This window comes from Nicotiana tomentosiformis, chromosome 5 (genome assembly GCF_000390325.3).
Source record: "Nicotiana tomentosiformis chromosome 5, ASM39032v3, whole genome shotgun sequence".
Taxonomy (NCBI): Eukaryota; Viridiplantae; Streptophyta; class Magnoliopsida; order Solanales; family Solanaceae; genus Nicotiana; species Nicotiana tomentosiformis.
Genome location: NC_090816.1, coordinates 56274476 through 56346564, shown reverse-complemented (window position 1 = coordinate 56346564; position 72089 = coordinate 56274476). Strand labels below are relative to the sequence as shown.

Below are 72089 nucleotides of genomic sequence, written 5' to 3'. Positions count from 1 at the left end.
ATAGCGAATGATAAATAGAGACTGAGATATGATATGCAAATGATGAACCATGACTGCGTATATAATTGCAATTAAAGCAGATAACTCAAAACAACAGAAATAACTCTATTAGGTCTTAACCGAATAACACATAGCCTAAACATGATTTCTAGCATGAATCACAGCTCAATTACTCTAACAAGTAGGAATTTCACAGATAAAACAAGACTGGATAGCAGCTCAGTAAAAAAATCAACCTCGTTCATGTTTACCACGGTGCACGCCCACACGCTTGTCACCTAGCATGTGCGTCACACCAACACAACACAAACAACACATTTTCACAGGGATAAATACCCTCAATTCCAAGTTAAGAAGTGTTACGTACCTCGAACAAGCCAAATCCAATACCGAGCAAGCCAAACAATACTCCAGAAATGCCATCCCACGCGTATCAACCTCCAAACGGCTCGCAACTAGACAAAAGTAACTCAAAAAATCAAATAATGCCTAAGAAAACAATCCCAAATGATAAAGGTCGAATCTTTACACATTTACTCAAAGTCAACCAAAAAGTCAAAACCCGGGCTCGCTCCTCGAAACCCGACGAAACTCACAAAATCCGATAACCCATTCAATTATGAGTCAAACCACACTATATCACTCAAATATGACTCCGAATCGAAGTTAAAAACTCAAAAAAATACTTTAGGAAAGTTTAGACAAAAACCTCCCAATTTCTCTTTAAATTTCACAATCCAAATGCCAAAATCAAAGAAAGATTCATGAAATATAATCAATACCGAGTCAAAAATATCAATGTGGTTAAATCCCTCTCCAAAGTCTCCCAAAACAGATCCCAAAATCTCAAAATGTGAATACAAATGACCAAGACCTTGAAATATAGCTTCTGTCCAGGCATCGTCGCATCTGCGACATCCTAGCCGCTTTTGCGACGTCCCTTCTGTGACTAATCCTCTGCATCTGCGGGAACAACTAATAGCCGACCTCTTGCACCTGCGGATTTCCTTCTGCTTCTGCGCAACCGCAGGTGAGAAGCAAAACACGCTTCTGCACTCCAGCTCGCTTCGACGCCCAAGGCCATCGCTTCTGCGAGGCCGCAGATGCGCCTCAAGTTCCGCTTTTGCGATGACTCCAAACTCAATCCCTTTTCATAGGTGCGCCCACATTTCCGCTTCTGCGACCACCACACCTATGCAAAAGCAACTACAGGTGTGCAACACTAGAACCAACTGCAACCAGCACCACACATGAATGAAAGATGATCCGAAACACGTTCGCAACTCACTCGAGCCCCTCGAGACCCTGTCCGAATATACCAACAAGTCTCAAAACATAACACGGACGTACTCAAGACCTCAAATCACACATAACAACATCAAAACAATGAATCGCACCTCGAATCGAACTTAATGAACTTTTGAACTTTCATATTCCAAAACGCGTGTCGAACCATATCAAACCAACTTTGAATGACCTTAAATTTTGCACACAAGTCCCCAAATGACATAACGAAGCTATTCCAATTCTTGGAACCACCATTCGAACCCGATATCATCAAAGTCAACTCCTGGTCAAACCTATGAACTTTCTAAAGCTTCAAATTGCCAACTTTCGCCAAATAGAGCCGAAACCTTCTAGGAACATCCAAATGCAAATCCGGGCATACGCCCGAGTCCAAAATCACCATCTAGACCTAACGGAACCATCAAAACTTCGATCTGAGGTCAATTGCTCAAATGTCAGACTTGGTCAACTCTTCCAACTTAAAGTTTGTAACATGCGATTCATTCTTCCAAATCAATTCTGAATCGCCTGAAAACCAAAACCGTTGATTCACACAAGTCACAATACATCATATGAGGCTACTCAAGACTTTAAAGAGCTGAACAAGATGCAAATGTTCAAAACGACCGGTTGGGTCGTTATATTCTCCCACACTTAACCATACGTTCATCCTCGAACGTGCCAAGAGTCGTGCCAAGAGTCGTTCCAACTTAAACTCACCTTGCACATACCCGAGGGTGATCCCACGTCACCCCAATCCATGTAAGCCTAACAACAAAACATAACTAGAGATCATTACTCTAACCTTAGTCCGTAAATCTTAGAACCCAATTTCCAACATCTGAAATTCATTACAAGACACGAATCTCACATCTACACACTGTATAAGCCTGAACAAGATGTATCAAGCCATAACCATAACCCAAGATGTAATCACATGATATACCACATAACTCACATACTCATAGCAATAATTTTTTATCACAGTAGCGGCTCAAAAACAAACCTGGTACCAGTAACAAACCTCATATTAATTAAAACCATGTTCTAAACCTTCGTACAATTCCAATGATGAAAGAAACACGCAGAAACTCATAACCACTCATCAGATCAACAAGTCATGGAGCTCTCTCGCCAAACAAGAACCATAGCCAAATTCTAAGCTAACTAGTGACATCATCACATCTCCAAACATACCTTACTCAATCCCGATAGTGCTCATTCCAGGTTCAATGACCTAATCTCATCAAACACAGCTATTCTATTGACATGTCACACTAATACAACCTAAAGCGACAAACCATGCAATCTGTGCACCAATAAGCAACAATTCAAATGTATTCAAACATGGAAAATGACTCAAATGAGAACCATCCCGCAAGCTCAACAAGTACCACCACAAACGCAATGCTATGAACCCATCACACAGTAGGACCAAGACACACGAATCTATCATAAGAATCATATGCCAACATAAGCTCGCTGCAATGCTTGACCCATCTAAACACCGTTCCATATGAAATACCTCAAGCCACAATGCTCAAAATCAACAACCACATGCAATTCGACATCAAGAACACGAAGTGCATGACCATAACCATGGGGAAGCGAATAACGCAATATACCACAGCCCAAAAAGACCATAACCAAGGTGCAATCAACCATTCAATACCCCAATAACCATCTCACTCAAATTTTGTCGAAAGCCCCAAATAGAAACGCATCTAGAGTATAATTAGCCAACAGATCACCATCCATCGTAGCATAAAAAAGTAATGCATAGAACATATCAAAACACGAACAAGCTCACCTCTAACCGAATGACTCACCCCTCAACATTAACCGTGTTGAGTTAACAAATCCGGCCAGGTGTAGAATACAAATCCTCATTGAGCCTACCAATGGGCCCCCAAATCAACTTCGGTCATCCACAAATAGATAAATAACCCTCCAAAAGTCCACATAACCTAACCATAACACATACTATTGGTTGTCTAGCTTTTGCCATATCTACATAGTCTGCAACCAAGAAACAATCTACCTCTGAGACTCCTCAGTCTCCAAACCACAAGAACACATGAATCACCATAGCCGATCCCAACTCCACCACTCGAATGACTAACACATATCTCATACACAATCATCCTATAAAATATACTTCTATAATTCTCCCGGGCCACTTAGCAAAATCTGAGTATCAGCAGTCAACCGACCAGGCGAGTACCGCAACACCAATGATGCATCCGGAGTCTAAAAACACAGTGCGCCTTCTGAAATACACATCCCTCCTAGGTAATACCAAGTAGTAATAGCATTCATCTAAACATCTGAGGCCATCCCTGCTGTCTAAAACTCATGATCTTTCCTTCAAAACTGAACTGCAACCTTGTACATGCAAACCTCCATCCCACACAGTGCACCGCATCTATTAGGCCATCATATGAAAAGCATGAGAATCTCATTATCAAATCTGAGTCACAAGAAGAATACATACTCAATAAGCCATGAACCTTCCACTCGATCCCATCCAGAAGAAAAATCACAATACGCAACATGCTCCTCACGCCGGTAAAAAATATCCATCTTAAACTGTGGTAGAAACCATCGAGAACTCTTCGAAACCCATTTTCACATAACCAAGTCATCAGAACTGAATCTCTCTAACTTAACTAAATCACGCAGGTCGCCAAAACTCAAGAATATTGCCACAAAACACTGATAGAGCCTTACCACATCATAAGAACCCAAAAGAACCGATCATACTATCAACATACTGGTCCAACCTACTACTGAGCTGTCTTATTTTTCTCTGAGTTGCTTCAAGTTAACACTCCTCCTTACCAGTACACTACGATCCTTAACCCTACACTCACCACAAGAGATCCTAGCATGAAATCACGTCGTCCTAAGCTCATAAGCCATTGTATTCCCTTTTAAAGCACTCAAAACACCGCAACTGAGATACCCACTCTGAGGAGAACTTTTGTGAATCTAAAGTCGTTTCTTTAACCTCTCAAATGTTGAAATGTAGAATCCATAATGCTATAGAAACACCGCAAGAATCGACACCATCCAATGCAAATCTCTGTTTCTTGCAATATACAAATCCGAAAAATTCTCAATTGCCACATATAAATCTTGAATCTATTAGAACCTTCTCAAGAGATCCACTCTACCCAAATCTCAATTGCACCGCCCAAACAGGTCAAACGACTTGTGCCCCATTAGCACAACAACACCTAAAGAAGTAACCCCGTCTTAACACAACCGAGCAAATTCCTACTCCATGTGCACTACATCCGTCATGAATAACAACTCAAATCATTCCATGATTTCCATATACCCATAAAGTGTAATATAACTATATCCAAAAATTTCCTTAATCGAGTCATCCTCGATCTCAACCTTTGCATGTCATAACTGATTCACAAGTATGCCTCAAACTGAAACCAGTACAACGCATAACCATGCAATCAAATCGTCAATAGCAGACTCCCCCACTTGGCTCAAAGCCATAGAACAAAGCATTCGATAACTCACAATAACCATACTCTATTACTGCCATAATCCCGCACTGAAATTCAACTAAATCCTTCATAAGCTCATGCAACACAAATTATAAAATACCTTAAATCATCCGCTAAGCTCATATTCTTCCTCGTGACAGTCAGGTCAACTTTTCCAACCGATCCAAACTCAAATCACGACACATATAACCCACTAGTAGAAAGAAACTCTCCACATGACATCATAAGGATCACACATCCGTAGATTACCCCGCAGGTGATAACCCACCTGCTTAGCCTCAAACAGACATCTCTCTGTACCCTTTCACAGCTACAACTACTATGCAATCACTTAATCTTCCCGAGTCTGAACTCATGAACAAGACATGAGAATCCACTTCATTCTACAAATAAACAACATGAAAGACCCCTCGACATGCACATATCTCAAGATCGTTCAGCACATCAAGACAGACCCAATAGTCCATTTCACATCCCAAGCAACTCTTCTCGTTATGTCAAAGCCATCCGAACACATCCCGTAGTCACATAATACACATCATATAGCTATTCAACCACTCACCGAGCCGCCAGTCCCACTCCTAGGGACACCACTGGACATAGAAGTCCAAAATCACATACTCACACAACTAAAATCATCGTGCCCAAGTTGTGGTCAAAACCCGACCATAACTCTTCCTGACTGGCCCATCACAAAAACACATAAAACACATCTCGTACCTTATCAATGGAATCACAAGCCGTCGATGCACAGCTGATACCGAGTGCTCACATAACATACGAGTGAGTGGGAGGAATTCAAAGAGGTAAGCTTCGAGCTAAATCAATGTCGCACGATGAGGAAAGAAATATGGGAAGTTTATCCTAGATGCCCTATAGCCTCTCGAAGATAGGTATGGACGTCATCATATCGATATGCAAGACTCTACTAGACACTTGATCATGACTCGTAGAACCTATGAACCTAGAGCTCTGATACCAACTAGTTCACGACCCAAAAATCTAACTAGTCGTGATGGCACTTAACCTAATCCGCTAGGTAAGACAATTAACAATAATCTAATTCAAATGAGATTTACTGAGAAATAAATAATGAAATAACTAAAATTTTATACAACAACCTAAGGACTGGTAGTACAAATCATGAGCTTCTAAGACTTAGAGTTTACAAAACTGGTATGAAATAAATACATCATCTATTCGAAATATACATAAACAGATTTATAAATCTAAAGCTACCAAGTACAAGAGGCAGTTATAACCGGAACGCAAGTACATCTTCAATGCCAGCTCCTTCCATACACACCAACGTCAGCTCCAAAATCTCCACACAAGGTGTAGAAGTGTAGTGTGAGTACAATCGACCATATGTACTCAATAAGTAACAAACCTAACCTTAGGTTGAAAGCAGTGACGAGCTCGAAAAACGGTCAGAGTCCAACACCAATAGCCAAAAACAACTCGTAACAATATAATGAAAGTAGTACAAGTAATAACTCAAAAGATATTATACTCAGCTCGTTCACAGTTACGGAAAAATAGACATGCTCTTCAGGTATAACAGAAAAAACCCAAATCTTTCACTGAATTTCCAAAATATCTCATATTAGAAAAAATGTGATTTTTCCCAAACTTTCAACAACAAATAATATATTTCATTATCAGATACCATAAGGAAAGTACATCCCTATGCCTACATGTCAATATGCATGTCAAGTCATCAATTATCATATACCGTCTAACATGAGGAATATACATCTCAATGCCTATATGTCAATGTACATGTCAAACCATGAATGTCACAGTACCGTATAGCATGAGCAAAAATGCAACTATATGCCTACATGCCAAGTATATATGTCAGATGAATTATTTCACGGTGATATTCCCAGGTTCTCTCACCCTCAACATACTCAAGTTGTCTATCTCATTTGCCCACTTCATCACACACACAATCACTCAGCATTATACGATGTTTGGTTCATAAGCCCCTTATCAAAGCACGTGTATATATATCATTGTGCATGCGCTCACTGCTGGTATGTCAGACTCCAGAGGGGTGGATCTTGCCCAAGTGCTAATCAAAAGCCTATAAGGCCTGCTGTGCGTGTAACCCGATCCAAGCCTATAAGTCCTGATGTGCGTGTAACCCGATCCAGAATAATAGATAAGACAATAAGGTATGTTGCGATGTGTAGACCGATCCGCAATAATAAGAATAGTCACAAAGCCAATATGTCCTGTTGCGGCGTGTAGCCCGATCCACAATAACACTCATAACACGGCTCTGAGGCCCACCTCAGTCATCAATCTCTCAAGTCTCAAGGGCTCACAGTCTCGTACCGCTCAGCCCAAACAATAATAACATGTGATGTAACAGTGAATGATAAATAGAGACCGAGATATGATATGCAAATGATGAACCATTACTGAATATATAATTGCAGTTAAAGCATATAACTCAAAATAATAGAAATATCTCATTAGGTCTCAACCGAATAAGCACATAGCCTAAACATGATTTCTAGCATGAATCACAGCTCAATTACACTAGCAAGTAGGAATTTCATAGATAAGATAAGACTGGATATCAACTCAGTACAAAAATCAACCAGGTTCATGTTTACCACAGTGCACACCCACACGCTCGTCACCTAGCATGTGTGTCACCCCAACACAACACAAATAACACGTTTTACAGGGATAAATACCCTCAATTCCAAGTTTAGAAGTGTTACTTACATCGAACAAGCCAAATCAAATACCGAGCAAGCCAAACAATACTCTAGAAATGCCATCCCGCGCATAACAACCTCCAAACGGCTCGAAACTAGCCAAAAGAAACTCAAATACATCAAATAATGCCTAAGGAAACAATCTCAAATGATAAAGGTCGAATCTTTATACATTAACTCAAAGTCAACCAAAACGTCAATCCCAGGATCGCACCTCGGAACCCGACAAAACTCACAAAATCTGACAACACATTCAATTATGAGTCCAACCATACTAATTTCACTCAAATATGATTCCGAATCGATGTTCAAAACTCAAAAATTCACTTTAGGAAAGTTTAGACAAAAAAATCCCAATTTCTCTTTAAAATTCACAATCCAAATGCCAAAATCGAAGATATATTCATGAAATATAATCAAAACCGAGTCAAAAATAGATACCCCAATCCATGTGGTGAAATCCCACTCCAAAGTCGCCCAAAACTGAGCTCCAAATCTCAAAATGTGAATAAAAATGACCAAGCCCTCGAAATATAGCTTCCGCCCAGGCATCGTCGCTTCTGCGACTAATCCTCCACTTCTGCGGAAACAACTAACAGCCGACCTCTCGCACCTGCGGATTTCCTTCTGCTTCTGCGCAATTGCAGGTGCGAAGAAAAACACGCTTATGCGCTCCAGCTTGCTTCTGCGCCCAAACATCGCTTCTGCGAGGCCGCAGATGCGCCCCAAGTTCTGCATCTGCGATGACTCCAAAATCAATCCATTTTCATAGGTGCGACCACATTCCCGCTTCTATGACCACCACACCTATGCAAAGTCAACCGCAGGTGTGCAACACCAGAACCAGCTGCAACCAGCACTACACATGAATGAAAGATGATCTAAAATACGTCCGCAACTCACCCGAGCCCCTTGGGGCCCCATCCAAACATACCAACAAGTCTCAAAACATAACACAGACCTACTAGAAACCTCAAATCACACATAAAAAAATCAAAACCACGAATCGTATCTCGAACCGAACTTAATGAACTTTTGAACTTTCATCTTCCAGAACTCATGTCGAACCATATCAAACCAACCCAGAATGACCTCAAATTTTGCGCACAAGTCCCAAATGATATAATGAAGTTATACCAATTTTCGGAACTACCATCCGAATATCATCAAATTTAACTCCCGGTCAAACCTATGAACTTTCCAAAGCTTCAAATTGCCAACTTTCGCCAAATAGAGTCGAAACCTTCTAGGAATATCGAAATGCAAATCCGGGCATATGCCCTAGTCCAAAATTACCATCCGGACCTAACAGAACCATCAAAACTCTGATCTGTGGTCAATTACTCAAAAGTCAAATTTGGTCAACTCTTCCAACCTAAAGCTTCTAACATGAGATTCATTCTTCCAAATTAATTTTGAATTACCTAAAAACCAAAATAGATGATTCACACAAGTCACAATATATCATATGAAGCTACTCAAGACATTAAACAACTGAACTGAATGAAAATGCTCAAAATGACCGGTTGGGTCATTACACAATTAATAACAAGCCACCTTTCCGTTCAAATCCAATACCAAACTACTCGAATCTAGTCAAATATAACTCAATAACGTCAAACAAAGTCATAGGAATAAATTCCAAATAACAAAGCTTCAATCTTTAATCAAATTCCCAAAAGTCAACCCAAACTCACATGGTCAAAACCCAAGTCAAGGGGTAGATTCCGACTACCCATAACTCCATTAGTCCAAATATGTAGCTAGATTCCAAAATCAAGCCCAAATCGACCATGAAACCCCCAAAATATACCTTCTTGAGTTGTAGATAAAAATCCCAAATTTCACTTTAAAATTCCAAGTTTTAGGTGTAGAAATCCATAGGGAAACAATATATAAAACCAAATCCAACTAAAAATTGCTTATCTCCAATATATTAATGAAATTCCTCTCTAAATTATCCTCTTGTCGAAGTCTATGACTCAAAATATGAAAGAATGGGCAAAGTCCCGAATTTGGGCAACTTAAATCAAATGCTAGCAAATAGCTTTCGCGATCATGGAAAAAACCTCATGATCGCAATGCACAAATCAAAACTTCCCCTTGAACATCCTACACGAATGTGGCATAGGACACGCGAACGCGAAGGCCAATTGGCCTATCCATTCCACGAACATGAAGGTCCAAACACGATAGTGACAGCCAACTCCCTAACACTCTACGAGTGTGGATGCTCCCACGCGAACGTGATCTATGCTGACTGCCAGACCTGGAACCTTCCTTGCGATCGCATATACTCCCAAGTTCAGGAAGTATAAAACTTCTCATGCCATTCTCTTCCCTGCGAATGCAAGGTTACCCTCGCGAACGCGATGTACAACTGACACCAGCCAAAAATCAACAATGTGAACTCAACTGAAATGGTCTGAAACTACCCCGGATCACACCTAAGCCCCTCGGGACCCCGTCCAATCATACCATCAAGTCTAATACATCATCCAAACTTATCCAAAGGCTCGAAACACCAAAAAATAATATCAAAACAAAGTATCAAAGATCAAAATCCTATTCTTAGCTTTCAAACCATCAAACTTCCCCGACCTCGTCCAAATCACACTTAAGATATTTTTCATAGAGTAGAAATATGATTTTTGGGTAGAAATCTAGGATTTGATATTTTAGAGATTTAGACCTCGATATGAGGTCGAATCTTGAGACAAATCACATATTTGGACTCGAGGGTGAATGTGTAATCGACATTTGATCTTGATTTCGGATTTCAACCAAGTGGGCCCCAGTTGACTTTTTGTTGACATTTCCAAATATGTTAAACATTAAACCTTTTTTATATGAGAATAGTTTCTAAATCTTATTTTGACTTATTTGAGTATTAATTGGCTAGATTCGAGTGGTTTGGATGCTTGTGCTAAAGGGAAAACGATATTGGAAGGTTGACTTATTCTAGAAAGAGGTAAGTATCTTGTTTAACCTTAATATGAGGGAATTAGAATGTAATTGGGTAAATTTATTGTGTGTTGGGGCCAATGTATATACAAGGTGGTGAGTATATATGCGTTTTCTATGGCTTAAGCATACATGTAGAACTAGCCTTACTATGTCATGTTGCTTTTTGTATCATGTCTTCTATGCTTTAAATAGATTGTGAAATTCTTTTGAGTGTTCTAATTCATGTTAATAACTATGTTGAGCTTGTTGACATATTGGCCGTTAAGATTATCGAAATGTTGATTTGGCTATTGGTGCAAAAGTGATGGTAACCTCACTTGTGGTGTGTGTATTTACTCACTCTAATTGATGTTGTGGTTGCTCCTTACCTTGCTCAATAATGATTTACATATGCTCTGTGAGGATGAGTGATATTGCACGACGAGTGCTTCCGTGCCGTGAGAATGAGTGATATTTTAACGACGGGTGCTTCCATGCTGTTAGTTGAGAGATATTGCACGATGGGGCTTCTATTCTTGTGGCGATGAGAGTATGTGCACGACAGGTGTTGTCGTACTATATGCATGAAGAGTATATGCACTAGGTTTTGATTGTTTAGAGGAATATTTCTAGGGAAATCGGTATTGGGTTGTTGAGCTTGTTCAAGAATGAGGTAAGTCTAGCCTAGCTTCGGTTGATGATATTTTTCCTAATAAATAGTATTAATTTCTACATGTGGGGTGATGCATATATGAGGTGACGAGCATATATGCATGTGCCAGGGTTATCTATGCTCGGGGTTGATTATATATTTTTTTTACCTTGTTAATCTTTGTCATCTTCTTGACTTATGTTTCATTTGCTTCTAAAACTATATGAGTATAATTATCCATGCTAGAAGTCATGTTTAAACGTATGAGATCTTAAATAAGTATGACAGACTATTCTTGAAATTGTTGATATACTTGATTTGATTGTAGTCATACCTTATATCACTAACACATATCTCTACTTGTTACTCTTATGCTACTTGAGATTCTTTATTCATATTAAAAGATCATGATTAGGACCTTAGGAAAATATTTGGCACGATGAATATTTTTATGCGGTTGATATAATATTGGCACGATGGATACTTCCATGTAGTTTGATATGAGATTGGAACATTGGTTGTCTCTGTGCGGGGAGGATGAAAGTTAGAATTTATGTTATGTTTATTCTTTTCTTAGATAGATATATGCATTCTACCTTGGTTGCTCCTACATGCTTTCCTATCTTATTTGTTTCTATCACATCAATGTCTCCTACTTGGTTTATATCTATGTTTCTTACCTTATTTGTTATATCATATCAATGTTTCCTACTTTGTTTATATCTATGTTCCCTATCTTGTTTGTTACTATCACACCAATGTTTCCTACTTGGTTTACATCTATTTTTTCTATCTTGTTTATTACTATCATATCTATATTTCTTACTTAGTTTTTTACCGTTACATCTATGCTTTCTATCTTATTTGTTACTATCATATCTATATTTTCTACTTGGTTTACATCTATTTTTCCTACTAGATTTTATCACTATCACGAGTATGTTTCCTACTTGTTTGTTACCGTTATGTCTATGCTTTTTACTTGATTTATTACTATTACATATTTATCTTTTATCTTGATTATTGATGTTACACTTGTGCCTTATACCTTATTTGTTATTGTTACGCATATGTCTTCTATCGTTTTTGTTGTTGTTACATATATGCCTTCCACCTTGTTTGTTACAGTTACCTTGATGGGTTGTTAGTTTGGTTGTTACTATTTTCGTGATGATTGATATATAGGATCGGGAGCATGCCTCGCATATATTATATTGGATCAGTAGCACACTATGCAGTATGACCATAGGATCGGGTTACACGTCATAACAATATTATGACTGAATCGGGTTGTGCGTCACAACAGTGTTGTGATTTGTTGAATTGAATTGTTGGCATATGATACGTATATTTATGTGTTCGTTTATGCAACCTACATGTACATTTTTTCATATGCTTTTTAGATATTTTCTTATGTATGTATGGTACTCGTTGATAAACTATTTGACATCTAGAATGCATCAGATTGATGTAAAGATAAGAGTCTCCTTCATACCTTGACAGCGGGCTCATGTAAGAGCATTCATATAATGGTAATTGGTAATTGACGGAACTTGGCCTTATTCATATAAAGACTCTCCACATTCATGTGGAAGTAACTAAGTTAGTGCTACTAGGTGTAAGTCTTCTCTGTATACGGCTTTGGTGTATTTGTATATTCTTTTCACCTGGTTATCTAGAATAGCATGTTGTTAACTCCTTCTGTTATGTGTACCTTATATTTGATAACATTATTTTCTTCAGCTTGTTTCTAGTTATTTCTTCCCTATTATTTTTCTAGGCTTATAAACTGCACAAGTATATTAAGTAAGTATTTTTTGACTTAAAAACCTCGCCACTACTTCACCGAGGTTAGTCAAGATACTTATTGAGTACCTAGGGTCGGTTGTACTCATACTACACTTCTGCACCTTGTGTGCAGATCTCGTAGCTAAGCAATTACGGGGTTCGAGGGCGAGCATTGAGGACTTCAGCATTCTAGCCATCTACTATCATCTTGTTCATGTTAGTATATGACTTGTATTTCTTTTTATGTAACTTTCAAATGGATGATGTATTGCTTCTTGCTAACATTATCATTCCAAATCTTAATTGATCATGACTTGTACTTCCGGATCTTGGGACAGTTGTATCTAAATTTGTATTGTTATTTCTGTATTTATTGATCTTCCGATTGGATAATATTTTATGTTAGTTGTTTATCTAGCGGGCTTGGGTTAAGTGTCATCACGACCTGGTGGGATTTTGGGTCGTGAAAGCAATATGACATGAATCACTTGTTAAAAGTTGTAATTTAATTTGTAGGTGGTATTGAAAATAAGATAAAATAATTAGGTTGATAACGTGTTAAGAAATCAAGCTAAAAAAATAACAATATCAAAGATGAAAATAAGAGAAACAAGAGAGAAGAGTTTTTCTTATTTTCTTCCAAGTGTTTCTAAGTGCATACAATGTGATGCCTAAATTCTCTATTTATAGGATTGCATTAAGGTAATACAAAGGGATGCTATAAAAGAATTACAAATGTAGTAGTGGAATAGTAAAAATTTATGGATATAAGGGAAAAATATCATATACTAATAAATAGTAATCATGCCTTCTAATCTTTTTTTCTTCTCCTAATTAATATCGATAAAATTTATATTTATATTATGTATTTATTTATAGAATAATACTCTCTTCATCAACGACATTCTTTTTATTCCGAACTTCTTATCTTTCTTTTTTTTTTGTTTTTTTTTTTGTTTTTTGTTTTCAGGTCTTGAATATTTTGAAAAAGAATGAGGTTTTCATGCGGGACCCGTGGAGATGCTTTCTATCACCGGAAGTGACATAAAGGGAGATAAGACTCACAAGTTTTGAGTTTGAAGAACGACCAAGCATTATCTTATTCATATATGTGGCTTTTATACTTTTAAATTTTAAAAGTTTTACTTAATTCTACCAAGATAATTTCAATCTCTGTGTTTTTCCTTTCCTTTAGAGCACTTCCATATGAAGAGAGTAGTATACTTTTTGATTTTTTATTAATTCCATGTTATGATGCACCAATTACTTAATTTTATTTACTTTCATGTACTAAGTTACTGAATGACCGGTCCTTATTATCTTCTCATAATTTGAGATTATTTTAAACATGAAATGGTAGGGAAAAGTGTGGCTTACAGTGAAAATTAAGTTAGTTTATGACCTAATTTGAGATTTATTTTTCTATTCATCGTTTCTGCTACCTTTCATGGCAATCTTGAACTATATTCTGGTTATGAGTTAAATTATTAAATTGTAATGAGAGTTATATCTAGTGGGCGTTTGGACATAAGAATCATAAAATTCTAAAATAGGGGAAACAAATTTTCAAGTGAAAATGGTATTTGAAATTTAAAGTTGTGTTTGGACATGAATATAATTTTGGGTTGTTTTTGAAGTTTTGTAAGTGATTTGATTGAAAATTTTGAAAAATAACTTTTTGGAGTTTTTCAAATTTTTGAAAATTTCTAAAATGCATATTCAAGTGAAAATTAAAAATTTTATGAACAAACGCGATTTTGTTATAAAATAAAGGTTGTAAAGTAAATAAACCGAAGACAAGTATATAGATAGATTGATATATTATTCAAACTTCAAACTTATATATATAATGAACTGAAAACTCCTCTATTTATAGAAGAAAGGAAGCAGCTGCGAGGCTTTTAAGGAAGCAGCTGCAAGGCTTTTCTTTAGCTGCTTGTAAGTTGTCTGCATGAGCTGCTTGCAACCTGCCTGTTTAATAAGAAGCTGCTCCAAATCATTTCATTGAGCTGCTTGCAACCTGCCTGCATCAGCTGCTTGTAGATAAATTTCAACAGAGTACTAAATGTATAATCTTCTTCAGGAAGATTATCTATAGCGGAGTAATAAATAAACATCCACAATATAATTATCTTCATAACACTCCCCCTTGGATGTTCATTAAAAGGTATTGTGCCTCATTAAAACCTTACTAGGAAAAACCCAGTGGAAAAAATCCTAGTGAAGGAAAAAGAGTACACATATTTAGTAATACGCATTTCTAACTGCCTCATTAAAAACCTTATAAGGAAAACCCTGTGGAAAAAAATCTTAGTAAGGAAAAAAGAGTATATCGCGTATTTTACTCCCCTTGATGAAAACCTTGTTTCAAATATTTGAGTCTCCGCATTCGAATCTTGTATATCATCTTCTCAAAAGTTGAAGTTGGCAAAGATTTAGTGAATAAATCTGTCGGATTGCCATTTGAACGGATTTGTTGTACATCAATATCAGCATTTTTCTGAAGATCGTGTGTGTAGAATAATTTTGGTGAAATATGCTTCGTTCTATCTCCTTTTATAAATCCTCCCTTCAATTGGGCTATGCATGCAGCATTGTCTTCGTATAAAATTATGGATTTTTTCTCACATTCCAAACCATATTTTTCTCGAATAAAATAAATTATTGATCTCAACCATATGCATTCCCTACTTGCTTCATGAATAGCTATTATTTTAGCATGGTTTGAAGAAGTAGCAACAATAGATTGCTTTGTGTAGCGCCATGATATGATAGTACCTCCACATGTAAACACGTAACCGGTTTGAGATCTAGATTTATGGGGATCAGATAAATAACCTGTATCTACATAACCAACAAGATCTGCACTATCTTTGTTAGCATAAAACAAACTCATATCAAGAGTTCCTTTTAAATATCGCAATATATGCTTAATCCCGTTCCAATATCTCAGTGTAGGAGAAGAACTATATATTGCTAGTAAATTAACAGAAAATGCTATGTCAGGCCTTGTAGTATTAGCAAGATACATTAGTGCACCAATTGCACTGAGATAGGATACTTCAGGACCAAGGAGTTCCTCATTCTCTTCTGGAGGTCGGAACAAATCTTTATTCACTTCAAGTGATCGAACAATCATTGGTGTACTCAATGGATGCGCTTTGTCCATATAAAAGCGTTTTAAGACCCTTTCTGTATATGCAGATTGATGGATAAAGATCCCGTCTGCTAAATGTTCAATTTGCAGACCAAGACAAAGTTTTGTCTTTCCAAGATCTTTCATCTCAAATTCTTTCTTAAGATATTCAATTGCCTTTTGGAGCTCTTCTGGAGTTCCAACAAGATTTATGTCATCAACATAAACAACAAGTATAACAAATTCTGAAGTCATTTTCTTTATAAAAATACATGGACAAATAACATCATTTATGTAACCCTCTTTCAGCAAATATTCACTGAGGCGATTATACCACACGCGCCCAGATTGCTTTAAACTGTACAAAGATCTTTGTAATCTGATTGAGTACATTTTCCGAGATTTTGAATATGCTTCAGGCATTTTAAATCCTTCAGAAATTTTCATGTAAATTTCATTATCAAGTGACCCGTATAGATAAGTTGTAACCACATCCATTAGATGTATTTCAAGCCTTTCACGTAAGGCTAAACTGATGAGATATCTAAATGTTATGGCATCCATAACGGGTGAATATGTTTCTTCATAATCGAGTCCAGGACGTTGTGAGAATCCTTGTGCAACAAGGCGGGCCTTGTATCTTTCAACTTTATTTTTATCATTCCTTTTTCACACAAAAACCCATTTATGACCAACTGGCTTTATACTAGCAGGTGTTTGGACTACTAGTCCAAAGACCTCTCTTTTAGCAAGTGACTTCAATTCCGATTGAATTGACTCTTGCCATTTTGGCCAATCAGATCTTTGTCGACATTCTTCGACAGATCGGGGTTCAAGATTCTCACTATCTTGCATAATGTTAAGTGCAACATTATATGCAAAAATATTATCCACCACTATTTCAGATCGATTTAAATTAATCCCATCACCAGTAGAACTTATTAAAAGTTCCTTACTCACTTGAGTCTCGGGTTCATTGATTTCTTCAGGAATCTCAGAACTAATCAGATCTTGGGTCTTTTTAGGAGATCCCTTCATAATCTCATTTCGATCATTTATCGATTTTCTTTTTCTAGGATTTCGATCCTTAGAACCCAAAGGCCTACCACGCTTCAGGCGTGCTTTAGGTTCACTAGATCTCATGATAGTAGATGGTCCTGCTGGGACATCAATTCAGATAGGCATATTCTCTGCAAGGATATATGACTTAGTTATCCTTTTCAAATCAGTAAATGCGTCTGGCATTTGATTTGCTATATTCTATAAATGGATGATCTTCTGGACCTCCTGATTACATATAGGGGTACGCGGATCAAAGTGATATAAGGATGAAACTTTTCACACAATTTCTCTTTTGATTTCCTTTTTCTCTCCCCCTAATTGTGGGAAATTTGTTTCATCAAATCGATAATATGCAAATCGAGCAGTAAATAAATCTCCTATCAATGGTTCAAGATAGCGAATAATAGAGGGTGATTCAAACCCAACATATATTCCTAACCTTCTCTGCGGGCCCATCTTACTGCGTTGTGGTGGTGCTACTGACACATATACAACACATCCAAAAATTCGTAGATGGGCAATATTTGGTTCATGACCAAAAACTAATTGTGACGGAGAATATTTATTATAATGTGTCGGTCTGAGACGGATAAGTGATGCTGCGTGCAAGATAGCATGGCCCCAAACAGTAGTAGGCAATTTTGTTTTCATAAGTAGTGGACTTGCTATCAACTGCAAGTGTTTAATAAATGACTCTGCAAGGCTATTTTGAGTATAAACATAAGCTACAGGATGTTCAACTTTTATCCCAACTGATAGACAATAATCATCAAAATCTTGAGATGAGAATTCTCCAGCATTATCAAGGCGAATAACCTTTATAGGATAATCTGGGAATTGTGCGCTTAATCGAATTATTTGGGCTAATAACTTTGAAAACGCCAGGTTGCGAGATGATAGTAGGCACACATGAGACCATCTTGAAGATGCATCTATTAGAGCCATAAAATATCTGAACAACCCATTTGGTGGGTAAATAGGTCTACATATATCCCCATGTATACGCTCTAAAAAGGTAGGGGACTTAATTCTAACCTTCATTGGTGATGGTCTAGTGATCATTTTGCATTGATAACAAGCATCACAAGAAAATTTATCATTTGTAAGAATCTCCAGGTTCTTTAATGGATGCCCACTCGAATTTTCAATAATTCGTCTCATCATTATTGATCAAGGATGGCCCAAACGGTCATGCCAAAGCACAAAAGTATTTGAATTAGTAAACTTCCGGTTTACGATAGATTGTGCTTCAACTGTACTAATCTTTGAATAGTATAAGCCAACAGATAAAGTTGGTAAATTTTCTACAATGCAATTATGGCCAGAAATATTCTTTGTAATACAAAGATATTCCATATTCATTTCATCTATCGTCTCAACATGATACCCATTTCGGCGAATATTTATAAAACTCAACAAGTTTCTTCGAGACTTGGAGGAGAATAATGCATTGTCTATAATAAGTTTTGTTCCCTTAGACAGAAATACAATAGCTCTTCCGGAGCCTTCAATCAAACTTATATTACCAGAAATTGTAGAAACATTTGCTTTTTTCTTATGCAAATAAGAAAATTATTTATGATATTTGAATATGGCATGAGTTGTCCCACTATCAATTATATGAATATCTTCATAATTGCTCTTTGATCCAAACATAATTTGAGGATTATCCATATTCTTCAAAATGACATAAACAAAATAAATATGATAGTAAACATTATTATCAAAGCATAACTTTTATTTATGTACAACTATTACATAACCATACTATCTATTACAAACAATAAAAATTAAAATATTTACATCTCTACAGATTCATCACCGATCACATGACTTGTTTCTCCTTTCGGGAGTGCAAAGTAATCAGCTACATCCAAATGCATGAAGTCTAAATTATCTTCAGAAATAAAATTTGCTTCAGTATTTTTCTCAGTCTTCTTCAGGGAGGCTTGATACAGCTCAACCAGGTGCTTTGGCGTAACCAGTGCCCTTTTCCTCCACATCTATAGCATGCATTTTTTGCGTTTGCTGCTTGCATCGCTTCATGCTTTTGTTCATTCCTTTTCCACTGCTGGTGGTAAGGATGATTCTTTGGTGCATTATTATTACCATGATTAGTGTTTCTTCACCGACCACGGTCATGACCACGACTGGGCCCACGTCCTCTTCAATGCTTAGCTTGGTGGAAGTTCGTCTCATTCACTTCAGGGAATGGACGAGAACCAATAGGTCGACTTTCATGATTTTTTATTAATAGTCCATTATGTTGCTCGACTACAAAAAGATGTGAGATAAGTTCAGAATACTTTTTGAATCCCATCTCTCGATATTGCTGTTGCAGGAGCATGTTCGAGACATGAAAAGTGGTGAAAATTTTCTCAAATATATCATGATCAATAATATTATCACCACATAATTTTAATTGGGAAATAATTCTGAACATAGCAGAATTATACTCACTGATAGATTTAAAATCTTGTAGCCTTAAATGAGTCCAATCATATCGTGCCTGTGAAAGAACGACCATCTTCAGGTGGTCATATCTATCTTTCAAATTATCCGACAGTATGACTGAATCTTTAAAAGTAAGATATTTCATTTTCAGGCCCTCATCAAGGTGATGACGTAGGAATATCATTGCTTTGGCACGATCTTGGTTTGATGCCTGATTTTTGTCCTTGATGGTATCTGCCAGACCCATCGTATCAAGATGAATTTCGGCATCAAGCACCCAAGACATGTAGCTTTTGCCCGATATATCCAAGGCTACAAATTCAAGTTTAGAAAGATTTGACATTATTTAGAAAAAGAAAGTTCGTACCTATGATACTTTCAAAGTATTTGTTCGAGATGACAGAGTCTTGTGCTGATAACGTGTAAAGTAAATAAACCGAAGACAAGTATAGAGAGAGATTGATATATTATTCAAATTTCAAACTTATATATATAATGAACTGAAAACTCCTCTATTTATAGAAGAAAGGAAGTAGCTGCGAGGCTTTTCAGGAAGCAACTGCAAGGCTTTTCTTTAGCTGCTTGTAAGCTGTCTGCATGAGCTCCTTGCAACCTGCCTGTTTAATAAGAAGCTGCTGCAAATTATTTCATTGAGCTACTTGCAACCTGCCTGCATCAGCTGCTTGTAGATAAACTGTACTAAATGGATAATCTTTTTCAGGAAGATTATCTATAGCGGAGTAATAAATGGACATCCACAATATAATTATTTTCATAACAGATTTAAAAAAAAAAGTGAATTTTTTTTTGGAAAAAGAAGGAAAATTTTTCCGGGATCCTAGAGTACTAGATCCAAATGTACATCCACACCACACCAATAAGAAAATCCCCATATAGAACTTAAGAGATGACCTTGAGCCTAGAGACTATTTAGCGGACTACTCCTTCCATCCTTCTTTGTCCTCCCCCTCCTTTTCAAAATCGCGCCTAGTACTTCCGACTCTCATTTTTATTTATAAGCTCCCAAGCAAGCTTTATTTTCTGTAAAGAACTAGACTTTAATTGCCATTTGCCCTCGACTTTTACATACCCAAAAAATACGTATAAAAGTTGTTAATTTTCGGCTTTCTAACTTTAAACCCAAGACTTCTACTCCTTTACAAAGAGTTTGTATTTTCATTGTTTTGGCTCCAGAAAAAGTTTATAAGAAAGGCTTTTGCTTATATCTGATTTGCCCAACTTGAAGACGGTGGTATTTGGAAGGCTAAAATACAGAAACATAGTTAAGGTTTTAGGTTGGGGTTTCGTGAAAATGGATAAAAAGAAAGTGGCAGTGCCATTGGTTTGCCATGGTCATTCACGTCCAGTGGTTGATTTGTTCTATAGCCCAGTTACCTCTGATGGGTTCTTCCTCATTAGCGCCAGCAAAGGTATGTCTTTTTGCTCTTTCCTTATTTCCAGTTTGTTTAGTTCAAAAAATAGTTTTTGAGGTCAAAGCAATTAAATAAAATAATTTGGGTTTTCAACAACCGATTTACTTCACTTTTCCAAATATAATTGATGCGAAAAAAGAGTAATAATAATAAAGAAATAAATTGAGAGAATAAAGGAAATAGAAATCTTATTGATGATTGCAGCCTTTCTCCAGTAGGCAAGAAATAGTCTTCCATTAATAGAGAATAGTAAGAGAATTCTATAATTGACAATATGACTTAGTAGAATTTTTGTTGGGGATACAAGATATGGAAGGGAGATTTAAATAGTACTATCACTCGTAACCATTTGCGTTGTTTAGCTCTTGCTTGTTTCTGTTATTTATTGCATTAATTGCCCGTTACGTGATTGATTTGTAACGATTGAGATAATAATAGTAAATCGCGTGTAATCAGGGATTGACTGTTCCTTTCCATATTCGTAGCTGTTAATGACTTTAATCATCAGTGCCATGGCTATTCTTTTATGTTTAACCTCGAAGCTAACAGGCACGGTGCATACACAAACAACCCCGAGGATGTTGTTTATATCATCTGAACACGTCATTCTTTTTTGTTGTAATAACATCCATGACACCTGTTGTCATGATATAAATTCACGTGGCAAGTTTATTTTCCACTAATACAGATAGTCCCTCCACTTCATGAATATTCTCAACTGAATATTCGGGAAGTAGAGATTTTATTTATGGTGGGAATGTTTTGCCGCCTCCTCCCGAGATAATTATGACGTGTTGCAGAAGTGATGAGACATGCACTTCTCCTTCTATTTAATGCTCGAGACACATGTCTTGTCGTGATTCGTTCTAAATTCTGCATCGGTTTTCCAGGCACAAACGACTCTGTTAATTTAATATGACAGTTCCATGATGACCGTCTGTGATGATATATCTTTCCCTTATAAATACGGAAGCTTAAATCCTCAAAATTCTCCTTGTACTTTCTTTCACCTCTTTCTTCTTCTCCAAACCCTTTCTCTAGCTCTTCACTCTTCTTTTGATTTCATTCTTTCTTATTTTCAATGACTTCCAATTCTTCTACTTTTGCTGCTTCCCTTCGTCGTGCTATTATAGTCGACAATCTTCCTTCTACGGTGGCTCTAGTTAGGAATAGAAAAGGTGGTAGAAGGCTTCGTAGCATTGGTTCTATAGCAAATAGAAATACTTCCTCTTCCACCAGAGGGGATTCTTCAAAATCCGCATCTTCTTCTAGAACTAGGGCGTCTTCTACCCCTGAATCTTCTTCTAAAGGCAAAGCCAACAATTCAAGTTAACGACCGCTGAAGTAGCGGTGGCAAAGGTTGAGGTAAATTAAGCGGAGAAGGAGAAGGCTAAAATGGAGGATAATTTTGCCAAGCAACATTCTATGGCCACAGAAGAGATTCGAAGTTTGAAAGGTCTTCTTATGATGCTACCGAAGTAGAGAAAGAAAATTTGCGGCTTGAAGTTGATCAATTGGAAAAAGAGTATGAGAATTGACTATGGATTTAAGTTGGGCTTATCTCTGCACCCGTTTTGAGACTTTGACTGAAGCCAACTAGGAAGGTATTGACCTCGAAGCTGAACTTGCCAAGGCTAAGGAAGCTATTGAAGTGTCTCAGCAAGGTCAAAGCTTTTCCACTCCCAATAAAGAAAGTTGTAGGGGTGATATGAGTAAGGGAGATGTGGAGGTAGATCCTCAACCTTCATCTTTGAGTCTCCGAATTAATTCTCCTTCAACTGCGGTTCCTTCCCCAATTGATTATCCTCCTTCTCAAGATGTTCCTTCCGAGCCTTAGCTTTTATTTTTGCCGAGTTTTTGTGTTTAAGTTTGTTTTTGGAGATATTTTTATATCAAACATGTTTCGTTTTGCTCGTTCAATTTTTCCCGAGTCTTTTATTGCATTACTTTTATGCTTTGATTAAGTGAATGCCTTATTGTTGCCGTAGCTAAACATATACGGTCTTAATCGTAAAAGAGGGACCTTTCATGCAATCGGCACTAATGAAGATGACGTCTCATCTTTATATTAGTGTAAAAAAATGAAATAACTTGAGAAGTTTTCTTTAAACTTACAAAGCAAATATTCATTTATGAGATCATTACAACTGCTTTCTTGTAGCAAAATTATTTCATACTTTACAAGTTCTCAGGAATATTTTATCCCGTGACTACTTGAATTGAAATTTCTTGAATTCTCTTTGAAATCTTCACTTCTTCTTGGAATTCTTTTCCTTCGCGTCTTCTTGGAAATCTTCTTGAGATGATAACTCTTATATAGTCCCCCAATGTTTGAGTTTAAAGTATGAAAAATTGAACACTGGATTTTCGAGGGAATTTCAATGACTTCTCTCCTTGGTCCTTTTTCTGAAATGGAAACATGCACGGGACTCGAGACTTTTAGATGAAGACTGTGCTTAATCTCCTCCGTCAGAATTATTGTAACGTTGACCGGTAATAATTAAGTGTTCTGCCTGTTGGGTCTATTGTTATTATTTGGTTCGGGTTAGCTTTGTGCCTATCATAAAAAAATGTTAGTAAAATTTATATGAACAAATAAATAATTGATTAAAAGATACCTGACCGTGGGTGTCTCTTTAAGTGTACTGCATTCCAATTTGAAGATAGCACTTTCCCGTCCATAGCTCTAATTCATATGCTCCTTTCCCTTCCATGCCACGAACTGCACGGAATTTCAATGACTTCTCTCCTTGGTCCTTTTTCTGAAATGGAAACATGCACGGGACTCGAGACTTTTAGATGAAGACTGTGCTTAATCTCCTCCGTCAGAATTATTGTAACGTTGACCGGTAATAATTAAGTGTTCTGCCTGTTGGGTCTATTGTTATTATTTGGTTCGGGTTAGCTTTGTGCCTATCATAAAAAAATGTTAGTAAAATTTATATGAACAAATAAATAATTGATTAAAAGATACCTGACCGTGGGTGTCTCTTTAAGTGTACTGCATTCCAATTTGAAGATAGCACTTTCCCGTCCATAGCTCTAATTCATATGCTCCTTTCCCTTCCATGCCACGAACTAAATACGGACCTTCCCATCTCGGGCCTAATTTTCCTGAATTTACCGCTTATGTAGACTGGAGCACCTTTCTAAGGATAAAGTCCCCAATTTTGAAATGTCGTAAATTTGCTCTTATTATAGTATCGCTCTATCCCTTTGCTTTTGAGCTTCCATTCATATCAATGCTAACTCCCTTCGCTCCTCTGTCATATCCAGATATGTGCGTAGTGCCTCGTCATTCGATAGTCCACTTACGTGATTATATCTCGACTCGGTTCTCCTATCTTCACTGGAATCAAGCTTAAGTGTTGTAAACAAGTGAAAAAGGAGTTTCTCCCGCACTTGTTTTTGATATTGTTTTATAGGCCTATAACACTCTTGGTAACACCTCAGCCATTTACCTTTTGCTGCTTCAACCGTTTCTTCACATTATTGATAATTATCTTGTTTATCGACTCTGCTTGTCATTAGCAATGGGATGATATGGTGACAAAGTTATTTTCTTGATTTTCCAACTTTAAAAAAATTCGTTGCTCTTTGCCCCCACAAATTATGGTCCATTGTCACACATGATTTTCCTTGAAACTCCAAATCGGCAAATTATATTTCTCCAAATGAAGTCTATGACTTCTTTTTCTCGTACCTATTTGAAGGTACCTACTTCTACCCACTTAGAAAAATAATCAGTTAAAACCAGCAAAAGCCTTACCTTTCCCGACGCTTGAGGTAATGGACATACGATATCCATCCTCACTTCATAAACGGCCACGGTGCGAGCGCTGAATGTAGTCTGGTTAATGCAATTGATTTGTGTACCATTGACACTTATCACATCTTTTCACGAAATTTTCTGCTTCTTCTTCCATTCGTGGCCAATAATACCCCGTTCTTATAAATTTTTTTACCAATGACTACCACTTGCTTGACTGCCATACTGTTGCTCATGCACTTCTCGCATAACATATTCAGTTTGTCCAGGCCGCGATATTTAGTCAAAGGACCACTAAACATTTTTCGATACACATTCCCTTCTACCAAGCAATAGCGAGCAACTTGTATTCATAGCCGTTGAGATTGTTTTTTAATCTTCACGCAATATTCTATGCTGCAAATAATTCATAAATTCATTTCGCCAATCCTATATTAAGCTATTAAAATTTACCTCGCTTTTTTGGTTGATCGAGTGACGAATGAAATAGATGCACCACTATTGCATTTTCAGAGTTGGTTATATCCGCTATCGATCCAAGGTTCGCTAACGCACCTGCTTCTGCATTTTCTTCCCTTGGGATTTGAGTAGCTTTCCATTCTCGGAACTGATGTAACAAATCCCATACCTTTTCTCGGTACTGTTGCATTCGTAACTCTCATTCCATGTAATTTCCTTGCATTTGGTTAACTACCAGCGGAGAGTCAATTTTAATTTCGATCTACTCAACTCTCATTTCTTTTGCGAGTTCCAAACTTGCAACCATTGCTTCATACTCGGCTTCATTATAAGTAATAAGATAACATTTATCGCTTGTCTAACAATTTCCCTAGTGGGTGCAATCAAAATAATACCCAAACCTGCTCCTTTTACATTAAAGGATCCATCCGTGTATGAAGCCCAAGTCCCCAGATTGGACCCGGTGCTGATAGATACCTCTTTTTCAGCTTCGGGAAGTAGGTTCGAGCTAATGTCTGCTACAAAATCTGCTAGTACATGTGACTTTATGGTAGCTCGTAGTTGATAAATAATATCATATGCACTAAGTTCTATTGCCCATTTGACTAATCTTCCGATAACCCATGCTTATATAAAATTTACATAATGGAAAAGTTGTCACAACAGATATGGGGTGACATTAAAAATAAGTTCATAATTTCTTGATGCCATTATTAGTGCCAATGCTGATTTTTTTAAATGTGGATATGTTGTCTCAACTTCTAATAATGCTTTAATAACATAACAGATAAGAGATTGCATACCTTTTTCTTCTCGAACCAAAACTGTACTCACCGATACTTCAAACATGGCAAGGTAAACAATCAACCTTTCCCCCTCCTTTGGCTTTGATAGCAAAGGTGGCTTTGAAAGATAGGTTTTCAAATCCCTCGATGCTTGTTGGCATTCATTTGTCCATTCAAACTTGCTTTGCTTTTTCAGCAACGAGAAAAATTTGAAACATCTTTAAGAGGATTTGAATATGAATCTCTCCAGGGTTGCTGCTCTCCCCGTGAGTCTCTGTACTTCTTTTTTGCTTGTAAGTACATCCGAGATTTCTTCAATAGCTTTGATTTAGCTGGATTCACCTTGACCCCTCTGTTAGAAACAAGAAAGCCTAAAAACTTACTTGATGCAACATCGAATGCATATTTCTCTTCAACTTCATGATGCACTTTCAAAGAATTACAAATGTTTCTTTCAAATGCTCGAGATGATCTTCAATGTTCACTTCCATAGTCTTCTCCAAATGTTCTTAGAACATTTTGGTTACCAACCTTTGATATGTGGCTCCAACGTTCTTTAGACCAAAGGGCATAATCTTGTAATAATAAATCCCCTGTCTGTAATGAAAGAAGTTTTTTCCTTGTTCTCGGGATCCATTTTAATTTGATTATATCCATAATAACCATTTAAAAAAATGAAAAGCTCATGGCCAACATTAGAATCAATTAATTGATCAATATGCGGTAAATGAAATGAATCTTTAGGACATGCTTTGTTCAAATCAGTATAGTCTACGCATACTCGCCATTTACCATTCTTTTTTGGAACTACGACAGTATTTGCTAGCCAATCAGGGTATTTTACCTCACGTATGAAACCGATTTTCAAGAGTTTACTTACATCTTCCTGTATTACCTGATTTTTGAAAGCACCTTATTTCCTCTCCTTTTGCTTTAACGGTGGGTGTAATTGATCTTCATTAAGTTTGTGAGTCATTACCTCCGGTGGAATTTATGTCATATCTGAATGCGACCAAGCAAAACAATCAGAGTTAGCCCGTAAAAATTCAATTATTTTATGCTTTAGCTCCGGGCTAAGGTTTGTTCCAATATAAACTCTTCTCTTGGGCCAGTGGATGAATAAGATAACAGCCTCGAGCTCCTCTGATGTTGTTTTAATTGTTTCATTCTCCTCTGGTTTGCCGTCTATATCAGCTTCGATGCCCGTATCTGATACTACAGTCGCTGAGGGCTCAGTAGTTTCCTTAGCTTGCACTGTAATTGCTATTTTTCTTCTCCATCCTTGGTTGTTCCACTTGCAACAGCCGCCGTATTTGTTTCTCGTGCTGCTCATTGATCTCCCCTAATCTGTAGAATTCTCCATTGTGATGAGGATTTAATAATTTGATGCAAAGTTGAGGATAATGCATCCATCTCATGAATCCATGATCTTCCTAGAATTATTTTATAAGTCATATCAGCTTTCACCACTTGAATTTTATAGCCCGTTTGGCCAAGCTACAAAAATCAGCTTATTTTGAGAAGTGTTTTTTTCTCAAAAGTGCTTTTCTCAAAAGTACTTTTGGTGAGAAGCAGTTTTTGTTTGGCTAATTAATTTGAAAAACACTTCTAAGCAACAATTAGTGTTTGGCCAAGCTTTTAAAAACCGCTTCTAAATGTATTTTTCTCAAAAGTGCTTTTCAAAAAAGTGCTTTTGGAGAGAAGCTACTTTTTTCCGCTTCTCCAAAACTGCTTCTGCTTCTCAAAATCACTTTTTTTCTTCCAAAAGCTTGGCCGTATACTCCAACTTTGAAAAATAATTCAAAAAAAGTGCTTGTACGATTGGAGAAGCTTGACCAAACAGGCTATTAATGTCTTTCACCACTCCATCGGTGAAAGTTGACAATGTGATCTCTCCCTTGGTTATTACACTTGAATTGTCAAATTCGGACAGAGATCGAGCTTCAGACATTATCCGATCCGTTGTTTGCATTTCATTAACCGTGTAGTAATATAATATTTACCGAATTAATCAAAACTTGTTTTACATTAGTATCATGAACAAGTAGAGAAATTACCAATGCATCATATGGGGTATGAACAAGCCATCTGCGTCTTCATCGTCAAATGTTATGCTCTCCCCTTCCAGAATTTGTCGAATGCGTTTCCCATCGTTATGGATATTGTAGTTGTTCTCTTTGTCCCCGTGTATGTTACCCCATTGACCTCTTCACCTCCGGTTATGACGTTCACTGTCCTTTTAGGTGATGGAGGCTTTGGTGATTCCTCTCTATTCTTCATGTAAGCCTGTTTACCCTTTTCACTAAATAAATCCGTAAGGTAACCTTTCTTCAACAAGTAGTCAACCTCTCCTTGTAAGAGCTTGCAATCCGCTGTTTTGTGCCCATGATTATTGTGAAATTCACACCAAACTCCTGACTTATTTTGCTTGGATCTGACCTCATCTCTCTTGGCCTTCGTATCTTATATCCCATGCTTCTTAATACCACTACTAATTCTGAAGTACTTGCATTAAAATTGTAATCCGCTAATTTTGGTCCGGGACTCTGGTCGTTATTCCTCGTTACTTCTCGTTCTTTTCCAGCTCGTGAAGAACTTACCTCCCTCTGCCTTGACCTTTGATCAGATCGTACCTATTCTGGTTTTTGCACGTGATCTCGCTTCGCTGGTCCCATATAAGGCTCATACCTATTTTATGCAATTTCTTCGCTCTGACTCTGATCTTTTAGGCTCGAACCTGTCTTCCACCTTTGGATGGGACATCGTGCCTTCGTCTATTCGAAGCTTCATGCTGTACCTGTTGTAGACATCATTCCAAGTAGTTGGTGGAAATTATCGTAAACTTTCCTTCAACCTTCTCGTAGCTTCTGAACTTATCTCCTTCAAGTTTCTTGCAAAAGCTATTACTGCCCAATTATCAGGTACGGGAAGTAACAATATTCTTTCTCGCCGGAAGCGGTGCACAAATTCTCAGAGTAATTCAGTGCTTCCTTGTTGTATTTTAAAGATGCCTCCATTTGTTTCTCGACTTTTTGGGCTCCCGAATGTGCTTTAATAAATGAATCTGCAAGCTCAGCAAACGATTCAATTGAATTTTCAGGTAAAAGAGAATACCATGTTAATGCTCCTTTTGTAAGGGTTTCACCAAATTTTATCACCGACTCTATTTCTTGCTTAGTCAAATCATTGCCTTGACTCATGTGAAAAATGCAGTCACATGGTCTCGTGGATCAGAGGTTCCATCGTATTTGGGAATATCCGGCATCTTGAATTTCTTAGGAATGAGCAAAGGTGCAACACTAGGTTTACATGGTTGTGAATATTTGTCCATATCCACACCTTTGATTACTGGCGGTACACCCGATATTTATTCTATCCATTTGGTTTGTTCCTTGAGTTGTTTCTGCTAGGTTAGAACTAAATTTTGTAAATCAGGATTACTTGGAGTACCTGCCTCCTACTCCAGAGCTGCTTGGAATTTCTCTACTTCCTGAATTTTCAAGCCCTGAATTAGGATTTTATGTGGTTGTGTTAACTGGCTCGTAATGCCTCTCCAATTTGCTGAGCAATGAATTGTTTTAACTCTTCCTGCAAACTTGATTGTTCTTCATTGCACTGCTCGATACTATGATCAGCAAATCTGACTGGTGAATTATCACGTGAATGTTGTGGAGAATGTGTAGGCGAATTTCTTGGAGAAGATTCCCCTTGTCCATTCCCCTGCTGAGTAATTTGATTAGTTCCAGACATGATTTGTCGATAAAGTGAAAATATAAATGGAAAGTTGAAAGATTGTTAGATTCCCGACAACGCTGCCAAACTGTTTAACCCCAAAAATAGTTTTTGAGATTCAAAGCAAATAAAATAATTCGGGTTTCCAACAACCGATTTACTTCACTTTTCTAGATATAATTGATGTGAAAAAAGAATAATAATAACAAATAAATAAACTTAGAGAATAAAGGAAATAGAAATCTTATTGATGATTGCAGCCTTTCTCCAGTAGGCAAGAAATAGTCTTCCAATAATAGAGAACAGTAAGAGAATTCTATAATTGACAATATGACTTCGTAGAATTTTTGATGGGGATACAAGCTATGGAAGAGGGATTTAAATAGTACTATCACTAGTAACCATTTGCCTTGTTTAGCTCCTGCTCGTTTCTGTCATTTATTGCAATAATTGCCCATTACATGATTGATTTGTAACGGTTGGGATAATAATAGCAAATTGCGTGTAATCAGGGATTGATTGTTCCTTTTTATATTCGTAGCTGTTAATGACTTTAATCATTAGCCCGTGACTATTCTTTTATGTTTAATCTCGAAGCTAACATGCATGGTGCATACGCAAGCAACCCCGAGGGTGTTGTTTATACCCTCTGAACACGTCATTCTTCTTTGTCGTAATAATTTCCATGACACCTGTCGTCATGATATAAATCCAGGTGGCATGTTTATTTTCCACTAATGCATAGTTTATGTAATAGTATTTCCTTTTTTCAGTCATTGAACAAAATGACATTCTATATTTGGAAGCAATTTAACTTTTAACGTCCTATTTTACCCTTAATAAGATGATTTATAACGATACAAATATGTTTTAGACCATAAATTTCAAAAGTCTTTTTTTGTGCCCAGCCAAGCACTATCAAGGAGGGAGTTCTATTGTTGCATATTGGTAAGATACTTTATGGTGTGAGCTTTTTTTTTTTTTTTTTTTCATTTCAAACCCCTCCCAAAATTAGGAGGATCTATAGTGTTTCCACACTTCCCCTCCAGCATGACTCGAACCCAGGACCTAACGGTCGTGGGTGGAGGTGCTTTTACCAACTGAGCAAGCCTCAGATTGTAATCATACCGAAGATCGCCCATGTAATTTTGATGTTGGTGTTATCACTTCTTTAAGTCTTATTTTAATTGTACACTGCTAATGGGTGAGAACATGAGTTATCTATCTTTTTGCGAGTATGCTTGCAGTCTGCGCATGCATGCATTTTTTTTTTCTTTGAGAAAGATTTGCGCATGTATGCATTTTCTTTTCGTTTTTATCTTTGGAACTAGGGGCTAGGGTACAGACAGACAGAAAGAAAGAAGAATGCTACTTATTGAAAGGACGAGTAACAGTCAGTACGTTCTGTTGGCTTAAAATTAAGGATCAGCTGAGCTAAATGGATTGTGGTCATGTGGTGGTCGAATAAGCCAACCAACAATTCCCAAATGATATCAGACTATTAACATTGATGAGGGGATTCTCCTCAAATGTAGGTTCCTATGCTTACTTCTTGAAAATGTCCTAGTTCTGATAGTGGCATACTGGAGCTTATGAAAGAGGACTACATTGCGTTTAACAATAATCCAAGAGGAAAATATGTAAGGAAAGCTGTAAGAAAAATTATAAAAGGAAGTTTAAAGGAATGAAAAGGAGTATTAATAAATTGTATTAATGTTTTAATGATTGGATGATGTCCTATATTGGCTGGACTAGTCCCCTGCTCAGTTGGGCTGGTCGAGCCCTCTGTTCGGTTCAGTTACCCCTCAATTCTGCTAAACTAGCCCTGAACTGATCTGTTCCAAATATACTTGGTGCAGAAACTCTTGAAGAAATAGAGTTTTGATGTCAAAGTGTGCTGCACTACACTCTGCACTGGCTTCCCGTATTAGTGTAGATGTCAACCCTATTCCACAAGTAGGTGGAGACATGGGGGGTCAGAAACCTCAACAGGAAGCCTTTCTCAATGAAATAGAAAGTTTAAGCATTTGAAACTTCTTAGGTTTCATGGAGGGTTGGAAACCCCAACATGAAGCCTTTCTCGAAAAATATAAAGTTTAAGCATTTGAAACTTCTGAGGTTTCATGGAGGGTCGGAACCCCCAACAGGAAGCCTTTCTCGATGAAATAGAAAGTTTAAGCTTTTGAAACTTCTTAGTTTTCAAAAATATATAATTTTATATTCAACTGCGTAAAGGTGGACACAGATCTATGAGGATGGGTCTTGCAAGGAAACATGATTTCATATTGAGCAGTTGACTAGTACAAAAAAAGGGCACTGGTTCACGCATTACAGCAAGGGGGATCAAATATTAACTTTTCTCGTGCCTAAGTTACTCTCAAATTGTTTTCCATCTGCAAGCTTGTGTTACATTTTAATTAGGTTCCAAGTACAAGATTATGAGAAGCAATGGAGCTACAAATCAGAAGTTTCAGGTCCTACCTCCTCCTCTGTATTTCCTGCTTCTACTTCTGCTAGTAGCACTGTTTCTTACTATCCCATTTGTTTCTGGTGGGTTTTTTACAAGGAATGTTGTCTCTCTATTCCTGTCCTCCAGTCCTATGGTGGTTAGTCTTTGTTAGAGTGTGTTAGAGTCCCACATTGTTACAAGTTGATCCATCTGCTACAGTAATGGGTGAGGATGCTTTGTGTGATCAAAAGCTAGAAAAAGATTAGGATTACCTGTCATGTGGTTTGTGGACACCCGAATCAATTATCCATTTATTTCAATACGTAACAAGACATGTTTCACCAGATTCAACAAGAGTAGTAATTGAAGCAGATTCCTTAAGTGATTTTTGATACTGGCAGAATCTAACAAATTCTTCCGCAGAAACCAGAACGTACCCCTGGCTTTTTGAATTACTTCCATCATCCATTTTCTTATCCATCACTTTCTCAATGAACCCAACAAAACTTAGTTACAAAATAGACAAACCAATGCTAGTGGCAGAGTCAAACTAACAATGGGAACCAAACATGAGAGACCAAACGTGTATCACCAATCCAGAGCAGTAAAACCAACACAGGGCCAAATAATCATCGCCAAATCAAGAAACTAACAAAGAGTACCAAACAACCAAATCAACAAAATATAATCGAAGTTTCAAATTCTGACTGAGAGCAGAAATGAAGCAACAGAACCTGGAATAGATTTTCACTTTGCAACAACAGTTCGATAATCAGAGCACCACCTGATATACATCGGAAATAGCAAGGCGATGCCGGAGAGATAAATCAGACCTCAAACAGAGGCTTCAGGCGACGTCACGTGCTCGCCGGAAAAATCTGGTCCGAATGACTTCTTCGACGCGTGTAATTCACGTGCTTTTTATCCGGCCACTAGGTTCTCGAGATATGATAGAGATCCAGCGAGACAAAGCTTACTCCGGCAAGACAGAGCTCAACTCCGGCGAAGCCACAGATGTGGCTTTGATACCATGTTGTCTCTTGTACGACCGAAATAACTCTGACATGTATTCTTTAGCGTTATCACTTAGAATACGTACGGAAGCGTTAAATTGAGCTTTGACTTCAGCACACAAGGTAGAAAAGTGAGTAAACACTTCAGAGCGGCTCTTCATAAAGTAAATCCAAGTCATGCGAGAAAAATTATCTACAAAAGTGACAAAATACTTATGCATAGTTTTTGAAACAACAGGACATGGTCCCCAAACATAATAATGCACTAACTCAAAAGCTGACTCTGCTCGCTTATTAACCCCTTGGAGCTAACGAGATGCGATAGTGTTTTGCAAGTCGACATGACTCACAATCCAATGAGGAAATATTCTGAAACTGAGGACAAAACTTCTTCAACGTAGGTAGAGAAGAATGTCCCAATCGACAATGTGCTTCAAATGGAGACACGGCACTGGTGCATGCAATAGACCAAGGCTCCCATTCATAAGAATGTAGAGATCACCAGATAAATGTCCTTTAGCAATAATATGCTTCGTTGTAAGATCATGAAATAGACAATGATCGGAATAGAATGAGATAAAACAATTAAGATCTATGGTGATTTTACTAACAAAAATCAAATTAAAAGCCAACTTTAGTAGACTTAATACAAATGACAGGGTAATAGAAGAGGTTGGTTTTAAACTTACTTTTATGTTTCAAAATTTGGGAGCAGAATAGAAGATTATCTATTAAAAAAGATTGGGAACAGATTATCTACTAAAAAAAGAGAATTTGGGAGCAAATTGAGTTAGGTACATATCTAGGTGAAGTGCTGATATCATACTCCACCAATCTACCATGGTTAAGCATGTAGGTCTCAATTCTCCCGTGGAATACAGAAGAACTAATTTTCCAAATTTGTGATCTCATTTTCAAGATACAGTTGAACTCCAAGTTACCTGAGGTAGTGTTTGGCAAATGGCTTCATTAGAAGTTGCTATAAAAAGTTTTATCTATCTCTTTTTAGTTTTAGCATAGAAGAATTTTGGATTTGAAAGGTTCGACTTAGTTCAACTTTTGCTTAAAAACTAGATTCTGTTCAATCTTGTGGAAAGATGGATTGAGTATACTTTATTTTCTCAAATCCCCTATGACCTTAAAGAAAAAGTGTACCAATCATCAGTCTGAAAAAGTGCGAAGTTCTGCTTGGTCTCTGGTAACCAGACTTCTTTTGTGTCTATAACCAAACTTAACCACCATAACCAGCTTTGGGATGAAACATTATTTGATTAGGAGCACATATATAAGTTGCTACTTTTGGTATGTTGAGAGATATTTATGCACTGTGCAAATGCCTGCATTGCTTTTGGTTATAGGGAAACTAAGGAGTTTTGGAAAAAAAACTGCTGATGATACTTAAAAATTTAAAATTTAATGATATTGATGCTGCCTGAAGATATAAAACACTTAACAAATATTGCGAGCACCAAATAGAATCCCTCAATCACTTTTAGCTCTTGAAAATATAATTTGCATTGAGATATGTGCTTTATGTGGTAAAATTACCACAATGTACAAGAGCTTTCATGTCGTCTTTGCTGGAATTGCATGAGCTAGAGCAAGCTTGATTCTTCTTGAAGTTACGGCCTCATTTGTTTGCTAATAAATGTTCAAATCTTAATCATTCGGATCTCAGTAATTAAGTGCGTTTGTTTTTAGGTCTGAATTTTAATCATGCAGATCTCAATTATTAAGTGCGTTTGTTTTGTTAGCAACTACTCAATGGGTCTGAATAGATCTAATAAGACCTATAACAAAGTTTTAATATCATCGAGATGTTCTTGATTCAAGGATTTCTATAAAGATGACATTTCACCACAACTCCATCCACTTTCACTGCAAACACCACTACCATTGCCGCCACACACCATTATTAACTCCATGGCCGACGCCCACTATTATCAACTACCACCACCACCACCCCCAACCATCCTCAACCACAACGACCACCACCACCAATCATCAGAGTCAATTACCACCACTAGCCACCATTTACAATAATCACCACCAACACTACCGTTAACCTTTACTTTCAGCCACCATCACCACTAGCTACTGCCCACAACCACCACTATTAGTCATCACCACCACCGACCACCATATAGTTTTTTTAAAAATATTTTGTTGATATAGTATTAGATTTAGTATTTTATTTGAATTTTTAGTTATTAATTTTTAAATAAAGACTAGTTCTATATATTCAGATGTTGAGAAAACAAACAGTCTTAATTATTTAGTACTCAAAACTTATTACAACATCTTTAATATTTAGATATGTATTCAGGTTCAAACGTCTTAATCTTAATACACATCTTAATATTCAGATGTATTCAAATTCAGACATCGTAATTTGAATAGAAACAAGCGGGGCCTAAACTTTTGATATCACTAGTCTGTGAAGAGTTATATGCTTTAGGAACATAGCTACCTAGTCTTTTTATCCAATCATAATTGGTGGAAATTACACCTTCAGACTAAAGTTAAAAGTAAAAGAATGCATGTTGTGGGCTTATCCCACATGGAGCTGTTACCGATGTGCAAAATATCATTTCTTTTTCCTCTTAACTTTATGAATTTGGAGTCCTGATTCAGTGATCCAGTTATCTCTAGCATAGGAAAGATTTTGTTGTCGTACTTAATGTTAGAGTTGCCAAAGAAGAATTGGTCCTTTAAGGGAAAGGGTATTTCAAATTTGAATATATGTGGCTTCAGCATGGTGGATTCAATATGACTATTTTTAGAAATGTTGGATGATTGTGAAAAATGATATTCTGACAACATGTAGATTATTTTCATCGAGAAGGGTCAATTGAGAGGAGCTTCAATGCAACATTTATAGCTCTCATCCCCAAAAAGAGAGGAGCTCTGAACATAAAAGATTATAGGCCCATCAGTCTATTGGTGAATTGGGGAATGTCTATAAGATCATAGCTAAAACTTTAACTGAAATATTAAAAAGGGGTTATGAATAAATTGGTGTCGGGCAATCGAAATGCCTTCATAATAGGAGGACAAATTGGAGATGCTTAACGGGTGGCAAATGAATGTCTTGATTATTAGTTGGAAATGAAGAAGAAAGGGGTGATATATAAGTTGGAGCTAGAGAATTCATGTGACCATGTTAATTGGTCTTTTCTTCTTGACATTATGAGGCAAATGAAGTTTGGTGAAAAATGCATCTAATGGATTAAAACTTGCATTTCTACTGTAAGATTTCAGTCTTAACAAATGGGAGTCCAGAAGGTTTTTTAAGTTTCAAAGGGGACTTAGACAGGGAGATTCATTGTCTCTTTTTTTGTTTGTTTGTTTTGTTCTAGTAATGGAAGTCTTAAGCAAAATGCTAAGTAAAGCTTCTAATAGTGGATGTATAAAGGGTTTTGGGATTGAAGATAATGGAAGAAACGTTTTGGAGGTCGGTCATATATAATATGCGGATGACACTCTGGTGCTCTATGAAGCTGATAAATGGCAATTCATGTATGTGAGTATAATTTTGCTTGCTTTTGGGGAAATTTCTGGTTTAAAGATACATCTAAGAGTAGTGTGTTCTATGTTAGTGCTGAGGAGTATATAGAAGAGGTTGCTGATATATTGGGTTGTAGTATTGAAATTTTCCTTGCTACTTATCTGGGATTGCCTTTGGGAGACAAAAGATGTGATGTTAGTATGTGGCAAGGAGTTGTTAATAAGCGTGAAAGGAAATTATCAGCGTAGAAGAAGCTATACCTATCAATTAGAGGAAGATTTATTTTGGTTAACAGTGCATTGGATGGGATTCCAACTTATTTAATGTCTTTGATTCCTATTCCATCAGAAGTGGGAAAAAAGATTAACAAATTGAGGAGGGATTTTATTTGGGAAGGAAATGCTGAGAACAGGAAGATTCATTTGGTAAATTGGGAAAAAATTACAAGATGTAAAGAAGAAGGGGAGGGAGGGGGATTAGGGGTTAGAGATCTAAAAGTGCATAATAAGAGTCTCATGCAAATAGTTGTGGAGATGGAATGATAATAGAGAAGCTATCTGGAAGAATGTTATACATGTAAAGTATGATAGAGAAGGTGTTTTGGGTCCAAATTAAATATCCGCATGGACAGTGTTTTTGAGAGCGTGAAGCGCAGTAAAGTGACAAGGGCTCGGTTCGGTTAAAGCGTGAAGCAAAGCGAAATTTTAGAAATACCAAAATAAATCGTAGAGCACATGAAAAGAGAGAGAGAAGAAGACAAATCGAATTTAATTAAATTAACAAACTGAAAAAAAAGAAGAAATAGAATAATATAAAAATTCAATTTTAAATTAACAAAGCGTAAAAAAACAGTAGAGCATCTGTTAAAAAAACAGTAGAGTACATGAAAAGAAAGAAGAGAAGAAGATAAATAAATAAATAAATTCAATTAAAACTAAGAATTGAAACAAAAAGAAAAAGAAATAATTTAAGTTGCAATTAGTAAATTAACAAAGTGAAAAGAAAGACACAGGATTACACTGAGTTTGTTGTTGTTGTTGTTGAACAGATAGACACAGCGACGCACACAAGAGAGAAACAAAGTGATCATTGTTTTTGATTTTATGGACTTGATAGACTGTCTTTGTGTATCATCAAGTCCCCTTTGTAAACTTCTTGGTACCTTGTTGGTACATTTTCTATTATTAAAACACCTTACCTTATCAAAATAAAGAAAGAAGTTAATATGGAACCTCACATAATGTTATAACAGACATGAGTTTGACATTGATTTTGGACACTAGCTTAAGGTTAGCTATATTTCCAAAGCTTTGAATGTTAAAAAGTAGAGTATTTCATTTATGTATGTCAGATTCCAGCCCAATGCTTAGAAATGGTGAGACTGGAGATTGGATTGGAACATTTGAAGGACATAAAGGAGCAGTATGGAGTTGCTGCTTGGACACAAATGCTTTGCGTGCTGCATCTGGCTCTGCTGACTTCTCTGCGTATGTAAATCTCTGTGGCACTTTCTATCTCACTTTAATTATCATGAACCCGTGTATGGCCCTCCCAAGGTGTTTTTGTAACTATCATTTTGGGGGGGGGGGGGGGGTTGAACTAAGCAGCCAATAGTCCTGTTGTTGATGGTTGTTTTGGAAGTCATGACTTGAATTTTCAGCATCTCTTTTCTTTAGAAGTTGTTCTGATGTCATTCTTGTATATATTTAAGGCTATATTTTCTATATGGATAGCATTTCAGTATTCATAAATGTGCGAAATAATGAAACGATATAGGCTGAGCCTGAATTTCAGGATTTCTTATTAGATAAGCTAAAGTTGATTCAATAGTTGCAACCATCTCAACTTACGGCAAAAAGAAAAGAAAAAGAAAAGGCTGAAAGGATCTTGCTTTTTGTATGTATGCACTTACTCATTGGTGTTTTAGCCCAGTATGACTTGTTAACCCAATGTTTGGTCTGAGAAAATTAATGTAATAAGTCTAGGACTGATTCTGATAAGATGAGTCCTACGTCCTGCACTTCCATTGTACAGCTTTAGGCTTCTTAATAGGTTTTCCGTACTGTTTTTCACTCTATTGCTCCTTTCATAAGGAAAAGATGGAGGAATTAACAAGTTTAGTAGTGCCTCTGTTGAAAAATATGACGTTTGTAATGTCATTTTACCACAGGAAAATTTGGGATGCGTTAACTGGGGATGAACTGCATTCTTTTGCGCATAAGCACATTGTTCGAGCCTGTGCTTTCTCCGAGGTATATAGACCAAGCTCCATGCTACGTTTGTGTTATAAAGCATCATTTATTTAATATTGCTGAACTTTCCACTTCTATTGCTTTTATTTTTCTGGAACAGGATACTTATTTTCTACTTACTGGTGGAGTGGAGAAAGTTTTGCGCGTATATGATATGAATCGCCCTGATGCAGCTCCTCGAGAAGTGGCTAAGACTCCTGGATCAGTCAGAGCTGTTACATGGCTTCACAGCGATCAAACAATTTTAAGTTCCTGTACTGACAGTGGAGGTGTTAGGTATGGTTTTGTCAGTTCAACAGAAATATGCCAAAATTCTGGTCTTATGATCTCTTCGAAGTTTCTATAGGATGACTACCTTTGCGTTTAGGCTGGCATTCTTTATTGAAAAATACCCAGTATTTGAATTGGGTTTGCATTCCTTACTAAGAAGCTTCTCCCAGAGATACCCCCTACCTTCCTTGCTCTTTCTTCTCCTTTTTCTTATTTGGTTGAGGGAAGGCGTTTCAAAATTTTACACGTTGCTGCTCTTGTTTGAGAGTAGCATATTCTTGTGGAAGGGTTTTGATGGCAACCTTTATTAGTACAGAAACCTTTTTTAATGTGATCGTGTGTTCCTTTATTGTGAGTTCTCAAATGATAGGTTTTTTGGCTGCAAATATGCTGCCTTCCTTGATCTAGGTGGATACACCACCCTTGCACAGTCAAAAATGAATAAAACATAGGTGAAAGGCGAAAGTGAAACCTCTACAATAATGGTCATCTGGTTGCTGAGTATTGGGAATATGTTCTGCAATTTAAAATAATTGTTGACAGAGTATTTCATGCTGGTGTGTGTATAATGCTCATATATTGATGTCCGTCTGAAGCAGCTTGTGGGTATTCTAGCATTGATGTATGAGTATTGTTGATTGAATTCCTTTTCCCCTTTGAAGAGTTTACCCCTTTGTACAGTGAGAAATCCTAATTGCTTCCAGAAAAAGTCAGTATAGCCACCTTTACTCTTGCTCTTGTATATTTAATCATTTGATATTGAGAGATCATAACAGGGTCTCTAGGCATCCGTTGTGTTACATTAATTAAAATTTTTATATATGCAGACTGTGGGATGTGAGAACTGGGGATATAGTTCGTACGCTTGAGACAAAGTCCCCAGTGACTAGTGCTGAAGTGAGTCAAGATGGTCGTTACATTACAACTTGTGACGGATTCAGTGTCAAGTTTTGGGATGCAAATCAGTAAGTTCACTACCAAAATTTTCCCTATGAAAAGGGATTTAATAGGTCTATGTCTTTAGTAATGTTGCTTATCATTATCTTTTTGAAGCTTTGGATTGGTGAAGAGCTACAACATGCCATGCACTGTAGAATCAGCTTCCTTGGAACCAAAATATGGGCTCAAATTTGTTGCTGGAGGAGAAGACATGTGGATTCGTGTATTTAATTTCCACACTGGTGAAGAGCTTGGTATGTGTTCCAAACTCTCTGCATCTGCAAAAAAAAAAAATAGTTATGTTAATATGATGTTAAGGATTTATTATACTTTGGGTCAGTCAAGTTTCAGTTGAACTTGTTTTTTTTGGGGGTCTAATATACGACTAGGCAGCATGCCTAATGGTTGTTTTTATTAATAACCCAAATTAAAAAACATCCACTACATAATGTTCAAAATTAGAACTAGCAACAATAAGAAAAGCTATAACCAATAGAGTCAATACGAAACTCTTAACTTGGTTTTACACAATGAGCTAGTAAAGCATGCTAAAAATTGAAAATTTTCATAGCTAGAATCTGGCTCAATGTACTCCATCATGTTGCCATATCTCCTTATCATCCTGTGGTCATTGTATCCTCCTCGAACTGATTCCCTAAAGCACGAAATGGTCGTATCATGCATCATGTGAAAATTGCATAAATATACCATGCAAAACCTGTATAGTGGCAGCAGCAGTACGCTACTCTAGCCAGATGATGTACATTTTGACCATTTGCTGGACTCCTCCCTTCTTGCACATTGTTCTTCACATATCCGACATAGAATCCATTAGGCAGATTCAGCATGTTTGAATAAACTTGTTTGCTTCCAATCATCATGTTTCAACCATAATCATATTTCCCTTGTATGCAATTATTGTTCTGATCCTCAGGTTTGGACAAAGTGACTTATCCAGATAAAGGATTTTTCCCCCTTGTACTGGTAATTCACCAAAATTCTGGAAGACTATATCACCTGCATGATCAAAGGCAAGGTCTGTGATAAAACCAGCTGTGTGTTGCCTTCTCTAAATGTATGATGTATCTGCACATGTTGGCCCCTTTTGAGCTTCTGGATGGCAGATACAATTGTAGTTATACTCCATGGAACCTCCCATATACCATCCAGAACCTTCTTTAGTACCAGAGAGTCAGTCTCCATAATGAGAGGTGTCAAACTGATGCTCCACACAGAATTGTAAACCTTTCTTGACTGCTAAAGCTTCTGCTAACATCGTTTCCTGGAATTCCACAGCCTTGGCATATATTAATTCACCTTGGGAGTTTCTGACACAGAATCCTATAGCACTCCTACCAGGATTGCTTCTACTGGTACCATCTGAATTACATTTATAGCTCTCAGGAGGAGGAGGTGACCAGTAGACAATCTTAGGGGTTGTTTGGTTGTGGAACTAACGGGATAGTAGGGGGATTAAATAGTGACGAGATTATTTAGTGGATATATTTTTATTGGTAGATGTTTGGTTCATTGGACTAAAAATGGGATATACGGGGTATAATATTAATATAAAACATGTTTTTGGTATATCTAGATAAGTTGGGATAAACTTTCATTTTCAATTTAACCTTGGACTTTTTAAAGGACTTTGGGGGAAGAGCCTTGGAAAAGGGCATCTTTGTCATTGTATTGTTTTATCCCGGGATTAAGTAATCCCGGGATTATTATCCCACCCTCAATATGGGATAGAATAATACTGCAATTGTGGTATAAATTAATCCCGGATTCGAAAATTCAACCAAATGTGGGATTAAAAATAATCCCGTACCTAATCCCGAGATTATCATCCCTTATCCCACCAACCAAACAACCCCTTAGTGCTTAGCACTGGTTTGTAAGCTTCAAAGAAAGCATTCATATCAGGCCATGATCTGGGGATAGATTGGAGCCAAGGATACCTGTACTTTGCCAACTGATATAGTAAGTTATTGATTTCCTTAAACCATTCTAGTAAAAGCGACCCTTTCCCCGTGCCTTAAAGCATTTCTCCTTTTCCACAATTGCCTTAACATGATTGATGGAAATGCCTGGTGCAATGGCTTCAATTTAACAACTGTCTTTGCATTCCACCAACCCATGATAGCAGCTTTTAACTGGATGGGAGGAAAAGACAAACCAGCAGTCCACAGAATAATTCCAAATTCTAATAGCAACTGCACTTGTTAAGAAGGATGTGCTAAAGTATCTTGTTGAGGTGAAATACAACAGCTGCATTTTGAAGGGTTAGCAAACTGCATCCTCATTAGAATATCATCTGTTGGTAATTTGGCCTTTCACAATCTCCACATAAAGAATGAAATTTAAAAAGTAAAGTCTTTTCACCCACATTGGTTCATAGTAAATTGTACCTCTTCCCCGTGTCTAATATACTGCCAAGCACTCTTCACAGTGAACTGTCTACTTGCTGTTAGCTTCCACCTTGCTTTGTCAAAATGATCTCGTTCATAAATCAGCTTAACATTATTCAAGATATGCTCAGCAATCTCCTCAGATACCAGATGTCTAATTTCCTGTCCAGTCTCCATTTTCTATCAAATCTGCTCTTCTTCAATAATATGCTCAGCAGGGACCACATGATGTAGTCTCCCAATTGCGTCCAGTTATCACACCAATAGGTTGAGAAACCACATTGTTGAGAAACCACATTTCACTTCCCACCATATTTCTTGTTCTATAAGATCTCTAGCTGAAAACATCTTCTCCCACTGTACTAGTGTAGGAGGATCTTTCTTGTAGCACTTGTTCCACAGAAAATTTATCCACGATTTTGTGGTTCAAAACTCCACCATAATTTAGAGAACGATGCAGTTGACACATCAAATAATGATCTAAAGCCCAGCCCTACTTCATTTGTAGGTAGACTGAGACTGCCATGTAGCCTAATGCCTACGTCTACCTTCTTCCTTGTTACGCCAAAAGAACTGTGAGAATATACGGGAGAAAAAATCTATTATTGATATTCTATTTAATTATAATACAATGAACCCTATTTATGGAATACATATCATACTCCTATTCTATGTACGACTAGGACTAATTTATATAATTTACATAACTATCTAACACTTCTCCTCAAGCCGGTGCATACAAATCATATGTACCGAGCTTGTTACATATGTAACTAATACGAGGACCAGTAAGGCACTTGGTGAAAATATCTGCAAGCTAATCATTCAACTTCACAAACTTTGTAGCAATATCTCCTGAGAATATCTTTTCTCTAACGAAGTGACAGTCAATCTCGATGTGTTTAGTTCTCTCATGGAACACCGAATTTGATGCAATATGAAGGGCAACTTGATTATCACACACAAGTTCCATCTTGCTGAGATCCAAACTAGCTCACATGTTGCCTTAGCCATTGCTCGATATTCTGCTTCTGCACTAGACCGAGCAACCACATTTTGTTTCTTGCTCTTCCAAGACACTAAATTACCTCCTACTAAAACACAGTATCCAAACATAGAACGTCTATCAGAAGATGATCGTTCCCGGTCAGCATCTGAGTACCCAACAATTTGCTCATGGCCTCGATCTTCAAACAATAATTCTTTGTCTAGAGCTGATTTTATATATCGAAGAATGCGGACAACTGGATCCCAATGACTATCACATGGAGAATCCAGGAACTGACTTACCACACTCACGGGAAAGAAAATGTCAGGTCTAGTCACTGTAAGGTAATTTAATTTACCAACCAGCCGCCTATATCTTGCAGGATCGCTAAGCGGTTCCCCCTGTCTTGGTAGAAGTTTAGAATTCGGATCCATAAGAGTGTCAACAGGTCTATAACCTGCCATTCCTGTCTCCTCAAGAATGTCTAAGGCATACTTCCGTTGTGAGATTACAATGCATGAGCTAGATTGAGCAATCTCCATACCTAGAAAATACTTTAATCTGCCCAGATCCTTAGTCTGAAAGTTCTGAAAGAGATGTTGCTTCAACTTAGTAATACTATCCTAATCATTGCTGGTAATAACAATATCATCAACATAAACCACCAAATAAATACTGAGATTTGAAGCAGAGTGTCGATAAAACACACAGTGATCAGCTTCACTACGAGTCATGCCAAACTCCTAAATAACTGTGCTGAACTTACCAAACCAAGCTCGAGGAGACTGCTTTAGACCATAGAGGGACCCGTGCAACCAACATACAAGGCCACTAGACTCTCCCTGAGCAACAAAATCAGGTTGTTATTCCATATAAACCTCATCCTCAAGGTCATCGTGAAGAAAAACATTCTTAATGTCCAACTGATAGAGAGGCCAATGGCGGACATCAGCCATGGATAGAAAAAGGCGGACTAGTGCTATTTTGGCCACGAGAGAGACGCCCAAATATCTGAGTATACCCTTTGGCAACAAGACGAGCCTTAAGTCGATCAACCTGGCCATCGAGACCAACTTTGACTACATACACCTAACGATAACCAACAGTCGATTTACCCGAAGGAAAAGGAACAAGCTCCCAAGTACCACTCGTATGTAATGCAGACATCTCGTCAATCATAGCCTGTCGCCACCCTGGATGAGACAGTGTTTCATTTGTAGACTTAGGGATGGAAACAGAGGATAAGATGACACAAATGCACAATGGGGTGATGACAGACGATGGTAACTTAAACCGACATAATAGAGATTAGGATTAAGTGTAGACCGTATACCTTTCCGTAGTGCAATCGGTTGACTAAGAGGAGACAAGTCTGCAGTATTAGCAGGGTCAAGTGTAGGACGTGATTCAGCTGGGCCTGATGCTGGGCGCGGGCGGCGATGATAAGTCAGGAGAGGTGGAGTTGTAGAAGGTTGAACTAGACTAGGTGGTGGAACTGGAGCTATATGTGGTGGAATTAGAGCTGTAGGTGGTGAAGCTGGAGTTATTGAGGAAGATGAATTGGAGATAGTGACTGAATCTCCAAAAGATGGAACTGGTAGCACATCAGAAATATCTAAGTGATTACCTGGACTTGTGAAGTGTGATTGAGTTTCAAAGAAGGTAACATCAGCAGACATAAGGTACCGCTGGAGGTCAGGAGAATAACATCGATATCCCTTTTGCGTTCTCGTGTAATCCAAAAATACGCACTTAAGAGCACGAGGAGCTAACGTATCTTTTCATGGAGTAAGATTATGAACAAAACACGTGCTCCCAAAGACACGAGGTGGAAGAGAGAACAAATGTAAGTGGGGAAACACGACAGAGAATTGAACTTGATTCTGGATGGCTGAAGATGTAAGAATTGTATCCCCCCAAAAACGCAACAGAACATGAGATTGTATAAGTAGGGTATGAGCAGTTTCAATAAGATATCTATTCTTTTTTTTCCAGCTACCCTATTTTGTTGGGATGTGTACGGACAAGATGTTTGATGAATAATCCCATGAGAGTTCATAAGCTGCTGAAATGAGGAAGACAAATACTCTAGGGCATTATCACTACGAAATGTGCGGATAGAAACCCCAAATTGATTTTGAATTTCAGCGTTGAAGGTCTGGAAAATGGAAAACAACTCAGATCAATTTTTCATCAAAAATATCCAAGTGCACCTGGAATTATCATCAATGAAACTGACAAAGTAGCGGAATTCCAAGGTAGAACTAACCCGACTAGGACCCCAAACATCTGAATGGACTAAAGTAAAAGGTGACTCTTCTCGATTATCAAGACGCCGAGGGAAATGAGAGCGGGTATGCTTACCGAGCTGACATGACTCACACTCTAGGGTGGATAAGTGAGATAAACCAGGTACCATTTTTTAAAGTTTTGACAAACTGGGATGTCCCAGCCGTTTATGTAATAAATCTGGTGAATCATTAACATGACAAGTTGTTAAAGGAAAACAAGATGTGAGTCCATGTGATTTTGCAAGGATAAGGTAATAAAGTCCATCCGATTCATGCCTGGTACCAATGATCCGCCCTGTACTGCATTCATGTATAAAAACAAGGTCATCAAGAAATAAAAAGAGCATTTAAGTGATTTGGCTAAGCGACTAACGGTTATGAGATTAAAAGGACTACCGAGAACATAAAGAACTGAATCTAAAGGTAATCGAGTTTCTATTGGCCTAGGTTGTTTAAAGATGCCTATGAGTTCGTGAGGAGGTGTGATAGGTGCCAGAGAACAGGAACAATTACGAAAAGGCATGAGATGCCATTGCATGGTATTATGGAGGTTGAAATTTTTGATGTATGGGGAATTGATTTTATAGGTCCGTTTCCCTCGTCCAATGGGTGTAAGTACATTTTGGTGGCCGTTGACTATGTGTCGAAGTGGGTGGAGGCCATTGCTCTTCCTACCAATGATGCCAAGGTTGTGGTTAACTTTGTGAAAAAGCATATCTTTACAAGGTTTGGCACTCCGAGAGTGATGATAAGTGATGGGGGTACCTATTTCTGTAACAAGCTATTGGACAATATCTTAGCGAAGTACGGGGTCAAACATAAGGTTGCAACCGCCTACCATCCTCAGACTAGTGGACAAGTTGAAGTGTCAAATAGAGAGATAAAGCAGATTCTGGAGAAGACGGTTAGTGCAAGTAGGAAAGATTGGGTTGCAAAGCTTGATTATGCTCTATGGGCATACCAGACCGCCTACACAATTCCAATCAGAGCCTCCCTTTACAAGCTGGTTTATGGGAAGGCATGCCATTTACCGGTGGAACTTGAGCACAAGGCCTATTGGGCGATAAAGAAGCTGAACTTTGATGCAGAATTAACGAGTGAAAAACGATTGATGCAATTGAACGAGTTTGATGAGTTTCGCTTGCACGCGTATGAGAATGCCAAGTTATATAAAGAAAAGACCAAGCGCTGGCATGATAAGAATATCTACAATCGCGAGTTCGAACCGGGCCAATTGGTTCTCTTGTTCAATTCGAGGTTGAGACTCTTTCCGGGGAAGCTCAAATCGAGATGGTCGGGCCCGTTTGAGGTAGTGAGAGTCACTCCACATGGTGCAATTGAGCTGCGCGTCGTAGGTGGCAAGAGAACGCTCTAAGTGAACGGACAAAGAGTAAAGCACTATTATGGAGGTGACTTTGATCGTCAGAAGTCGAAGGTGTTACTTGCCAATGGTTTGACGAGATTCTACGTCATGCTGGGACGTTAAAGCAAGTACTTGTTGGGAGGCAACCCAGCTTTACTGCTTTCTTTTGTTTTTATTTTTATTATATTATTTTTGTAGTGTCTGTTTTTATTTTGAAGAATTATAAGCATAGGAAGCAAAGCCATTGGAAGAGTGCAAAAGCGAGCTAGATGGTGAGAATTAAGTGTGGGGTGCCCACACAAAGGACCATGCCTGGGGGAAGTCTGAGTACCTCGTGAGCCGTGATTGCTTCGGCCTTTGGCCTTTCAGGGAGTTTCTTGTCCACCCTCGTTATTGTTTTGCTTTATTTGTGCATTGGAGACACTGCATTCTTTTAAGTTTGGGGTGGGCGAATTCCTCTAGATAATTAGTAGTAGTATATTAGTAAAAATGTTTAACTTCTTATTTTGATTTTAGCTTCTTCTTTTTTTATTTTCGTAGTTGTGTAGTATTTTAGTAGCTTAAATAAAGAAAAATCGATTTTTTTTAATAAAAAAATTGGACTTTTCCCGATGATGGATCTCCTAGATAGTTTTTTTGAGGGATTAAAGTCTAAGCAAAATCCAAAAATATGTCTTTTAGTTTCCTTTAGGTAGAAATAATCCCCCGTGGTTTTTCTTTGTGGCTCGGTTCTTTTTCATGGGATGTAGTTTGAATCGGGTAGTAGTTTTTTTCTTTTATTTTATTGTTTTAGAGTAGGACTTAGGAAAAAATGGAGGAAGAAAGATGAGATTCCTAGGCGTCCTTGACTTGTTTGATAGTAGCATATTTAGGGTTTGGCATGTGTAGTATCTTCCCTATGTGCTAAAATGGCTTATGATGGCTTGGTTATTTGGATAGCATGTTTTGTGACGCCTGCGTCTCATTTTCTTGACTTATGTTCACTTTGTGCTTAATGCTTAATATCTTGTGGCTCCGTGAATACTAGCATTAGTTTGAGAGTCGGAATGAGACCGTTCTTAGTGAGTCATGTGCCGAAGTGAGATTTTTGTGTAGTCCATGTCATTGTACTTGTGTCTAGAACTTGCCCCGTATGTGAGTCGAAGCGAATGTTTAGGTGGGGCTTGGTTTGAAAAATGATTTTAGGCTTTCTTTGATCTTTTCGAGCGTTATTGCTATCACAAATAAAATCTATCCCTAGTTAACCATTTTGAGCCTATAGACTTTTATTTGGCACCCACATTACAAGCTTATACCCTTTTTATTCTTAATTGACGTTGTTTTGATCCTTTTACCTCTTAAAGCAATTTAATTGTGAAATGAGCGCTAAAAGAAGTAAGGATGGAATTTGGGCGGCTTTCGAGTGGAACCAAAAGAAAGGTGCACTTGTTTTGTAAAAGAATACACCACTATCGGAAAAAAAAATCTGAAAAATGAGAAGGAAAAATTTAGATGAATAAATTGATATCTTGTTCTTGCTAGTGGGTACGGATTAAAGTAGTGCATAAAGAAAGAGGGAACATTGTTAGGGATGATTTTAGTTGTGAAATTAAGATTGGGATTGAAGAATTTGCGCTTACAGTTGATTATGTGATGTGTTAAAGTGATTAGGAGGGTTAGCCACTATTCCTAAATATATCCTTACCGCCCCTTAGCCCACATTACAACCATAAAAAGTTCTAATTGATTTTAGACCGAGTGAGCTTACATTAGTAGAGATTTACATTAAGGGCAAGTCTATGGTACCAATTGCATGCATGTGACTTCTTTTGTGAGAGAGATTTTCTTTTATGTGTGAGTCCTTAAAATATATTTGATCATGAGATTCGAATGTGTTGATTACACTTACTCTCTTTGATTTTGTTGCGAGGGCACATGATTTCACGAGGGATAGGTAACGTTATTAGACTTCTCTATGATGTTGAGTGTTTAAGCCATGAGTGCATTGTGACATTAAGTCGGTTTTTGAGGCTAGGATTGTTATAAGCACGTTGTCTTTGTCGTGAATATTTTTGAAGAATGGCATAAATAAAGGGAAGTGTAAGAGATTGCATATGCTAAAGTTTAGTTGTTGCTATCAACCATGGGCATAAGGGTAGTGTGCTTTGAATAGTAGGAGTTTAATTTTGTTTCGTCTATTATAGTTGTGGTTTGTTCGAGAACGAACAAAGGTTTAAGTGTGGGGTGGTGATGTTGGACATATTTTCATATGTTTTGACACTAATTTACCTGCATTTTTACTGCTCTTTGATTATATTTGGTATTGAATATGCCCAACTTAGTTTGATTATGGAGTTTTATACTTATTTGGAGTGTTAATAAATAATGTAGGTACATTGACGAGAGATTGTGGAACAAAAATAACGAAATTGGAGAAAATTATTTGTTGGAGCATTCAAACGAGTTCATACTAATTGGAATGGGAGTTGTCTTATGTTAATGGGTTAAACAATGATCAATTAGGATGCAATGAGATGAAATGCATGAAGGGAAATTAAAGAAAGAGAGACAAAGACACTACCTGGAAAGGAAAAGTTAGGCAAAAGCCACTTTGGAGGAAAAGTAAATTGGCAGCACACTAACAACGAATTGGAATAGTTCCGGGCGACGCGAGATTGTTACCTCGCGTTTGAGCTCGCGAGGCGCAGCCTGTCGCGAGATTGTTACCTCGCGTTTGGGCTCGCGAGGCGCGGCCTGCCGCGAGATGCTTCGCGCGTTTTGCGTGGCGATGCATGATCCGGATTTCAAGGCTATTTTATTTCCTTTTTGGTTTTGGACTTGGTTATTTCGTCTTGGCCTTTTTCCTACACGTATAAATAGTCTTTAAACACTATTTTTACGAAAAGTTTTGACCGAAGGGAGCACAGAGCCGCCGTGGAGGTCAGAATTCATCAGATTCCATCTTTCTTCCATCAAACTTAGTAATCTTTACGTTTCTTTGGATGAATTATTGTTTTGCTACCATGTCTAAGCTAAACTTCGCGTTCTAGGATTGTGGTTGACATGATTATTAACGTTTATTAATTACATCTTTGTTAATTCGGATTATCATCTTGTGGTTTCTTTAATTCTAGTTTTAACTTGTGAATTGTTATAGTTACCAATTCACCCTACTATCTATTCTATGCTTGGGAAAGCCATGTTTAGATTAGAGTAGAATTAAAGAGAGCTTGTTTCTGAACCCGTGGCTCGGGGAACGATTTCGCGGTTAGGATAGGAATATACCTAACAGTTTTGCTTAGTTAAAAACCGTATTATATTCGTTCATGATAGACTCAATACCATAGGAATATAGGATTGATATATTGTGGATATGCGAGTAGTATTGTGGGAACATGCTACTCATATAAACGATCCGGTCAATTAGCAACCATTGATAATCTGGATTAATAAGTTTGTTATTGAACTCAATAGGATTGATAAACCGACCACTAACCCTGGAATCTTCATCTCCATTGATTAAAATCCAACCACAATCGTTTGCTCCTAATTAATTTAGCTAATTACTTGTTTAATTTCCGCAATAATAGTTTAGTAGAAAAATAATATTTTTTTGATTATCTTAGACAGTTAATTGATTTTAGTTTGCTTAGTTAACGATTAATCTAAGTCTCTGTGGGTTCGACATCCGACTTTCGAGTCACTTTATTACTTGACGGCCACGTATACTTGTGTGTACTTGGGGAACCAATATCTAGTCAAACACTGTCATATAAAATGGGACGGAGAGAGCAATAATTACTAACTGACCCTTGGTTGATTGCAGCATGCAACAAGGGCCATCATGGTCCTGTACACTGTGTTCGATTTGCTCCTAGTGGAGAATCATATGCTTCAGGATCTGAAGATGGAACAATCAGAATATGGCAAACAGGGCCTCTGACAAATGATGGTGTTGATATGACAACAAACGGAAAAGTGAAGGTTTCTGCAGAGGAGGTTGAGGGTTTCCAGATATCAGACGAGAGGAAAATCAAGGAGGAGGATCTAGCTGATTAGGTGGCATGTTAACCAATTTATGATGTAATGTATCATCTGTTCATTGATATGATAGTAAACCTCGGAGCAAGTTCCATTTGGATCTTTGCCCCTTATTTTTTGGATCGTTTTCATAGAATAGACTTTTGGTCTTTTTTCAAATTTAGATTATTGGTATTTCACTATTTTTGAACTTGATGTGCTAACATCTTGATGGTATTCCTAGCTTGTTTTGGAACATTGTTGTTTGATATCATCAAGACAGGTTGGATACACCTATAACAAAGTGCATGTTTCGGTCATCTTTTATCTCAGCCCCTAAAGGAACTACGAGTGATATATAGTTTTTCTCGAGCACTATTTACTCCCTTATTAATAAAAAGCTTTTTTTTTTCTGCTTGTGTTTCAGGAATTGCAAGGTTCAACATGATTCAGGTTCATGTATGTTGTCACAAATTGACAGATAATAACGAGGGGCGAGAACAATGAGTCGTGTACCTTATTGACGCAGCGGAAACTGTTGAACTCACCACCAAAAGAATTGCCCCAAATCAACCTTTGAATCACTAGGAAACAAAGTGTATTCCCACAAACTAAATGTCTTTCTTTGTGTGTTTTTGCAAAAGAAAAAAGAAAACTCTTCTTTGTTAAAGAAGAAGGTTTATCTGAACAAAGGTTCGTTCCTTTTTCTTGGAATTTTTTTCTATGGGAATAGGAAGCCCAAAATAAGGGTTTTTTAAAGGGAAAGAAAGAAACTGCTTTGAGAAAACTGCTTCTTAACTAAACCCAAACGTGTAGTAACTTCTCCAAAGAAGTTATTTTGTTCTCAAACTCTATCTCTTCCCAAATGGGTTGGGTCAGCCCATATAGAGTGACCCGGTATCCGAATTTAATACCCAACATCTCCCACTTCGCTCATGATGGGCTAGAACTCAAACTAGTATCATGAATAAATAACACACTTAATTCATACAGACAAGTAGTTTGTGCGACCTGTGAGCATCAAGAGCTATAATATATTTCAAACCTATTAAGGTTATTCTAAAGCTCTATGTAGAAATCCGATCACATTCGTAAATGATTCACTAGTATCATGAGGATCTTGTTACTCGCTATACCCTAAACATCATCCGCTACTCCAGTAGCTAGTTATTTGATCCCTCATCCTCGAAAGAGGTGAACTCGAGTTCAGGTTTAACTTTGTATCCACAATTACACCCAATACCCTCGTGGTAAGTGTAATGGTCGACCTATGAATACAAGTTAAATTACTAAATTTTAGTCGTCTTCCCTTTCTACTCGAATCTTTCCATTCTAATCAACTGTTTTCCTAGACATGCACTGCATTGCCTAATCACTCATGGCTATTAGTGCGATGCTAAAGTAGCAACACTGGTTGGCATTTCAAGAGACAGTAAAAGGTCAAAGGGTATCTTAATAAAAGTTTATATAACTTCTTTGGGATCTCACGCAATGAAGAAGCAGGGACTCATTCTTCCATTATCCCATTGGTCGATAGCACACGTGGTATGAAACACATGTTACGGTGTTCTCACCTTATATTGGCGCCTGTGCCTTATTATTTTAATCATTCAACACCGTACAGATCTTGGTCTAGACACCTCCAAATGTCTAACTCGAGTTTCTCACTTCAATAATCCTCAAACCATCTTCTAAGAGAATCTTCCATCTCGCTTACAAAACAAGCCACAATCGAATAGTGAAATTCGTAAGTCTGATTAGTTGTCAAGACCGACCTCTACAAGTAAATATAACCTCACATTATCTAAGGTTCTATAAAGTCACATCTCTTCACGATTCTTAACGTAAGAGGCAATTGCTCATGTGAGAGAGCCAATCTTGCGACTTGTTCGACACACTTTATCAACAAAACATTCATCACATGCATATGAGATATAAGCATAAATTCAAGAGTCAAATATTGATGAGCATATTATAAAACTAAAATCATTTTACAATACATATATATGTTCATATCCTTCGCAAACCTAGAGCCATAACATGTTTCTCAAACAGGTCTCTAGATATCGCCTTTGTAAAAGGATCAGCTATCATGCTTCGCGTAGGAATGTATTGTAAATTTATCTCTCCACTTGCTACCATGTCTCTTACAAAGTTATACTTGATGTCAATGTGTTTGGTCTTGCTGTGATACTCAGGATCTTTTGTATATGCAATAGCTGCTTGACTATCACAATATAGAGTCATGGGACCTTGAGAGTTCTTTGTAATATCCAAATGCTCAAAGAATCTCTTCAACCAAACAACTTCTTGTACTGCAGACGCACAAGCCACGAACTCAGCTTCCATTGTTGAAAGAGCTGTACAGGTTCGTTTCTTACTTTTCCATGATATAGCACCACCATTAAGTAAGAAGGCATAACCAGATGTTGATTTTCTATCATTCCGATCACCAGCCCAATCAGCATCTGTATATCCTCTCAAGTATAAATTATTTCCACTATAACATAGTGAATAATCTGCAGTTCCCTTCAGGTATCTGAAAATTCTCTTCACAGCTTTCCAATGATCTCTTCCGGAATTGGATTGATACCTGCTAACCAGACCTATGGCATAACAAATGTCTGGGCGAGTACACATCATAGCATACATCAAGCTCCCGACAACACTTGAATATGGAACTCGAGACATGTCTTCCTTTTCATTTTCAGTCTTGGGACACATTTCAAGGCTTAAAGTTTCACCTCTCTCTATAGGAGTATCCATGGATTTGCAACCGTTCATGCGACAACGCTCCAAAATTTTCTTTATATAAGTTTCTTGAGATAGACTCAATAACTTTTTGGAACAGTCTCTTTGGATCTTAACTCCAAGGATATAGTCTGCCTCGCCCATATCTTTCATGTCAAATGACTTTAAAAGCCATGACTTTATAGTTTTCAAATACTCCAAATTGTTTCCGGCCAATAAAATATCGTCCACATAAAGAGAAAGAATTACAAATATCCCATTGGACTTCTTCACATAAATGCAATGGTCTATATTGATCATGGTGAAATCATATGAGATCACCTCCTTGTGAAATCTCAAATACCTTTGCCTTGAAGATTGCTTCAGGCCACAAATAGATCTTTTCAATTTACAGACCTTCTTTTCTTGGCCTTTAACGATGAAGCCTACAGGTTGTTCCATGTAGATTTCTTCGTTTAGTTCTCCATTGAGAAAAACCGTCTTCACGTCCATTTGATGTAATTCCAAATCCAAACGTGCAACAATAGCTAAAAGTAAGCGAATTGAGGTAAACTTCACAACTGGTAAAAATGTTTCCTCATAATCTGTTCCAGCTTCTTGAGTAAAGCCTTTTGCCACCAATCGTGCCTTGTATCTTTCTGTTGACCCATCCGCTTTGCGTTTAACTTTGAAAACCCATTTGTTCCCAATGGCTCTATGCCCAGGCGGAAGGTCAACTAGATCCCAGACTTTGTTGGTTTTCACGGACTCTAATTCTTCTTTCATTGCTCTCATCCACTCATCTTTTCCAAGGCTCGATAAAGCCTCAATCACAGACTTTGGATCATCTATTTATGTGGGAGATACCAAGAAAATATAATCTTAATTTCATAAGTACGCTTGGGTATATTTTTCCTAGTACTCTTTCGTAGTTGAAATTCAGGTTCGTCAGAAGGATTTTGGAATTTAGAGTTCCCACTCCCACTCGGATCAAGAATAAGATCTTGATCAATTTGATTATCAACTGTGTCAGAAGACACTTGCTGACTGTCTGAGTTCAACATTTCATAAAGAGGCTCTCAATTCTTTACCTCGCCCTTCTTTGGAAAATCATTTTCTAGAAATGTGACATCTCGTGATTCAATCTCAGTAACACTTCCATCCTCTAATTCACTAATGAACACATACCCTTTGGAGTGCTCTGAATATCTTATAAAGATACATTTTTTGCCTTTTAGACCTAATTTACCAAACTTGCTAAAGGAATCTTTTACATATGCAGCACAACCCCAAGGTCGTAAATCCTTTAAGTTTGGTTTATGACCTGCCCATAGCTCATAATGAGCGGAAGAAACTGATTTAGAAGGCACTTTGTTCAATATGTAGGTTGCAGTCAATAACGCGTCTCCCCAAAAGGAGATAGGTAAATTTGCATGCGCCATCATGGACCTTATCATGTCCAGTAGTGTTCTATTTCTCTTTTCTGCTACACCATTTTGTTGAGGTGTATACGGAATAGTTAACTGTCTGGTGATGTCCTTTTCATTACACAATTCTTCAAATTATTTTGATAGATATTCACGCCCTCTATCGGTTCTTAAGGTCTTAATCCTTTTGTCTAATTGATTCTCAACTTCATTCAAATATTTCTTAAAGCATTCAAGTGCTTCAGATTTATGAGAAATCAAATAGACATAACCAAAGCGTGTGAAATCATCAATGAACGTAATAAAATATAAAGCGCCAGACCTAACCCTCACATTCATTGGACCACAGATATCAGAATGGATTAATTGCAATGGAAAATCAGCTCTCTTAGCCTTTCCAAATGGTTTACGTGTAATCTTTTCGGCAAGACAATTTTCACAAGTTGGCATTTCAATTTTAGAGAAAGAACCTAGATGTCCTTCCTTAGCCAATCTATTCATTCGATCCTGCCCTATGTGACCTAATCTTGCATGCCATGTAATAACATCAATATCATTGTTACTAGAATAACATGCCATAACACAATGGTCAACATAATAGTTATACGTAGAAGGATTACAATCTAACACAATAAAACCATCATAACGATGTCTAAAACCATAAAAAATATTGTCGCGAGTAATTCTAAGACCACTGCGACTAAAGTTCAAATTGAAATCTAAATCTATAAGAACAGACACAGAGACTAAGTTTCATCGAATCTCTGGAACATACAGGACGTCATGCAACATCAAAGATTGGCCACCACGCATGTCCATTCTGCAAGTGCCTATCCCTTTGACTTCTAGCTTTGCATTATTTCCCACATATACATGCTTTGATCCAGGTAAAACTCGACAAAACTCTATGAACGCTTTTCTATCACGGCTCATATGGTCGGTGATCCCTAAGTCTACAATCCACACAGGATAAGATTCAGTTAGTAAAACAGTGCTAGAAACATATATAGCACTAAGAGACACATTTTGAAATGCTACCTTTTTCGGCTCAGTAAACTCACGAGCAAAATGCCCTGGGACTTGGCAATTGTAGCACTTCATCTTGTTCTTGTCTTTCTTATTATAGAACCGTTTTCCTTTCTTGAAATTTGGCTTGTTTCTTTTCTTGGAGGATCCTTCCGGTCTCCTTACCCTTTCCGTCATTTTTCCAGTTTCTCTTGCGCTTGAAGCTTGATCTCTTTTTACCACTTGATTCTGCCACAAAGGCATTAGGTACAACTTTAGCAGCACCAAGCCGCTCGTCTTCAAGCTCTACATGACGGGCAACATCAGCAAAAGTTTTGATATTATCATTGTAGGTGAAGTTAACCTTCAGATGTTCCCAATTATTGGGAAGAGGCCGAATCACTGTCTGAACCTACTGCTCATCAGAGAGAACATGGCCAGCACTTTTGAGTTGAGCAATCATATTTGACATCACCCGTAGATGTTGCTTGACACCGTGATCATGATGCTTTTTGTACGTGTCAAACTTGAGTGTCAGCTGTCGAAGGCGAGTCACAGCCGTACCCCCATATGCCTCTCTTAAATGTGCCCACATGGCTTGAGCAGTAGGATATTGCTCACATTCGTGGATGAGATCATCAGCAACTGAACTTACAATAATTCCACGTGTAGTGGAATCTTTCTTCTTCCAAATATTGTAAGTTTCCAGATCCTTCCTGTGTTGGGCAGTGTTATCCTCCTCTAGGTGACTCATAGCATGGTTAATACTTTCAAGAGCATCTTGCTCTTCGAGTACATACCACATCTTACGACTCCAGATGTCATAATTTTTACCATTTAGTTTGTCACCCTTGTTCAAGTCACCAATGATACTTTTCGATGCCATGTCTGTTATTAGAGACAATATTTTCAAGTTTAACTTCTCAATATATACTTCAGTTAATTTATGCATGTGATTACATACTCAAGTAAATTAATTATAATATTAATTCTACATTTAGTATAGAATCGAACGGTCACTACGTTTTCATTCATCATCTATATCTAAATATTTTAATTAATATTAAAATTACTTCTTAGTGTGTACTTTATTTCAAGTCTCAATCCATTATTAAATATGATAAATAATGTGTGTAACTGGTGAGACAAGTAACATAACTTAAATTTCATTAAGATAAAACATATAATAACAATTTACATGTTTGCTAGGACATACATGTACCAATCGAACACTAACTCTTGCACATACACGTTAAAAGGTACACTAGGCCAAATATCATGATAAATCTCAGTTAAAATTTCACCCCAAGGCTCTCTAAGAGAGTCTGCTATAATGCTTCCCAATCGGTTATCTCTATGTAATTAGACAATTCAACTCTTTATAACTGAAAAAGATGTACATGTTCAGAAACGGAAGCATTAGGGCCCATTTTAAATTCCTTAAATTACCTAAATTTCTTTTCTCCTTCCCTTTGTTCAGCCCTTTGATCCCTTAACTCATTTTGCCTCGCCCTTGGGACATTCCTGATGACTTCAGGCTCCGAGTCTGAATCATTATAGAAATAAGTTCTGCGATGATGTATCCTTCTACGTTGTCCCATTCCTTGACTTCGAGAACTCCCACTCGGAGTAATTCGAACTTGTCCCTGTTCAGCCATATCTGAAATAGGACCAAGGAACACAATAAGAATGGCTGCATCTATTCAATGTGACAACATATATCACAATTACTTGTAGAAGGATATTAATGTAAGGGATATGACTAAACAATTTCAAAAAAAAATTGTCTTAAGACCAATTCATTAATTAAAAAAAAGTGGTATGAATTTCTTCTGGAAAAACGTACATAAAAACACTAGGAACAAATTTTTTTTTTAGTATTCCTAATACCTGGATAGAATGTCATTCACATATATATTTCACTATCCTTATTAATGATTCAGGCAAATCAGTAATTTACTTTACCTAATGGATATAATTATTACTACATGGTTTCCAACTAACAAAAATTATATACAATATTCACTCTTTCAAGTCTGAATATCATGTAAATTATCAAAACATGAACAACGTCACTGTATTTATTTTGCAAGTAAAGAAACCAAAATAATCATTATTCATTAAGATAATAGGTACAGAAAATATTGTAGCAGTGACTTATTCTCATGAGCCAAATTGCATTAACACATAACTGTCTCACTTTTACATACTAAAGGCGCATGGATCAAGAAAATTAGGCTTCTATTTCATGATAATGATATTTTGTGTTATTTGATTGTGGGTTCAATTTCACGCCACAAACTAGTTATATATATCATATTCATCCGAAAGATAACAGTGAACGTATAGCAAACGACATAGAAACTTTAAAAAAAAAAACAGAATCAATGTGTGTTCATCTTGATAGAGCACACAATCACCGTGCTCTGATACCAATGACAGATAATAACGAGGGGCGAGAACAACGAGTCATGTACCTTATTGACGCAGCGGAAACCGTTGAACTCACCACCAAAAAAATTGCCCCGAATCAACCTTTGAATCGCTAGGAAACAAAGTGTATTTCCACAAATTAAATATCTTTCTTTGTGTGTGTTTTTGCAAAAGAAAAAAGAAAACTCTTCTTTGTTAAAGAAGAAGGTTTATCTGAACAAAGGTTCGTTCCTTTTTCTTGGAATTTTTTTCTATGGGAATAGGAAGCCCAAAATAAGGGTTTTTTAAAGGGAAAGAAAAAAACTGCTTTGAGAAAACTGCTTCTTAACTACACCCAAACGTGTAGTAACTTCTCCAAAGAAGTTATTTTGTTCTCAAACTCTATCTCTTCCCAAATGGGTTGGGTCAGCCCATATAGAGCGACCCGGTATCCGAATTTAATACCTAACACAAATATAGGTAAAAATTGCATGGGGCGCCCTATTTGGTCGCTCCCTTTTAACTTATACCTAACACAACCGTACCCATTTTATTGTTAAAAGTATTTTAAAAAGATGATTTTGCCCTTCAGGACTATTGACAAAACTGTAGACTGCAGGACAACATTTCAGCATATTTTGGCATGAAATTTTAGCAAATGAACTAAATAACTTAAGCATGTTTAGTCTGAAGTTTTAGCAAATGAACTAAATAACTTAAGCATGATAAGTCTGAAGTTTTAGCAAATGAACTAAATAGCTTAAGCATATTTAGTCTGAAGTTTTAGCAAATGAACTAAATAACTTCAGCATGCATTAGCAAAAACTTATTAGAAAATTACATATTGCAAGACAAAAACTTAAGCATGTTTAGTCTGAAGTTTTCGCAAATGAACTAAATAACTTCAGCATGTTTAGTCTGAAATTTTAGCAAATGAACTAAATAACTTAAGCATGTTTAGTCTGAAGTTTTAGCAAATGAACTAAATAACTTAAGTATGTTTAGTCTGAAATTTTAGCAAATGAACTAAATAACTTAAGCATGTTTAGTCTGAAGTTTTAGCAAATGAACTAAATAACTTCAGCATGCATTAGCAAAAACTCATTAGAAAATTACATATTGCAAGACAAAAAGCTAAGCATGTTTAGTGTGAAGTTTTCGCAAATGAACTAAATAATTTCAGCATGTTTAAACTAAAGTTTTAGCAAATAAACTAAATAACTTCAGCATGTTTAGTTTGAAGTTTTAGCAAATGAACTAAATAACTTCAGCATGTTTAGACTGAAGTTTTAAATAAAACTCATGACAAAACTGTTGATTGCAGGATAAATAACTTCAGCATGCATTAGCATGAAGTTTTAGCTTCAATGTAAAACAACTTCAGCTGCTACTGTAATTGGCTGAAGTTTTACACCATCTCACATGCTAATGAATAACCCCTGGTACTGTAAAACAACGTCATCTCCAAAGTCCAAACGTTAGCATGCTGCTACGTTTATCAGGGCTTGTTTTACAGTATGCTAATGCGAATGAGCTCATCTCCAAAGTAGCATGCTAATGCTAATACTATCAGGGGTGTAATTGTCATATTATTACGGATTTTTTATCAACTGGCTACCAAATCAATAATTTTTAAAAATAGGGTACAACTTAAAAGGTGACACAAATATATGGTACGGGTGCAAATCCCCCCAAATATAGTCCAATATTCAGAATTGTTTTTGGAGTCCAAATCAGTAAAGTCTAACACTAAATCTAAAGACGCAGTAGGTATGTAGGGTAGCTTTTTCTGAATGAAAAAAAAAAACATATATTTATATCTATTGTTGCCATGTTCCTATATTAGAATTAGACTTGAAAAAAATTTCTACGTTGAAAAACATTGTACTAATATTTAGAACACTTTGTATAATAATTCCTTTAAGTTTGGGTTATCCATCTTTCTTCTTTTGAAATATTATACTTCCTTAATCAGATATATTGTTCTAATTAAACAATGTGTTTGTTATGCCGATTCAATGTGTTTAAGAGGTGATCGTCTTTAAAAATTTGCTGTTGCACTGTATGACGCAAATTATTGAGCATTAATGTTATTTCACCTTTTGTAGAAGCGAAAAAGTTTTTCTTTCCTTTTTAACATTATTTGTTTTTCCTTTTAACTTTCTATGGAGTAACATTATAATATTGTTTTTCCGATTTAATATCACTACTAAAAAATCAGGTTTTAGCGACGGACAAATTTTGCAGCTAAACAGAAAAATCCGTCGCTAATCTCATTTAGCGACGGATTAGCAATGTATTATCAAAAAATTTCGCTAGCTACAAGCGTTTTAGCGACGACGTTCGTAGCTAATTACAGTTTTTTTGTAGTGTATTTGCTATTCTTTTTCTGGTTGTAGAGTGATTTTTTGAAAAACGTCAAGTGGAATTGTATCAGCTTAGGAGACTCAAAACAAACTGGAGTTCTTGACGATGTTTTAACCAATTGATCTTCATTATATAGCCAAAACAATTGTCTATTCGTGACTTTTGCATACTCACTTCTTTATATATATATTCGTGCTTAGAATGGACAAACAATTGAAGTCTTTAACTAGTAGGACTCCTAACTGTGGTACCTAGGTGTAAGAATGTCCACAACTCCATAAGAGGACTATCGCATAGACAGAAACTATTTGACATAATCTTGCATATATTTTTATCTCATTGAATAGAAATTAAAGAAGAACAATTTATGCAAAATACCTATTGGCTTAGCTTAGCTTGATTTAGCTTGGCTTGACTGAGTTTGGTTTGGTTTGACTTGATTTAGTAGCTTAGTATGACTTCATTTAGTCGCTTAGTTTGACTTTATTTAATTGGCTTTGACCGAATATTAAAAAAAAAATAGATAGGGGGCAAACCACATGGGCAGGGGCGGGTAAATAGTTTCCCCTGCCTGAGTATTTGCCAAAGATCCCCATTAAAGAATAAGAGAAAAAGGCTACATAGAACTTTCAGAAAAATTTATTTCTAGAGCTAAAGATTAAAGCATACCATGGGGCCTGCACCATCATCTTCTTATGTTCATTGGCTATCCATATATAGTTTCAGATACCGTAGTCAAACTCAACCGATTATTTCGCAGTTTTTTTCAGTCACTTTATTAGACCAATTACACATATGCTCAACAAGACCAATTACATCTATTATCTATTATATAATAAAAAAATCTATTATATAATAAAAAGAGAGGTAGAATCATCATATTAAGACAAGTGTCACATTCATAAAAGGCCGAGTGGTTAGTCATATTCACGGTTTAATTTTAAATTTGAAATTAATTGGTTAATCATATTCACGGTTTAACCTCTTTCGGCCATGTTGCTAAGCATCTATTATCTATTATATTATTATATATTATATAATAAAAAGAGAGGTAGAATCATCATATTAAGACAAGTGTCACATTCATAAAAGGCCAAGTGGCATTACAAAAAAAATTAACTTCCTAACTAAAAACCTTGACTTTTAAACTTCCTAACTAAAAAACCTTGAATTTTGAATTTCAAATTAATTGGTTAATCATATTCACGGTTTAATTTTAAATTTGAAATTAATTGGTTAATCATATTCACGGTTTAACCTCTTTCGGCCATGTTGCTAAGCATTATATAATATATAATATATAATAATATAATATATAATAATAATAATAATAATAATATAATAAAAAGAGAGGTAGAATCATCATATTAAGACAAGTGTCACATTCATAAAAGGCCAAGTGGCATTACAAAAAAAATTAACTTCCTAACTAAAAACCTTGACTTTTAAACTTCCTAACTAAAAAACCTTGAATTTTGAATTTCAAATTAATTGGTTAATCATATTCACGGTTTAATTTTAAATTTGAAATTAATTGGTTAATCATATTCACGGTTTAACCTCTTTCGGCCATGTTGCTAAGCATAATATAATAAAAAGAGAGGTAGAATCATCATATTAAGACAAGTGTCACATTCATAAAAGGCCAAGTGGCATTACAAAAAAAATTAACTTCCTAACTAAAAACCTTGACTTTTAAACTTCCTAACTAAAAAACCTTGAATTTTGAATTTCAAATTAATTGGTTAATCATATTCACGGTTTAATTTTAAATTTGAAATTAATTGGTTAATCATATTCACGGTTTAACCTCTTTCGGCCATGTTGCTAAGCATTAGGAGAAATTATTATCTTATCTTATTTATAAATAAGATAACTGCCGCAAATACAAAAAAAATGTGTTCTACTTTTACGAAGTAACTTGTAGAAACTGAAAGATCGTGTTACCGAGTCTTACTTTAAAAGAGCAGTTTCCAGGACAAAACAACATAATTTTCCAGATCTGTTGCAAGAAAAAAACGTGCCACAAACATCAAATTTACATCGCAACTTTACTGATCGTCTCAGGAACGTTTAGGTTTGGGGTTTCTTCTTGATTCTTTCGTGTTAGATTTAATTTGCAATTACTTCTGTTTCTTTTTCCAATTTGTTGATTAGAGACTGTTGTTTGCTTGTCCATGTTGCCTAAACGTTTGATCAGATTTGGATAATGATCACATGAGAATGATTATAGGTACCTTCCCATGGATTAATTTCATGATTCTTCTTCTATTTGGTAGATTTGTGTGGATGTAAATATTGAACGAATTCTGTAAAAGTTCTTAAAAAGGTTCACCGTTGGGTGACATCTAGAGACACAAACGAAATTTAATGAAGTTTCTATCCCTCTCATCACTATTTTAGGTTTTACCATCCTATCAATTTCAGGATTGAGAGAATTCAAATGAATATTACAAGACATATATAATATATGATCCCCAAGGACTTAGGGTGTTTTTTTGTTCATTCGTCTTCTTCAAATTTTTCTTAGGTTTTCTTTGTCGCGCTCTCTGTCTTTCCCTCAACCCCCCCCCCCCCCCCCCCTTCCTTTTTTTTTTTTTTTTTGGCATTTAATACTAAATTAAAGAAGATAAGAACTTATAATTTTGTGTTTGTTGTTTTTTGATTTTTGGATATTTTTTTGTACTTTTTGCAGTAGCTCAATTGGATGTATATGGATCGTTCCCTACCTCCCGATGGCCTTACTTGACATTCTGAGGATGCTACCATAGACCCATTGAAAATCTAGATTGAAAATGAGGTTAAACCTGTGGTTGCAACTCATGAATAAGCTCCAATTGTCCCTCAATAATAGTTGCATTCTCATTTTTTTTTTTTTTTGGTATGTGCCTCGATATTCAATTTCTATGAGAGATAGAAGAAATGTGATGGTTATGGTTACTTCAGTGACATTACATATTGATAACAGATAATGAAGCCCCCCTTTTTTGTGAATTATGTTCAAAATACATGGGTAGGAGAGTAATTCTTTTGTAAGTTATGAGATGTTCTCGACATTTGAATAAAAAAAATAATTTGACTTTTATACTCTTTAATTATTGATATGTTGTCAGGTAAGTATGTTAGTTAGCTTTTTCATATGTTTTTTGTAATACAGTGAGTGGAGACTATTATATAACAAGTGTAATTAGTTTATTTCACTGTGCTAGGGATCACATTTGAAAATGGGATAAAATGGGTGGCTTCCAAGTTGATGGAAGATAGGACTTGGGTTAGTGAGGATTCATATAGTCAGGTCCAATTTGCGGCGTAATTCTTATTGTTTCTTGAATTATTAATCTCCAAGGTGAGCTAAACTTTGTGATTTCATTTATCAACAAGGGGGTTTGGCGGTTGAATTGGTATGTTACTGGTGAAGCTATATATAGTTTTCATGCTGAACTCAAATGGAAGAATAGAGCAATTAGTATAATTTTGTTTAATTTTTGATTGCTTTCGGCTCTTTCTCAGGCTCGGAGTTCTAAAAATTGAAATTAACCAAATGAAGCTTGTAGTATGTAGTGGAAATCAGGTTCGTGTAGTTTATGATTTTTATCTCGAAAAGATTGTGGTTTCTAGAAGAATGCCCCCAAGTCCATGTATCCAAGCCATTCCTCCATTTTTTTCCCTCAAAGAGCTTGATTTATATATTGAATTATAAGAAAGGAAAGATGTGCAATCTTAATAAAAATTGCTCAAAAGCTACGAGACTAAGTTATCTAGGGAGGGGATTTGTGTTTTGAGGGATATGATGGGCTTCGTCAAATTCTATCACAAGGTAAGAGAGAACCATTTGATTGAAGTGTTGCGATGAACATCTTCCCTCGCATATGTTCAAGGATTTAATGCATGCTTTCTTTGGAGGCAGAAACAAGGAGGAATTAAAGTAGCACTTAAATTTATTGATTTTTTGCACTCTATGTATATTAGGGTAAAAACTTATTAGCATCAAGTATTTATAAAAAAATTATAAAATACATTACATGTGATTACATATGCACTTTTGTTACTTACTCATTATTATAAATGCATACTTTTACTTAATAAAATCTCTTAATCGTAGTAAGTTAAATTATATTTGAATCTCATTGCACATAACACAAGATCTTACGATAATTTAGGGTGTATAAAATAATTTTTCCTACATTAGTTGCCTTATCATCAAGGACCGTGGATCAAAAATGGTTTAAATTTTATAATTTATCAAATTATAAAATATGAGGTGGTCAAGCAAGTACGATAATAATTTATTATTTCTTTTTCTCTAACATTTTTCACGCATCGCGCGGATAATATACTAGTTATTAAGAATACATTAAGGAATAAGAAGAAAGCAAAAGCAAACCATGTTAGGAGAATGACGTAAATAAGGAGCACTAAAAGAAATAAAGAAAAGTTTTTGACATGATTACGGCCAACTACAATTGTAGATATATGATAACTGTAACAAACTAAGTATGAAACCTATCTCAAATCACGCATAACAATATAAAACTCACAAATCGCATCTCAAATCGAAGTTAATGAACTTTTGAACTTTTAACTTCCAAAACTCGTGCCGAACCATATCATATCAACCCGCAATGAACTCAAATTTTGCACACAAGTCCCAAATGACATAACGGAGATATTCCAATTCTCATAACCACAATCTGAACCCAATATCATCAAAGTCAACTTCCGCTCAAACTTATGAACATGCCAAACCTTCAAATACAAATTCGGGCATCCGCCCAAGTCCGAAATCATCAACCAGACCTATCGGAAACATCAAAACTCCGATTCAAAGTCAAATACTCAATAGTCAAACTTGGTCGACTTTACCAACTGAAAGCTTTGAACTGAAATTCATTCTTCCAAACTAATTCCAAATCACCCAAAAACCAAAACCGAAGATACGCATAAGTCATAATATATCATACGGAGCTACGCCTTCCCTCAAACCACCGAGTGAAGTACAAATTCTCAAGACGACCGATCGGTTCGTTACATTCTCCCCCACTTAAATATACGTTTGTCCTTAAACGTGCCCAGAGTCGTTCCAAAGCCATCAAATCGCCGTGTAACAATAACATGCACCGACCCAGGGGTGATCCCACGTCACCCCAACCTATATAAGTGTGAAACCACAACATAACTAAAGATCCTTAATTCAACCTTAGCTTGTAAGACTTAAAACCCAATTTCTAACATTCGGAATTCCTTATAAGACTCGAATCTCGCATCTACACTGTATAAGTTTGAACAAGTTATATCAAGTCATATCCTGTCATGCCCCGAACCTAGGCCAAGACGTAATATGACAATCGGTGCCTGAGTATATGTGACTGAGCAAACCAAATAGCTAGCTGAATCAACATGTGATATCATAACATACTGAATGCGAAAGATAAACTAACACATGCTGATATACTGAAAGTCTGTATGATATAAATCAAAGTGCAAAAACACTAATACATGTCTGAAATATATTGCGACTTTATTTAACTGTTACTCTAGTCTATGAAGCCTCGAATGAAATACTAAAAACCCCAACTGTCTGTTAATACTGGACGACTGTAAAGTAAAGATAATGCCCTGAAAGAAATGGGGCTTACCAAATAGCTGGTACGAGAATTCTTGCGCTATGAATCATCAACCTAGACATCATCACCTACATCGTGAGATACAGGCCCCGGGAAAAAGGGACGTCAGTACATTTGAATTGCACTGGTATATAAAGCAAGTGAAAGAAAGAACTATAAATGATGAAACTGAAAACTGATAACTGAAATGATAACTGCTGAAACTGAAACTGAAATTATAGCTGATAACTGATAATTGAACTGAACAAAGAAAGTATGGATATGAAATTACTACTCCGTTTAAATTATTCTAGCTTGGACCGTATTTTATCTCCAAATCTCAAACTTGGACGAAATTCATTTTTCTCGATTTGCTTACCCTCTCACCTTCACGAATTTACTCATCACTTATTCGAAGTAGCATACTGCTTATAATCTCAAAATAATCTCATTCCCGAACTTACTTTGATTAACTTACGACGATACTTTAACATACGAAAATGCGGGATGCAACATCTCATCTCAGAGATTCTATCAATTTACTTATGGCATACTTTCACGTACCAAAATATGGGTTGTAACATGGCTGACAACACACCGATAAGGAGGACTCTACTAGACATGGCTCTGAGACATCCTAGGACACTTTAAAACTTTTGGCTCTAATACTAAGTTTGTCACTTCCCAAACTCGAGGAGCACAACCGACGCTCAACCGAGTGAACCTGGCCGAGCAAACTTGTTAGATACTTTCTACCCAACTCACCCATGATCAAGAGAAGACATGATTTCATCAATTAGACAGTAGGAAGATCATATATACAATACTAGATCGTCTCATTGGTTGCATCACTTATAAGTTTCAAGATACACAGATTCTTATGATTCGAGTGGAGCAAGAGATCAAAACACAACATAATCTGTTTGACATTTCTAGCACCCATGTACAACCCACATAGTGTCTACGGAGCCTCTAAAAGATACAAAAGATTGTTACGATAGTGCCGGCAACAAGGCCCCGACTATATCTCAAATCGTGATAATAATATGAACAAAATATACAATACATGACCCCGTGATGAAATGGGGCTCACCAAGTCTATTGGGAAGAGGATGTACCACTATCGCTGATCAACACTATCTACTATGGACCCACCTGCATCCATTTAAAGATGCAGCGCCCCCGGCAAAAGGGATGTTATTACTGTCGAATAGTACTAGTATGTAAAACTAAATACCGTCTCAATAGAATGAATAATAATACAAGGGGGAATCAGTCATGAGTTCAATAAGAGCTTCAAAAAATACTAAAACATCAAGTAAGGATCACATAAGTTCTCAAGACAATTTCCATGTTATTAGGTTGGGTGATCTTTAGAGCCGATATACCATAAATCACAATACCACCGTATTATTACATGGAGTCCGATCACGACCCGATCAGCTAGGTCGTCTCATTTGAGACATCAACCATAACCATAATTTTAATTATCAGTTCCAGCACAATCACCACCATGTGTGCGGTATGGCGTCTGATCACGGCCCGATCGGGTAGGCGGTCTCACCCGAGACATTACCTATTCAATCAATCATCTCACTTCATACTTCTTTCACATCTTTCCAATTCATTGGCACGAGTGGCCTCGATTAGAAAGTCATTCTTGGCACTTAGTCGTATTTCATAATTCCAGTTTTCCCTTTCCACATTCAAAAATCATTATCATCATCAACAATAATAAGGCCTACCATTTAAGGCATTAGTACACATATGAGAAATTTGGAAATCCTAAGCACATAGAGACATTTCATACAATTTGGCATAACAACCTTTATTCGATCTTGATATGAAGTCTTAACATTTCTAACACATATTCCATAATTTGAACACATCCTCAAATGACAAGATGACACGATAAAGCATTTAGAATAAATATTGAACATACATCCTTCAACACAAACACATTAGGAATAGCCAATTCTATAATGATCAATTTGGGACTTACACCAATTACATGAACACCGCGGGATTCAGTTCTAAGAAGAAGGGAGTTTACCAACATACCTCAATTGAGCTTTATTTAAACTTTAAAATGTTTCGAAATTCTTAGCACTTCGATCAATTTTAGAAATATAATAAGTTGGACCAAAATTAGGAAGATGGTCATGATTCGAGCTAATTTGAGCACATTATCAAACACTAGGTGTGCATTAATATTTTAAGGCCCTTTTGTGAAAGATCCCATCATTCCCCAACCCATTATCTACCATTTTTAGCTCACAACCTTCCCACATTCTTTGATAACACATGCATGCAAGATGAACAACCCCCACACTCAATAATTGTCTTTCTAATTATCCCCTTTTTAGAAGATTTTCGAAATTAAGAGATATGGCATAGATTCTTACCTCTAAGATGAGGACTTTCTTGAAAATCTTCAACGATTGAGCAAGAATTGTTGGATATTAGGTTGACGGTTACTTCCCCATTCTAAGAACTCTTTCTCATTCTAAAAATATCAGAAATATGCTCAAATATAGACTATGGCATATGTTTTAATGAAATAGGGTCGGGTTTAAAACCCCCAAAAATGAAGCTCCGGAACAGGGTATTCGGTCACATATGCGACCGCATAATTGATATGCGGTCCGCATATCGGCCGCATAATTTGGTTTCAAAAACTGGAAAAAATCTGCATGGGTATGCGGTAGTTATGCGGCCCACAGACATGTTGTGCGGTCGCATAATGTGTCACACAACCTCCCTCTACAAAAATCCTAAGGCTGATTGTGCGAAAAAACTGCGGCCCGCAAAATGGTTGTGCGGTCACATAACAGACCGCGAAATTGACCTAAAAAATGGCCCAAGTTGTTTTTTCACTATGCGGCCATTCTGCATCCCGCAAAGTGATTATGCGGCCGCATAATGGGCCGCAGAAATGCCCAACCCTGCAAAATATTTTCCATCAACTTCCCAGTGCACTGCTCAATCCAAAAATTTCGAACTTCCATAGAATTGGATTCCATGAACTCTCTGTGAACTCCAAATATGGTTTGTCCAAGTTCTATTCCTATTGTTTCAGAATGTTTCCAATGATTGATTTATCTAAAAGCTTATGAATTTAAATTCATGTTTCAAATTACAAATCACTATTTTCTCTCTTGTACTTATGTCCAATGTGTTTTGATCTCTTACATACTTATGAGTTGAAGCTATGACATTCCCAACATTTTGAAATGTCTTTAAATGTTTTATGATGGTCCATATCAAGTAAATAAATGAAAGTATGAAATATGAGTTGCAACCATCATTCCAAGAATGATGATGTAAATCTTTGGCCAAGAATGTCAATGAAATTAAAAGAGTTTATGAAAGTCTATGATGTGTGTGTGTGTGTGTGTGTGTGTGTGTGTGTGTATATATATATATATATATATATATATATATATATATATATATATATATATATATATGAATATCTTTTATATGATAAATGTTTTGGGACTATGTTTAGGTCACCGAGGAAGGGTGGCTTGTAAATGCCCAAGCCTGAAACTACACGTGCTGGTGTGGGAGTTTATTGAGGGATGAGTCCCCATTATATTATATTGAGATTATTCCCCTTTGTTGGAATGAGTTGATAGCTAGCAAGGAACATGTCGAACCATACAACATTGCGGTGAGACGACTTAGTCGATGGGGCAGAGATCATACGCCATGCCGCGCACAGGGTAGAATTGAATTTCTATGTACACCCGCGTACACTGAGATGAGAGAGCTTAGCCGATTGGGAAGATATCGTACTCCATACCATATTCATGGTGGTGTGTCGGTACTAAGGATCTCCCAACCTAAAATACTAATGCTTATTTGAATGTTTACCTCGTTTTAACTTGGCATTTAAATGTTATTGATATTCTCACTACTTCAATGTTTCTCTCCTTTTATGTTGGCATCTCATTCCACGAAAGGGTATTTAGCTTTACATACTAGTACTACTCCATATATGCTAACGTCCCTTTTTCCAGGGGCGCTACATATTTAATGGATGCATATGGTTCCTCGGCAGACGACACTGATCCTTGATAATAGCTTACTCTACTCCGTAGTTTTGGTGAGCCCTGTTCTACATCGGGGCCTTATGTCATTTGATTTTGTACATTGTATTTTGATTTATAGATGGGGCCTAGTCACCGACACTTCTATATTGTACTCATGTTCACCTAGAGGCTCCGTAAACATATTGTGGATTGTGTTTTGATTGGGGAAAAAAACTAAAGATGATGTGGTTGTCGGACATATTTCCACTTTTAAACTATGATCTTGTAACATTTTGGTAATTATCAATGCAAGTGTTGTAAGTAATAAAATATAATATTGAACTCTTTCATCCCCTAACCATCTACCTCTTGTTATTGGTTCTCAAATTATTTATGGGTAAGGTTGGGTAGAAGCATCAAGTAGTCTTGCTTGACTGGGATATCTTGGTTGAGCGCCAGTCAAGCTCCCCAAGGTTTAGGCGTGACAGAGTTTATGACTACGGATTTATAATAAATCTCGATATGGCAAAACAATCCTTTTCAAAACTTCAAATTGACCAATATACTGAGGGTTCAACTTGGCCTTCTTCTCATTGTCCATAAAAGCCACATCACGAACCTTCCTATCAGCATACCTCTTTTGCTCGGACTACGTTGTAGGAAGCTATTCCTGAATCAACTTCATCTTCTCCAAAGCATCACAAACCAAATTTGTGCCCAATAACCTAACACCACCATGCTCAATCCAACCAACTAGATAATGACACCATCCCCCATATAATGCCTCATACGGAGCTATCTGGATACTAGACTATTAACAATTTTATAAGCAAACTCCACTAATGATAGAAAATAATCCCACCGTCCTTCGAAATCAATAACACTTTCCCTCACTATATCCTCCAGGATTTGAATGGTTTGCTCAGACTGCCCATCCGTCCGAGGGTGATTTTAATGCTCAGCTCCACCCGCATGCCCAACTCACTCTGAACAACTCTCCAAAAGTGTGATGTAAACTGAGTGCCCCATTCCGACATAATCAAAATAGGCACACCATAAAAACGGACAATCTCTCTAATGTAGATCTGAGCCAACTTCTCATGACCAGAATCAAACATGCAGACATGGTCAATCTACCATTATGACCCAAACAATGTCAAATATGCTCAAAGTCCTTGTCAATCCACAAAGTCCATAGTAATGCGGTCACGCTTACACTTCGATATCACCAATCTCTGATTCAAACCACCTGGAGTCTGATTC

The 72089-nt window shown here is 36.8% G+C and overlaps 1 protein-coding gene and 1 long non-coding RNA gene across 5 annotated transcripts; both read left to right on the top strand.

Moving 5' to 3' along the window:
- The first annotated feature begins 20466 nt into the window (after positions 1–20466).
- On the top strand, positions 20467–51565 carry LOC104092241 (uncharacterized). 4 transcript variants are annotated; one of them, XM_009597775.4, is made up of 9 exons: positions 20493–21017; positions 30674–30713; positions 38087–38222; positions 38906–38987; positions 39088–39263; positions 40085–40222; positions 40311–40450; positions 41131–41232; positions 51052–51565. In XM_009597775.4, the coding sequence occupies exons 1-9, from the start codon at positions 20937–20939 to the stop codon at positions 51282–51284; spliced, it is 1128 nt and encodes a 375-aa protein (XP_009596070.1). In that variant the 5' UTR covers positions 20493–20936; the 3' UTR covers positions 51285–51565. The 4 variants fall into 4 exon arrangements, with proteins under 4 accessions (XP_009596071.1, XP_009596074.1, XP_009596070.1 ...); XM_009597776.4 differs by lacking the exon at positions 30674–30713 and having other exon boundaries at positions 20467–21017; XM_009597778.4 differs by lacking the exon at positions 41131–41232 and having other exon boundaries at positions 20497–21017.
- An 11393-nt stretch (positions 51566–62958) lies between these two features.
- Positions 62959–64271, top strand: LOC108944440 (uncharacterized). The gene is made up of 2 exons (XR_001968484.3): positions 62959–63263; positions 63882–64271. It is a non-coding gene; the product is annotated as an uncharacterized lncRNA (long non-coding RNA).
- Positions 64272–72089: the final 7818 nt, after the last annotated feature.

Bases quoted from the DNA above. Each gene is read 5' to 3' on its own strand.
- LOC104092241 (XM_009597775.4), top strand. From the start codon at position 20,937: ATGGTCATTCACGTCCAGTGGTTGATTTGTTCTATAGCCCAGTTACCT. The intron at 38,988-39,087 runs GTATATAGACCA...TTTCTGGAACAG, and splicing joins GAGCCTGTGCTTTCTCCGAG to GATACTTATTTTCTACTTAC. The intron at 40,223-40,310 runs GTAAGTTCACTA...ATCTTTTTGAAG, and splicing joins AAGTTTTGGGATGCAAATCA to CTTTGGATTGGTGAAGAGCT.